At 35.4% G+C, this 72089-nt stretch overlaps 1 protein-coding gene across 1 annotated transcript; it reads left to right on the top strand.

Annotated features, from left to right (window-relative positions):
* Positions 1-61016: 61016 nt before the first annotated feature.
* On the top strand, positions 61017-62506 carry LOC124928042 (cytochrome P450 CYP749A22-like). The gene is made up of 3 exons (XM_047468571.1): positions 61017-61246; positions 61304-61536; positions 61632-62506. Exons 1-3 carry the CDS (start codon positions 61025-61027, stop codon positions 62035-62037), a joined length of 861 nt encoding a protein of 286 aa, XP_047324527.1. The 5' UTR covers positions 61017-61024; the 3' UTR covers positions 62038-62506.
* The last annotated feature ends 9583 nt before the right edge of the window (positions 62507-72089 follow it).

Genomic DNA, 72089 nt, shown 5'->3' with positions numbered 1-72089 from the left:
TCGTACATGATTCCATCATAAAGCCTATTTATTGATAGGTACAAGAAATTGTTTTAATAAAAATCCGCTAAAAATAATAGTTATTCCTAGGTAGTAAAACCATATCTATTAATAGATCAAGACGTCGTTTAAACACGACTCCGTCGCCCAAACACTATCACTTAATAGGTATCAAAGCCTTGCACATCAGTAAGTAAAGAGATCAGTTGTAAAAGATCCAAACAAACAAAATGTCTATTGACACGAACCCGAAACCATTTGTACATGGTTCTGCTAGAAACCCTATATGTCGATAGGTGCGAGAAATTGTTCATACACGATTCCATCCACAAGCCTTATTCGTCCATAAGTCAATACATTGTTCACACGACTCTCTAGTAAACCCTATTTATTAATAGGTTGAAACATCATTTGTACACGATTTTGCAAAAACCCTATCACTCGATAAGTATTCTTTTTCACAATACCAATGCAATTAAAGCATTGTTAAACCATTGAAATGTTACTAAAATTTTCATGTTCCCTGCATATCTCATAAACTTTTTATCCATTTATACATGACTAAAACATGAATAATCTATTGATATTCATGCCAAACAGGAATTGATATTTTAATACCTATGATTACCCTTACCCCATGGATTTTACATATGCTTTGTTAAGTTCTGTTAAAATAGGTTATTAAAAAATAATCCTTGTCAGGATTAAGACACCAAGGAAAGTATTTTCATACAACAAAGATAGGAAGTACCTTGATAACTACTACACACAACATCATCAGGTCACTACAACCACAACATACTACAGGTTCTATCTTTCATAACTCCCTCATTATAAATTGGACAAGATAACATAGTGTTAGATGTCAATCTCGAATCAGCGTTCAAAAAACTGGTTTGTTGTATTTAAACTCGATTCGATAGGGGCACTTTGAGAGCACTAAAAATTTACATCCTAATTTATAATAATAAAATAACTATTTTGAATTAATTTTAAATATATAAAATCAAAATAATTAAACCCATGGCCAAAAAACTATTTAAAATAATTAATTAGGATTAACTAAAATGTTAATTAATCAAATTAATTAAGGATTAATGCGAAAATAAAAAATAAAATTATTTGGGATAAATATTGTACCCATAATGTCTCAAAATAATTTTAGAAAAATTAAAGGAAAAAAATAAATAATTAAGAGTGAATTTTGTATCCGATTCACCTAAAAGAAATATTTGTTTAAATCCTAAAAATATACAAAATAATTTAAAATAAATTTGTAAAATACTCTCCATATTTATTTTAATATAAAATCAAATATAAAGCCAACAGGATAAAAGAAAAATCAATTTTAAGCAAATCCTTAAGGTTTTAAATAAAATATATATCTGCAATTGGGTGTAGCCGAAAACAGACGAATTTAGTGTAGTAGGAGTCGCGTCCATCGAATAAACGATCAAATCCAATCCAACGTGCCAAAGTGCTCCACATAGCCCCCTGTAATGGAAGGAAGTGCGCGCTGAGGAGCACCGAATCAACTAACGGAATGTCAACCCCGTTAATCGAAAATGCCCAAACGCCAACGGAACGCAGACCGAATGCCAGAATAGGCACGAAACAAAGTTGTTTCGCCCTCTAGTCTTCTTTTTCATCGCGACGCCACAAGGATAAACATGAAGAACACAAATCGATTTTGACGTTTTGGAACTCAACCATTTGTTAATGGTTTTGACTAATTCAAAAGCTAGAATGATCACCCTACGATCGTGATCATTCTCCCTACAACCGTAGGCCTCATCACTACCTACTCCGACTAGTTGACTAAAGAACAGCCAAAATACATTAAATATATTTTGGCTGATTCATTCCACAAGGCTTCTCCAACCGACTTAGGAGGAGTATATTTACCCCCTCAAGTCATTTTGAAGCTAACCAACCAACACAACTGTACGCGTTTTTTTTCGTTCCCTTCCATTTTCTGGCGCGTATGCCCTTTTTAATTAGCATATGCTCCATTTATCGAATTGAATTGGCCCATACAGGTTTTAAATCAATACACTCGCGAATGTATCGATCTAATTGACATTAGAGTCGCCACTTTAGTTTACTTCCCAAAGAAACTAAAGAAAAGAAAATTCAAAGATTCATTTTAAGAGTTAGGTGTTTGGTTACGTATTAGGAAAGGGCCTACGTCGCTATGTCCTATACGCCTATCTTTACAGACCGTCTCTACTCCTAAATAATTGGCCATATGATGTTTGAAGGATTGTTACGTTTTCATTTTGAGTTCAGAACTCTTTTGCTTGTGTGAGAAAATTTAATCATTATGCAAGGGGATAGTCTTATTCATGAGGTTCTTCACGAGGATAAAGCATTGAAACACTGAAAAGCATTGAAAAGCATAAAGCAAAGATCTTAGGAAAAACAGGAGTCACGATTCCAGAGGGAGGACATACGAGTATGAACAACAAGGAAAAAGTTTTGGGTTGAAGATTGGAAACCTTATGCTCTTTGGACAAAGGAGAGAAGATGATGAAATAACCCAAGGTCCCAAGTATTTCCCTTTTTTAGAATTTTCAGAGTTAAGGAAAACTCTGAGTACAACTCATTAAAATGAATCATTTTCAAAAATAATTCCCAAAATTCCCAAAGATTTCATATGATAGTCAAAAATATTATTAGAAGCTCGCAGGAATCGAGTTTGGAATTTTCGGAGTCAAATAACCCCCGACATGACACTAAGAAGATAGACATTTTTCCAAACGGGTCCTAAAAATTCTAGAAACATTTATTTTTGAAGAAAATAACATTTTTAAATTTTTGGGAAAGTTTGAGAAAATTTGAAATTTGTTTGGATGTTTGAATCCTCATTTTAAGGTTGTTTGTGAAATCTGGGAAACAAACAGGACCTTAGGTTTATTTTATTTTTTGTTTTTTTAAAGTTTAAATTAAAATAAAACAAAAAGAAAGTTTAGGGGTCCAAGTAAAACATCAGGAAGAAATCAGGGACTACTTTAATTTCGAATTAATAAAATAATTCGAAATTAAAGTTCTCAGGCTTATTTAAAAATAAAAGAGACCCAGAGGCCTCTATGAAACTTCAACAGAAGTTGAAGGAAATCAAATATAACAAAAGAAATCAGAACTCCAGCCGACCTTATGCTCTCCTCAGGTGACTTTTCGGAGTCTTGCACATGCGACCGTCTTCCATTCGAAGATCCCCTTGCGACAATCCACTCAGTTTGCCCTGAGCTCCGCCTGCTCCCCACGGAGATTCTCCATCTAAGACTAACTAACCCTAAATCCAAACCGCTCAATTTGCAGCTCCTACACCAAGCCGCGATGCCTTCGAAAAACTTCTGGATCTCTGCCCGTTCCCAAGTCGCGGTCAGGTGAGTTGCATCGGTCTGCTGGTCCTCCGCAACTATAGTTGTACGTTGGGGATCCGTTTGCAAATTAGATAGTCCACAAACAACCACACCAAATGAAGAACAGGAACAAAAATACCTTTGCGTGTTCTTCATTTCAGTAGATCAATATTCAACAGTTTCAAATGTGTTGAAATTGTTGAACTGAAACAAAAGTAATTCTTAATCTATTCGATGTCCTAAACGATTCTAAATTTATGCACCCATTTCTTACCAAGAAATAGGAAGTATGGTCGTCATGGCCGAAAAAGTTGGCAAGGATCTCGGCGGAAGGTATGACCTCCTCAGGTGCGTGAAGAGTACGAAGGTTGGCGACAAGGCTACATAGGATGGCGCGGATCTCCTCTACAGTAGGCGCAATGCGATGAGTGACAATACGATAGGTGCGAGTATGGCGGTCCTAGTGCTGCTGCATGTGGAGCATCAACGACGTGTCGATCTCTATATGCGGGAGCGTGAAGAAATCCCTAAGCACATGGTCGGAGTAAGACTCTCCGGCAACATGGTACTCTGCCATGCATGCGTCAAAGACCTCTCGTGGTAACAAAGCCATGACCTGAAAGATAATTTTGGAGATAGTTGATTAGACTTTTTTATTTACTTGATAACATCCCCTTTTCAAACGTTCATCCTCTAAAATGAATGCATCCAAATAACTCGATGAACATAAATAGCAAGCAAACAGGCAAACATAGTTTGCACGATTACAGCGACGACCCATGCCATCAATCACACAATAACAAGCACGTCCTAACTCACAAAATGAATAAAGATAAACCCCATGATGCATCTTCTAATATGACGCAACAATTTAATACAATATGAACCAACATTCATGTACACCCTCTTTGCGCACATAACGTGGTAGTAAGAATAACAGGGTGCAGATGAAATACAAATGAAAACTCTTAAAGCAAAACACTAATCCTCTGAAATGAAAATCCCTTCATCCGACTATCTAAACGCTAAGCAAAGCCCACTAGGCTCCCCGTCCTCCTTGTTTTCGGAGTCGATGTCGATAATCCCCTGAAAGGAAAACTGATAGAGTGAGTGCGCGTGGAAGATGACATTGGTATGCTCCGCGAGAATGGAGATGGATGCGGAATTTTCCCACATATACAAGTAAGTGCTAAAGGTCTCCAGGGAGACAAGATTCTCATCGACGGGGGACGCATACCTCCACGAAGGCATAGGGGCCATCCCATACTGACGAAACAAGAGGATGGTGACGTAGAACGTAGCGCCTCTAATCCCAAGACCCAGATTAATGGACGACCATTGATCTGGTATCGCATGGCATCAGGATTGTACCATGGGATGACGAAACGAATGGAATGATCCCCCGAGGGCTGACAAATGACAAGGCCTCAAAGAATCTTGCTAACTGCGTTTGGGACACAGTGGGGCATGAATTAAGAGGGGAATCGTCCCATGACGGCCTGTCCACAAATCACATGCAGGGCACGAGTGGGAGACCCGTGATGAAAATAACGAGGTGATCTCCCGGGGGAACTCTTGGAGGCACATGAGTGTCTTAGCCAAGATCGGACCAGCGAGGCTCTAAGGGTGATCTGTCGTGTCTTGCACCAATGTCTCTACATGTAGGCCGTTAGCCGCTCGTCAATTTTAATGCTCCTGGGCGACATGATCTCATTCACGCCAAGGGGTGTGAGCAGCTAGGTGTTTTTCTGAAAAAAATGCCCTGAATTCGCTCAACAATTCTTCTGAAATGTTCAGGCTGACCCTGGCGACACAAGCATATTAGACCTTCAAATTTTAAACCTCTCTTTTCTCGTATCAAGGTTAGCCCTATAAGTGCCTACGTTTCCACTAACATGCTCAACATTCATCTTTTAAAAATTGTGGTTGGCTTACAGCGTGGAGGATACTGTAATTAAGAAGAAGTAAGATGAGAGAGACTAATGTATCTTAGTGTTTCAAGCGATACATTTTTGGGGCAAGCAGCCTGTCGGCGTAGTTGGTATCCTTAAGATACCCTTTTGACTACACGTCTTCGATTTATCATTTGAGCAATTTGAGTCCGTTCATGTGCAAAAAGTGTTTATGACAACGCTTCTATTTGCAAAACCCTTTAATGAAAAGCGTTGAGCTTTATCGGGTTTTACCCCATGCAATTTGAACAAGCAAACAATAAAGCAAATGTGAAAACAAAATTCACATTGTTCACGGGTTCTCACACCCTCAAGCAAAATGTTGTGAAGTTATAAACGTAACATCCTTCGGAAATTTTGTGATAGTTTGGCCAACTACATGTTTTGAGCTAAACATCTTAGGTAATCCCCAACAGAGTCGCCATTTTTTTGTACGCGTTTTTTCGTTCCCTTCCATTTTCTGGCGCATATGCCCTTTTTAATTTGCATACGCTCCCTTTATCGAAATGAATTGGCCCATACAGGTTTTAAATCGATACACTCGCGAATGTATCGATCTAATTGACTTTAGAGTCACCACATTAGTTTACTTCCCAAAGAAACTAAAGAAAACAAAAATTAGAGATTTATTTTAAGAGTTCGGTGTTTGGTTACGTATTAGGAAAGGGCCTACGGTGCTATGTCATATATGCCTGTCTATATAGACAGTCTCTACTCCTAAGTAATTGTCCATATGATGTTTGAAGTATTGTTACGTTTTCATTCTAAGTTCAGAACTCTTTTGATTGTGTGAGAAAATTTTAATCATTATTCAAGGTGCTAGTCTTATTCATGAGGTTCTTGACGAGGATAAATCATTGAAAAAGTATTGAAACACTGAAAAGCATTGAAAAGCATACAACAAAAGTTCTTAGGAAAACAAGAATCATGATTCTAGAGGGAGGACATACGAGTGTGAACGACAAGGACAAAGTTTTGGGTTGAAGATTGGAAATCTTATTATCTTTGGAAAAACGAGAGAAGATGATGAAATAACCCAAGGTCCCTAGTGTTTCCCCTTTTTTAGAATTTTCAGAGTTAAGAAAAACTCTAAGTACAACTCATTAAAATAAATCATTTTCAAAAATAATTCCCAAAATTCCCAAAGCTTTCATATGATAGTCAAAAATATTATTAGAAGCTCACAAGAATCAAGTTTGGAATTTTCGGAGTCAAAGAACTCCCAACATGACACTACGAAGATAGACATTTTTCCAAACGGTTCCTAAAAATTCCAGGAATTTTTATTTTTGAAGAAAATAACATTTTTGAATTTTTGGGAAAATTTGAGAAATTTTGAAAGTAGTTTGGATGTTCGAATCCTCATTTTAAGGTCGTTTGTGAAATCTGGGAAACAAACAGGACCTTAGGTTTATTTTATTTTTGGATTTTTTTATAGTTTAAATTAGAATAAAAGAAAACGAAAGTTTAGGGGTCCAATTAAAACATCCGAAAGAGATCAGGGACTATTTTATTTTCGAATTAATAAATTAATTTGAAGTTAAAGTTCTCAGGCTTATTTAAAAATAAAAGAGACCCATGGGCCTTTTTGAAACTACAACAGAAGTTGTAGGAAATGAAATATAACAAAAGAAATCAGAACTCCAGCCGGCCATATGCTCTTCTCCAGCGACTTCTCCGGCGTCCAACACCTGCGACCGTCCTCCATTCGAAGATCCCCTCACGACAATCTGCTCAGTTTTCCTGGAGCTCCGTCTGCTCCCCATGGTGATTTGCCATCTAAGTCTAACTAACCCTAAATCCAAATCTCTCAACTCGCAGCTCCTACACCAAGCCGCGACACGCCTTCGAAGAACTTCTGGTTCTCCGCCCGTTGCCAAGTCGCGGTCAGGTGAGTTGCATCAGTCCGCCGATCCTCCGCAACTAAAGTCGTACGTTGGGGATCCGTTTGCAAATTAGATTGTCCACAAACAACCACACCAAATGAAGAACAGGAACAAAAATCCCTATGCGTGTTCTTCATTTCAGCAGATCAATATTCAACAGTTTCAAATGTGTTGAAATTGTTGAACTGAAACAAAAGGAATTCCTAATCTATTCGATGTCCTAAACGATTCTAATCTCAAACAACTGACAAGTGGATTGAAACAACCCTACAACCAATGCAAGTTATGAACACAAATTGAACAGATTATAGTAGCAATGAATCACAAGAACAGTTCGCATTTCTAATTTTCCTTTCCAACAGGAACATATGAACTAATCATTCAGGTTCAAGGATGAATCCTATCTCATCTCAAAACTAATATAACCTAATTCAACATCTAACAGCAAATAAGTAGCGCCAATTATAGCAAACAAGAATATTCAAACTACAATCATAATAAGAAAGAAATCAGCCTGCGATTTGGATTTTCAATGAATAAATGGCATCGGTGTTCATAATCGATGCGTCCAATCAACAATTTGAGATTACATAAGTCCATAATGTTACCTGAATCAGTAAAGAAGCAAAGGAATAGAGGTTCGGAAGAACAGATCAATTTTGAAAATACAGATGGCTTAATGGACTTTTCTCGTTTCTTTAGTGTTTGCTGTATTTTTGTATCAATGTCGATCTATCCTCCACGCGACAAGCGAGGTTAAACGAAGCTGGCGTCTGTGAGCGCAACTATTCTTCGTCGTTTTGTTGTAGGACAGCAACAAGTTCTGCAATCGTCCTTTTGTTGACTGAAAGAATCGAATTCACAAATGCAATGGAGTTCTTCCCCCTTCAACAATGGAGTTCGACCTCTCTTCTCTTCTCAATTCAGTAACCGCTCTTTTCTCTCTCAAGAACTGGATTGGAACCTCCTTCCAGAACTGAAAACTGATCTGAAAACTGCCTTAAAAACCGCCTCTCTTCAATAGATTGGTCCCCTTTTGTTCTTTTGCACTAGGGTCTATTTGGAATTAGGGAATAAAGTCCAGGGTACGTTTGGAATAAATATATATATATATTCCTTTTTCCTTTCTATTTTTTTCTTTTCTAGTAACCCCCTTTTCAAATAACCAACTTTTCAAATAAATTTGTTTTTCCCACTTTAGAATATTAGTCTACTCTTTTCCACATCTTCTTGACACGTGCTTGATCCCTCTCTGACCCGGGTTGACTCGTCGTTGACAGGTTGACTCGGGTTGACCCCTTCTCTTGTTTTCCCTCTTTTCGAGTATTTTCTAAACAAATTTGCAAACAGTGATATTACACCCAAAATTCAATATTTTTCAAAACACACAACATGAATGTGTCACGGGTTAGGAAAATAGAATCGATATGAAATTCGACCTTGGACCGTTATCTTTTAAGCTTTTTTGGGTCGGTTTTCCACGAGGTGTTTCTATTTTTGTTTTCCTGGTTCAATAAACAAACATTAATATTATTTCGGTCCGGGATTTTTTATTAGATATATAGGGTGTAAAAATGGGGTGTCTACAGAATGCCCCTCTTGGACAGAATTTGGAGAAAAAAACTATTGTTTTCATTAAACGTGTGTCCAAGCCTGAACAAATAGGCGCCGCATTTTTAACCCGAGTTGAATGAATGAAAGAGAAAAGAAAGATACAACCTAACAGTGTTCTTCATTGATTTTTCTCGTTTATCCCTTTCACATGTGAAGAAACCAGAGGCATGAGCCATGCAATGATCCTCGTGGCGTACTTGTAAGAGAAATGAGACATTAGAACAAGTTTCGTATCAAAGCTTACATAGGAATCTTGGGAAGAAAACATTTTGTAATGATCAGATTCAACAATAGATTATCATCAGTCATCTTTTCACAGCCGATCTCGTGTGAAAGTTCACAAGTAAAAACCTGCAAAACAAGGAGAACACAATGATAAATCAATAGGCTTTCAGTTTAAGAATCAGTTAACAAGCCTCCATCGTATGTCCTCATCAAGGAACCTTACGACTCAGAACGTAATCTCCTAGATTCACCGATGGACAAAGTAGTCGTTCGTTAAGACCCTCTAGAACCATATACCCCTCCAGGGGAACTCTTCAACAAAGCAACACAACCCTTTGTCTTCAAAGGATTGAAATCATCGAGGCCTAGATAGTCTCGATGAAGAAGACAACATTCCACAAGTCGTGGAGGGTCCTCGTGGCTTCAAGCAATCATAAGAAATTTTTTTTTTTGTTTTTTTGGTTTGTTTTTTTATTATTTTTTTGTTTTTGTTTTTGTTTTTTGTTTTTATGTTTTTTTTGCTCACGTGAACAACGAAACGATAACATTCGCGACGATTAAAGATAGAGAAAATATTCGTCTCCCCAACTGCGAGAGCAGATCGGGGAAAGGGTTTTTTCCAATTAATAATAGCAAAGAAAACAATCGCCTCCCCAACTGCAAGAGAAGATCGGAGTAGGGGTTTTTTCCGTTGAACGGCAATGAAGAAAACAATCGCCCCTCCGACTGCAAGAGCAGATCGGTGTAGAGGTTTTCTCCAATGAATGGAAGCAAAGAAAACAGTCGCCACTCTGGCTGCGAGAGTAGACCGGAGCATGCGTTTTCTCCGTTGAACGACAATGAAGAAAACAATCGTCTTCCCGACTGCGAGAGCAGATCGGAGCAGGGGTTTTCTCCAATGAATGGATATGAAGAAAACAATCGCCCCTCCGACTGCAAAAGCACATCGGAGTTTGGGTCTTCTCCAATTAATGATAGCGAAGAAAACAATTGCCTCCTCGACTACAAGAGCAGATCGGAGCAGGGGTTTTCTCCGTTGAACGACAATGTAGAAAACAATTGCCTCCCCGACTACAAGAGCATGCCAAAGAAGAGGTTTTCTCCAAAGAATGGAAGAGAAGAAAACATTCGCCACTTCGGCTGCGAGAGAAGACCGGAGCATGACTTTTCTCCGTTGAATGGAAATGAAGAAAACAATCGCCTCCCCGACTACGAGAGCAGATCGGAGTAGGGGTTTTCTCCAATGAATGACTATGAAGTAAACAATTACCCCTCCGACTACAAGAGCAGATCGGAGTTTGGGTCTTCTCCAATTAAGTATAGCGAAGATAATAATTGTCTCCCCGACTGCAAGAGCAGATTGGAGCATGGGTTTTCTCTGTTGAACGACAATGAAGAAAACAATCGCCTCCCCAACTGCAAGAGCAGATCGGAGCAAGGGTTTTCTCCAATGAATGGCTATGAAGAAAACAATAGCCCCTCCGACTGCAAGAGTAGATCGGAGTTTGGGTCTTCTCCAATTAATGATAGCAAAGAAAACAATCGCCACCCCGACTGCAAGAGCAGACCGGAGCAGGGGTTTTCTCCAATGAATGGAAGCGAAGAAAACAGTCGTCACTCCGGCTGCGAGAGAAGACCGGAGCATGGGTTTTCTCCATTTAACGGCAATGAAGAAAACAATCGCCTCCCCGACTACGAGAGTAGATCGGAGTAGTGTTCTTTAATGAATGGTTATGAATAAAACAATCACCCCTCCGACTACAAGAGCAGATCGGAGTTTGGGTCTTCTCCAATCAATGATAGCATAAAAAACAATTGCCTCCCCGATTGCAAGAGTAGATCGGAGCAAGGGTTTTCTCCGTTGAACGACAATGAAGAAAACAATCGCCTCCCCGACTGCAAAAGAAGACCGGAGTAGGGGTTTTCTCCAATGAATGGAAGCGAAGAATATAGTCACCACTCCGGCTATGAGAGCAGACCGTAGCATGGATTTTCTCCGTTGAACGGCAATGAAGAAAACAATTGCCTCTACGACTGCGAGAGAAAACAATCGCCCCTCCGACTGCAAGAGCAGATCGGAGTTTGGATCTTCTCCAATTAATGATAACATAGAAAACAATCGTCTCCCCGACTGCAAGAGTAGATCGGAGCAAGGGTTTCCTCCGTTGAACGACAATGAAGAAAACAATCGCCTCCCCGACTGTAAGAGAAGACCGGAGTAGGGGTTTTCTCCAATGAATGGAAGCGAAGAATATAGTCACCACTCCGGCTACGAGAGCAGACCGGAGCATGGGTTTTCTCCGTTGAATGGCAATGAAGAAAACAATTGCCTCTACGACTGCGAGAGCAGATCGTAGCAGGGGTTTTCTCCAATGAATGGCTGTGAAGAAAACAATCGCCCCTCCGACTGCAAGAGCAGATCGAAGTTTGGGTCTTCTCCAATTAATGATAGCATATAAAACAATCGTCTCCCCGACTGCAAGAGTAAATACGAGCAAGAGTTTTTTCCGTTGAACGACAATGAAGAAAACAATCGCCTCCCCGACTGCAAGAGCAGACTTGAGCATGGGTTTTCTCCAATGAATGGAAGCGAAGAAAATAGTCGTCACTCCGGCTGCGAGAGCAAACCGGTGCATGGGTTTTCTCCGTTGAATGGCAATGAAGAAAACAATTGTCTCTACGACTGCGAGAGTAGATCGGAACAGAGGTTTTCTCCAATGAATGGCTATGAAGAAAACAATCGCCCTCCGACTGCAAGAGCGGATCAGAGTTTGTGTCTTCTCCAATTAATGATAGCATAGAAAACAATTGCCTCCCCAACTGCAAGAGCAGATCGGAGTAGGGGTTTTCTCCGTTGAACGACAATGAAGAAAACAATTGCCTACCCGACTGCAAGAGCAGACCGGAGTAGGGGTTTTCTCCAATGAATGGAAGCGATGAAAACAGTCGCTACTCCGGCTGCGAGAGATGATCGGAGCAGGAGTTTTCTCTAATGAAGGAACCTCGTACTACAATTCCCGAGGGATTGAAATAGCCTGTATTTTTAAAGAACAAATATATCATGTTAACAACCGGATGACGGTGTTCACGACGACCAAAGGTAGAGAAAACAATCGCCTCCCCGACTGCTAGAGAAAATCTAAGCAGGGTTCTTCTCCAAATGAAGATAGAGTCTCAAGGATAACAACGCGTAAACACCCAAAAGATGGATTTCAAGGACAATGGTAAAGAGAGCAACGCCTCATGACCGTAAGAACAATCGAAGTGGGAGTTTCTCGAGTGAAGGAATTAGAACATCCAAATCGCGAAGACTAGGTTTTAAACCAAGGATTGCAAAAGAAACACTTAAAACAAAAGACTAGGATTAGCATGGAACTTTGAAAATAGCTCCAGCAAAGACTAGAGTATTCTGATCACATGATGTGAAAGATAATGAAACAATCAGCACGGGGCTTGAAGATATGAATGCATGTTGTTGTTTTTTTTGTTTTTTGTTTTAAAAATGCTCCTAGTGAAGACTATGTCATTTTACCTCTATGATGCAAATACAATGAAACAACTTGCACATGGCTTTGAAAACGTGAATGCATTTTTATTTTAGAAAAAAATGCCCCTAGTGAAGACTAGGGAATTTTACCTCTGTGATGCAAATACAATGAAGCATCTTGCACAGGGCTTTGAAAATATGAATGCATGTTTTTTTAGAAAAAAATGCCCCTAGTGAAGGTTAGGGCCTTTTATTAAAATAATGCACAAGCAGTGAAAGAAGACTTCGATCTCTATGTCGCGTGATTAACTCTGGACCGAAACGCTTTCAGCAAATAAGACTTGCGGAAAGTTCTGGACTGTCTCAGCCAAGACGAAATCGACTTCGATCTCTATGTCGCGTGATTAGCTCTAAACCGAAACGCTTCAGCGAATAAGACTTACGGAAAGTTCAGGACTGTCTCAGCCAAGACGAAATCTGACTTCTTTCTTTTCCTCTCAATGTAGAAAGATCTGACTGATAAAACCCGACATTTGGTACAAGCGATTTGTTGTGAACTGGTCATCAAGTGACCGAATTTTGGGCTCGGGGTAGGGCTTTGGTATTTATTTTTTAGAACCACCATGAGCCGAGTGTTTCAGAGTTTCATCTGCTTCCCTAAAAAAATTTTTTTTTAGTATCATCGATATATATGACCGAATCGATACGCCTAGCAAGTTCGCTCAGCGGTGATTTCAAAATCTCAACCTTTTGATGAATACTTTGTTCGTTGATTTCCTTTTTTTTAGTATCATCGGTATATCTGACTCCATGGAGCATGGATGAAAACAACACTTTCGAACTTGGCGATTAAAAGCATGAGGAAAGAATGATAAGGTTTAATATTCTCTCATTTGACCTGCCAATCTCCGTTGGCTTGTGAGATTACAAGATTTGAATCCCACTAACCTCTAGTCTACTAATCCTCTTCTTACTAGCTAACTTGATCCCAGCAATGCATGCTTCGTACTCTGCTTCGTTGGTGGTCACACTATAACTCAACTTAACAGAAGTAGGATTATACGTGCCAGTAGGATTGATCAAAAGGATACCGATGTCGTAGCCCTGTTTGCCCGACGCGCCATTGAACATCAACTTCCACGCTTCAGAGTGAACAGTCATGATCTCATCATCTGGGAAGACCATCTCTTCGTCATCGTCTTCAATGGTGATTGGTTGATCATGTAGGAAATCAGCCACTATACTCCCCTTGATTGACTTTTGCACAGTATACGTGATGTCGTATTCTGAAATCATCATCATCCATTTAGCAAGACGGAGCTAAAGAAGAGTTCTTTGAAACAAGAAACTAATGGGATCGAGTCTTGACACTAGCTTGATTGGGTGGGCTTCCATGTAGTGGTGCAACCTTTTCGTTACCCAGGCTAGTGCCCAACAGACTTTTTCCACGGAAGAATAGTTCATCTTGTAACCGGTCATCCTTTTGCTAAGGTAGTAGACGGCTACCTCCTCTTTGTTCTCATTCTCTTGGGCCAACATGCTCCCCATGGATGACTCGATGACGGTGAGATAAAGAATCAAAGGAACTACTGGCCTCGGAGACATGAGGATAGGAGGGGATTGCAAATAAGCTTTCACCTTATCAAAGGCATGTTGACAAGCGTCGCTCCAGACAAACTTTTGATCCTTCTTTATAAGCTTGAAGAGAGGATCGCAAGTGGAAGTGAGTTTACTGATGAAGCGACTAATGTACTAGATTTTCTCGAGAAATCCCCGAACCTCTCGCTCGTTCCGGGGTGCTGGCATGGCCTTGATGGCTATAATTTTGCTAGGATCGACTTCTATTCCTCTTTGAGTAATTACAAATTTCAGCATCTTACCGGTAGTGACACCGAATGTGCATTTCTTTGGATTTAAATGAAGTTGGTATTTACGAATCCTCTAAAGGAACTTCTCTAGGTTTATAATGTGTCCCACTCGATTTCTAGATCTAACAATCATATCATCGATGTAGACTTCGACTTCCTTGTGGATCATGTCGTGGAGAATAGTGGTGGTCGCCCTCTAATACGTGGCTCCAACGTTATTCAGCCCGAAGGGCATCACATGGTAGTAGAAGGTGCCTACTTTAGTGATGAAAGTAGTCTTTTCTTTGTCCTCAAGCGCCATCAAGACTTGATTATAGCTCGAGAAACCATCCATGAATGATAGGAGCTCATGACCAGCCGCGTGGTCGACCAACACGTCAATGTGTGGGAGTGGGAAATTGTCTTTGGGGCTAGCTTTATTGAGATCACGGTAATCCATGCACACATGGACTTTTCCATCTTTCTTAGCCACGGGGACCACATTGGCGACCCATTCTGGATATTCGACAACATCCAGAAAGCCGACTTCCAATTGTTTCTGCACCTCTTCCTTAATCTTGTCGACCATGTCGGGTTTCATACGCCGGAGCTTCTACTTGACAAGTTTGGCATCCGGGTACAACGGAATACGATGTTGGACAATTTCGAGGTCAATGCCCAGCATGTCTTTATAGGACCATGCAAATACGTCTTTGTTAAGCTTCAACAACTCAACTAGATGATGACGCTCATTTTGATCTAGGCTTTGGCCTATCAAGACCATTTGTGGGTCCTCTTCCGAATTCAAATTAATTTCAATAGTTTCTTCCGCAGAAGAGACTTGATTTTCAATTTCTAAAAATCGTTTCATTTCATACGGAAAATCGTTATCAACAAAAATATCATTTGAATTCAAAGTTGCATCATGCATTGCATTAAAATGGACACTAGAATCCTCAACAACAACATTCGACTCGAAAATGAAAGAAGAAGGAGAATCAACCAGAGTTTTAATAGGATTAGGAAGGGATGTATAAAGAGAAGATGAAGCAGCGGAAGAAAACTCTTGCTTAGTGAACTTCTCAGATATAACTTCCTCAACTATGGTTTTCCCAGTGTCAAAGACACGTGCCCAGGTGGAGCTGAAAATCGACTTGGATGCGTGTACAACCCCCTCATTATCGCTTGAATCATCCGAGTCAAAAAAGATTAGTATGTCGGGGCTGGCCTCTATCGAGCAAGGCCCTGTTGCACCCTTTGATCGCTCTTGACTTCGCATGGAAATCTTTGTCTCTCGGAAGAGTTCCTTGAGTCCTCCCATGTAGTATGTCTCTTCTCTCCTGGATTGTCCGCTAGATAGAATGAAAACATCAGTTTGTAGAAAACAATTAGAGAATATCTCGAGTCCCGGAAAACACCTTCGTGCCATAGGGCAAAAGAAAGGTTCTGGGAACCCACAAAATAGTGTATTCTCGCCTGCCTTGACAAAGTGGCCATTCAAGGATGCCTTAGGCAAAGCGAGTGAACGATTATATTTAGATTTTTGCTTTTGGGTACAGATGTACCCTAAACCCATTTTATTTATTTTAACCCCATAAAGAAATAGGGGTCTTATTACCCGTCCTATATGGGCCTAAACCCATACCGGGAAAGTAGTTCATTTTATACATCATGTTTAAAATGGGTGGCCCAAAAATTTGATAGCCTAGTTCAGGTAAAAAATTACATGAATCCTCGATCACATTAACCTGAAACCCATTGAGTTTCACTTCTTGAGTGATATGAGACGAAGTCATTCCGACGGTTGTGTAGTTCTCCCCATTCATCACAATGGTTTGACCTAATGCATGAATTTTATCTTTTGATGCAACGTCGAAGCAACAGCCTTAGCCTGGTGCAACCAAGGCCTCCCGAGAATCAGATTGTAAGAGGGTTGTATATTAAGCACCACAAACTCTATCTCGAATGGGAAATTAACTACTTTGATGATAGTTTTGAGGTTTCCCATGACTTCACGTTCAGAGCTATCAAAGCCTCGCACGCACAAGTCAGAGGGAAGAAGACGATCCTTTGTGACTCCAATCCTCGCTAGGGTACGTCATGGGAAAATATTCAGGGCCGACCCATTATCAATCAAACACATAGGTCAACATTCCCTTCAAGATAGATGGAAATGTATAGGGCCTTAGCATGGCTAGGGCCCCAGGATGGGAGATCGGAGTCATCAAAAGTGATAGTGCAACATGACACATGCGCAGACATCATAGCGACAACTTTTGCAGGGGTGGTATCGAAGGATACAAATTTCTTGCTTAATTTGGATAACAACGCTTGACGATGATCTATAAAATACATCAATTGCTCCCAAAGAGAGATATTAACATTGGTTTTCTTGAGTTGAGCCAAGATGCTATTGGGAGGAGGGACTTGTGCGGTCGCATTTGTTGGCCTTCGGACGTCTTCTTCTTTTTCTGCTTCTTTGAGTTTTTTAGCATCCATGGCTTTCATGAAAGGAGCCTTGTAGTCAACGCCGGACCTGGTGAGGTTGACGCTTGCATCCTCTCTCGACAAGTTGTTATTCGTTGATAGAATCACCCAAGGACGGACGACTTTATTAGATCGGATGGGTAGCTTTTCAGATAGGGGAAACAAGGATGAAGCATTAGCATCATGGGCATTAGACAATTTTGGCACCACATCCCATGCACGGGGCCCTACCGTTGCAAAGATGACCAGGTTAACTTTCTCAGCGGCATAATCCCATGGGACAGAACTTGCGGTGCTAACCTTCTTCTTCTTTTGTTTAGAATTAGATGACACCATCACAATTTCTATAAGGTCAGCATGAATGAGTGAAAGAAGGAAACAACAGAGAATGAGTCTTCAAAAGTGTCGATGATATTGACCCCGTGATTAGGAAGGAGGTTCTTGACAATATTAGGCTTAGTCATGATCCCTACACCGATTAAGTCTTACAATTTAGCTCTCAGGGTATGGCAATGGTTTGTTTCATGATTGTGGGCCAGATGGTATTCACAAAACTCTTTTAAGTGCTTTCCATCCACTTCCCTTCCAGGCCGAGGAGTCAACGGGGTGATGAGGTTTGGGGACATCACCACCTCTAGAGATTTACTAAGAGGCATGCTTAGATCTTCATATTGATGAGGGGGAAAAGTATTGGCATGATTAGGCACATTGTGGGATGTGTTTGCGGGTTAGCGAGGCGGGGCAAGAGGCACACGCTCTTTAGGACCTTCCATCTCTGCCTCTGAACAAGCCCAAGTGTCAGCCACGTAGTGGGTAGTAGGGGCCCTCGGTTTAGGCGCATGATAGGATCGAGAAGGGTGGAGGAAGCGACGACTTTGTTCTTCAAGCGAGCCTTCGATCGGTCCATGTTCTTGCCTATTTTTATAAGAGTGACCATGCTGGTGAAGATGTGCGAGGCTAGCTCGCTGTTGTACACATCATTTAGGTTTTCAAGCATGAGGTCAATCTGGGCCTACTCCGAAGGCGGGGTGTCAATGTCGGACACTACAGCCCTCCACCTATTGAGGAATGATTTAAACGTCTCTTTCTCGCCTTGCTTGATGTACTTTAGATCCCTTTTGTGATCTCTTGTGAAATATACATCTTGTACCTTTTTGCAAAGGCGTCCCCCAGCTCTTTGACAGTCGTGCAGCGTGAGATTCGGTTCCGCAGGTACCACCTCAATACCATCCCAGTCAAATATCGAGAGAATAGACGAAGTAAGGTTGGCATGTCTAAGTGTAGAGGACTCATTGCATCAATGTAAATATCAAAAAACAGGGTTGGGTCTTTCATTCTAGTGAATTTCCCGATATCCGGCAATAGTAAGTCATGGGGAACGGTCTCCTTCTCGGCCTCACGGAGACCTTTCTCCCAGTCGTGAATAATTTTTGGGGCTCCCTCCTATGAAAACTGATTCAGTTGCACCTGCATCTTTTCTTGGGTGTCGGCGAGATTGGACATCATAGCGTGGTACTCCGGCGGGTGTTGAAAAGCTGTGGTATGATTCACAACGGGAGCAACTCGATTTCGTTTTTTACGGCAAGAGGAACTCTCTTTGTTGGTGGACAACGAGGCACGACTATGGTTGTCAGCGTCTTCATCATCCGTGTCACTATACCATGACGATCCTTCTTCTTTTTCCTACTCGGAATGGGAACCATAATCTACAACAGAAGGATGACGAACACGATTCGTTGCTCGCATGTTGCCGTGACGCATACCATGGGGTTGCTCCTCCAGCGGGATTGGATTTGTGGGGGGAACGTCTCGCCGTGCACCCTAAGGAGAAGGAGCAATGGGTTTGGCCACCGTGGCTGAAGTGGGATCAACTGTGGTTTTCAGCAAGTTAGCGTTGAGGACGTCCACATTCTCAAAGAGTCAGGTGACCACCAGCATAATGTTCTTCATTATATCACGCATGTCCTACGACTCCGTAGCAGTAAGAGGTTGGGATCCGAATAGGGAGTTTCAACCATCTCGAGAATTGGGCTTGTAGACTTGGTGAATCTTCCAGTTGAGGGGTCTCTTCGAGGTTCCGTGGTGAGTGAATAGGAGATCCTGGACGAACAAGCGCTCGATTAAATTGCTTGTTCATGTTAGAAGTTCTATTTTGAAACAGATTCACATTTATGTACAAACACAATCATCATTTTTCATTTTATTTATTTTTTCACATAATTATATCAACTTCATGCAAACATGCTCCTAATGAATGAACGTTTGATTACGAAAGAGTCAACGAGTTTCTATAATCGGGGTTAGCCATCTTATCATCAGAGTCTTAGAGTAGCATATAAGGCATACAACCATATCGAAGCTTGTGCACGTGAAAGTAAGAGATGACATAATAAATGCGAATGAAAGGATAAAAGTCTAGTCAGAAGCCTCCTCGGGGTCTGACTAATACTCCGAGTCAAACGCGCAGCTAGGGTCCTCCTCCGAATCATCAATGGGAATCTCCTCTAGCTCCTCCTCTCACTCCGTCGGGCTCGTAGGATCCTCGTCTGATGCCGGTAAGAGAATCTCCTTCGGCTCCTCCTCCCACTTCGATGGGTTCGTACGATCCTCGTCTAATTCCAGTAAGGGAACCTCCTCCGCTCCTCCTCCCACTCCAACGGGCTCGTAGGATCCTCGTCTAAATCACCTATCTCCTGCATCGCGTCGGGTTCATGAATCGGCGAAAACGTCCAAGGTCCCTCTTCATTGTCGAACACATCATCGTCGAGGTCTGGATCTATCGAACGCTTAGAGCTACTCGAGGATGAGCTGTTAGAGACGCCACTGAACGGCAAAGTGCACCCCATGTCCTCCTTAATGAGTCGGTCCCAATACTCTGGCAATGGCTCGTAGTGCTCAGTGTTGATGAGATAACCATTATGCAAGGGGCTAGTCTTATTCATGAGGTTCTTAATGAGGATAAATCATTGAAAAAGTATTGAAACACTAAAAAGCATTGAAAAGCATATAGCAAAAGTTCTCAGGAAAACAAGAATCACGATTCCAAAGGGAGGACATACGAGTGTGAACGACAAGGACAAAGTTTTGGGTTGAAGATTGGAAATCTTATGCTCTTTGGACAAAGGAGAGAAGATGATGAAATAACCCAAGGTCCCAAGTGTTTCCCCTTTTTTAGAATTTTCAGAGTTAAAGAAAACTCTGAGTACAACTCATTAAAATAAATCATTTTCAAAAATAATTCCCAAAATTCCTAAAGCTTTCATATGATAGTCAAAAATATTATCAGAAGCTCACAGGAATTGAGTTTAAAATTTTCGGAGTCAAAGAACTCCCGACATGACACTGCAAAGATATACATTTTTTCAAACGGGTCCTAAAAATTCCAGGAAAAATTATTTTTGAAGAAAATAACATTTTTTTAATTTTTAGGAAAATTTGAGAAAATTTGAAAGTGGTTTGGATGTTCGAATCCTCATTTTAAGGTCGTTTGTGAAATCTGGGAAACAAACAGACCTTAGGTTTATTTTATTTTTGTTTTTTTTAAAGTTTAAATTAAAATAAAAGAAAAAGAATGTTTAGGGGTCCAATTAAAACATCAAGAAGAGATCAGGGACTAATTTAATTTCGAATTAATAAATTAATTCGAAATTAAAATTCTCAAGCTTATTTAAAAATAAAAGAGACCTAAGGGCCTCTTTGAAACTTGAACAAAAGTTGAAGGAAATGAAATATAACAAAAGAAATCAGAACTCCAGTCGGCCCTATGCTCTCCTTCGGCGACTTCTCCGGTGTCTTCTCCGGCGTCCTGCACCTGCGACCGTCCTCCATTCGAAGATCCCCTCGCGACAATCTGCTCAGTTTGCTTGGAGCTCCGCCTGCTCCCCACGAAGATTCTCCATCTAAGTCTAACTAACCCTAAATCTAAACCGCTCAACTCGCAGCTCTTACACCAAGCCGCGACGCCTTGGAAGAACTTCTGGATCTCCGCCCGTTCCCAAGTCGTGGTCAGGTGAGTTGCCTCGGTCCGCTAGTCCTCCGCAAATAAAGTCGTACGTTGGGGATCCGTTTGCAAATTAGATTGTCCACAAACAACCACACCAAATGAAGAACATGAACAAAACTCCCTTTGCGTGTTCTTCATTTCAGTTGATCAATATTCAACAGTTTCAAATGTGTTGAAATTGTTGAACTGAAACAATATGAATTACTAATCTATTCGATATCCTAAACGATTCTACTCTCAAACAACCGTCAAGTGGATTGAATCAACCCTACAACCAATGCAAGTTATGAACACAATTTGAACAGATTACAGCAGCAACGAATCATAAGAACAGTTCGCATTTCTAATTTTCCTTTTCAACAGGAACATATGAACTAATTCTTCAGGTTCAAATGAATCCTATCTCATCTCAAAACTACTATAACCTAATTCAACATCTAACAGCAAACAATTAGCGCCTCTCTTCATTGGATCGGTCCCCTTTTGTTCTTTTGCACAGGGGTCTATTTGGAATTAGGGAATAAAGTCCAGGGTATGTTTGGAATAAATATATATATATATATTTTCCTTTTTCCTTTCCGTTTTTTTCTTTTCTAGTAACCCCCTTTTCAAATAACCCACTTTTCAAATAAATCTGATTTTCCCACTTTAGAAGACTATTCTACTCTTTTCCACTTCTTCTTGACACGTGCTTGATCCCTCTCTGACCCGGGTTGACTCGTCGGTTGGCAAGTAGACTCGGGTTGACCCGTTCTCTTGTTTTCCCTCTTTTCAAACATTTTCTGCAAACAGTAATATTACACCGAAAATTCAATATTTTTCAAAACGCACAACATGAACGTGTCACGGGTTAGGAAAATAGAGTCGTCATGAAATTCAACCCTTGGATCGTTATCTTTTAAGCTTTTCTGGGTCGGTTTTCCACGGGGTGTTTCTATTTTTGTTTTCTCGGTTCAATAAACAAACATGAGTATTATTTCGGTCCGAGTTTTTTTATTAGATATCTAGGGGTGTAAAAATGGGGTATCTACAACAATCCTCTTAAATCAAAGAAATTCGAAATCATCCATTCAAGCTTGAAGCTTTTGGAATTTTCGAAATTTCTATTTAAGGCTTGGAAGCTCGGATATATACATCTAGAAAGTTTCCATAAGGATTAAGGAGTGTTCTTCAATCATTGGTAAGGTTCAAATCAACCTCTAATTCATATATACAATTTGAATTTGAATTTTTTATATATTAAAATTGCATAACTTGTATGCTTGTTGTTTATGATGTTTTTTGGTTGGAAATTCATCCCTAGATGATTTATAAACTATATGAATAGGATATAATCAATGAATCGATCTAAGAAACATAAACCCAAATTTGAATTTTCAAAATAAAAAAACGGGTTTGTTGTTCATGGGTTAATTTTGATCGAATCACATCCCAAAAAGTTTCTCAGCATGATTGTAATGATGTTCGGCAACCATTTGGATCATGTTTGATCCATCCCGATCATGTTTGGACAAAATCAAAAATTTCAAATTAATATAAAATTTTTGATTTCTTGAATTAGTCAAAACGAACTGCTAGTGTCTTGTTTTGGTACAAATCAAGTATATTTGTTATAAAGAAACTATGAGACAGCTCATTTCACTTCAAAACATTCTTTAAATAAAAAATCCAAATTTAGATCCTAAATTGTTTTGAATAAATTGACCATCATCAGGGTTGATCTATACCTTGAGACGATGATGAACATTTTCTTGGGAGCTTTGTGAAGCTACCCAAGCTTTTATATCAAAGAATCAGAGCTAAAAAATGAATTTAAAATCCTAGTATTCTTAAGGACCGAGACTTGTGAGTCTAGGATCGAGAGATCCAATCGAGGATCCTCGGTCTAGTCCGAGACCAATGATAGAGAAAATTGACCTAGGACCGAGACCAATGAACGATGTTCTTGAGTTAGGACTGAGACCTAGGATCGGTCTTCTTGTGCCAGGACCGAGGAATCCGACCAATGATTCTCACTTAGGTGCAATGAATTTCGAACCTAAGACCGAGAGGTCTAACTTGGGACCGAGAGCTCCCATGTTTAGGACCAATAAACCTAGATAGGCTTGCCTAGGGCTGATAGGGTTTTACACCTAGACCGGTAAGATCAGCATAGGACCGAGAGTCCTTAGCACCAGGACCTAGAGTTCCCGAGTCTAGACCGAGGGTCTCCGGACCCCAACCAATAAATCTTACTCAAACCTTAGGACTCCAGTTCTAAGGCTTGTTTGGTTCTATTTTTTAAAATCCAAAATTATTTTTGAAATTTTGGGACCCCAAATCATTTTCTAAAAATCTCAAAAATTTAGAAAATACATTTTAAATATTTTGGGATATTTCCACAAAAATATTTTAACAAGAGCTTGTTTAGTGTTTATTTCTAAACTCTAATGCCTTTAATAAGGCATAATATTCTTCAAGTATTTCCACCCTAGTTATCATCCGCAATAGGTACCATTATTTAAATATTTATATTTTAATATTTTAAATAACATTAAACTTAGAAACATGACTAGGACCAATAATTGGTTACAAAATCAAAACATTATACAACCGATTTTCAAAAGACAACTTTATAAGTAGAGATCGTCTTTGGATGGATACAGAATATGAATCGTGAAAGCTCTTTCCCGAGTAGCACTAAACTTTGAACCAAAAAACGAAACTCTAGTATTAAGTATGTTTGTACACAAACATCTTTTTATTAATTTTTCTAAAATCAAATGCCCACTTTGTCTTCAAATAAATAATATTTTCTTAAATTATTTATGTTTAATTAATTTAAATCAGATTTCAAATCAAAGTGTCATTTGATTATAACAAATCCCCAGATTATTAAAATTTGAATAAAATTAATTTTTTTTACATAATTGATTTTAAAAGATCTTAGTACTATCAAAAAAATTTTAAATAATATTTTATTTTAAAAATGATATTTGGCACGCAAACCAATATTGAAACCATCGAACCTCGAACCACCTCGAGTTCTCCTATATTGTCATGTGTCCCCTAAACACATGTTAAGCTATGGAAGAGCCGATCCCGGGGTTACACATAGCCTCCTAGACTTGAACTCGTGAGGCGCCCTTATGGAGTGATGAGAAAACCGATTGAAAACTAATGGTCGGTAGGACCCTTTGACTCCCCTAACCCTCTCATGATGTTTTGTGGGAACAACCCCTAAAACTCACCTAAGGTTGTATGTCCACCCTCGGACCGTCCGTATGACCCCTCTTTCTCACCAAAAACTAATCTTCCTATTAACAACAAATTTATCGAAGATAGGTCTCCAATAGCTATTTTGAGAGTGCGACTTTATACATCCCACTCCCTCTCTTATCTTTTTCTGCAAATCTTGTAGTTTTAAAAGTAGATCATACTTTAAAGTCTACTTCTATTGAGAAACATATATCAACATTGACTCTACATAAATAACTTTCTTCTAAAGAGAGTAAACTAATCTTCTAGTGACAAAATAATTTAAAAAATCTTGATTATGTTTTTAAAAAATTCTTTATGTTCTAACTCAATCTGGTTTTCCCTTTTAATTTTTTGAGTAGTCATTATTGGTAATGCAAAATAGATCTACCACTAATTTTAAAGTTTCCATGCCCAATTATTCTGATTATTTTTTAGGTGAGTTGTTGCACTTTAGATGTAATTGGGTGACTAAATTAAGGATGGAAATGGTATTCGTGAAGTACCCATCCCAAAATTAGCCCGTTTTCATTCGACTATCCGATTCCGACAATTAACTCGACGAGTATCTCTATGTGTATTCTCATCCCAGATTCATCGGATACCCGATCCCGACGAGTACCCATTACCCTATTAAATATATATAAGATCTTAGATGTTGAAAAATAAAAAATATAACTTTAAAATTAATGATATTCAAATAAAAAATAGAAACATTACTTACTTATACTTATGTTGTAGTGTTTGAAGAATATAATAACATTGTTGTTATAAGAATTGAAAAAGAAACTATAGAGAATAAATGTTAAAAAAACTAAAGAGAATAATGTTAAAAATTAGAGATAATGATATTGAAGAAGGAAGAGATTGAAATAATATTTTGATATTAAAAAAATGTGAATATGAATAATAATGAGTAATAATTATTTTGGTTGAGTGGGTAAAAATATAATAAATGATATATATTTATTGTAATGATTATAATTATTAAAATTTTGAAATATTACCTTATTAACAAATTAAAATAATATATATATATATATATATATATATATATATATATTTGGAAAACAGCTTAGTGTCATTTCATTAAAAAAACCCAAAAGAGAGAAAAAAAATACAAAAGTTTAAGATCAGATCTAGACAATTTCTAGATTTGATAATGAAACAATAATTGAATTACAGACAATAACAACAATCAATTAGCGCCTACAGCGTTTTTACTTTTATTCTGCTTGTGACCTTCTCAAACAAAATATCCCATATCTGGCACAACTTTATATTCTCTTCATTCCTTTCGATTCCTCTCTAGGATTGAAGGATTGCATTTCCATCTGAAGTTATATCTCTCCAAATATCTTTAGCGGTTCTACTTTTTTCACTGTGAGTTCTTGAATTTCTTTCTTTCCAGATGTTGTAGATTACTACTCCAAAATAGCATTTCAAGATACTTACATAGAAGGATCTTCTTTTTGCTTTATTCTTCATCCACTCTTAGATTTCTTCTTATATTCTTGGAAAGTTGATGATGTTCATGTTTACAGCATACATCCTCCAGATTTGTATTACAAAAGAGCATTCCCCAAATAAATGGTTTATGCTTTCCTCAACTCCCGAACATAGGACACAGTTGATATCAGGAATGTTTATGTATTTTCGAATACTATCTTTTATTGTCAACATTTTCCTGTATACTACCCAGAGAATAAATTGGTGACGAGGAATAATCTTTGGAGACCATACCACATTATTCCAATCTACCTCATGTCCTCTTATTCTAACCATTTTCCATATCTTTCTTGTAATAAACTTCTCATTGCTTTATGTTTTCCAGCATATTTCATCATTACTTTCATTGAGTTGCTTCTGTCTCATTAGGTTTAGATTTTTATCACCTTCTGGAATACGCCTCAAAAGTGAATCACATTTACCTTCATAGACGTCTCTAAATGAGTACTTGATGTATTCTCTTCTAACTATGTTTCCTTGTATTTCTTCTTTGAATATAATGGGAATATTATCCAACCAATGATCATGCCAAAATAGTACCCCTCTTCCATTTCCAATTGTGGTTTTCACCATTTGAAAGACATATTTTCTTGTTTTTAGGATTTTCTTCAATGACCATGCCATTCTTTCATTGATGCTTCATGTCTAGATACTCTGCTCTTTTTTCATAAATCTTGTATGCACCCATAGAGAGTCCGCCTTTTGCTCCAACTCCCATAAGCTCTTTATGGTGAGGGCTTTATTTCATTCAACACAACTTTTTATTCCTAGTCCTCCTTCTTCTATGGAAGTGCAAACATCCTCACATTTGACTTTTTTTCCTCTTTTGCCTTGTGTTCCCCAGATGTAGTCTCTCATGATTCTATCGAGTTCAGCCATTACTTTCTTTGGGATGACTATCTGTTGTGCCCAGTAGCCTATAATTCCAAAGATGACTCTTTTAACGAGCTCGATTCTACCTACATAAGACGGTTTTTTCGTAGCCCAACCCAAGACAGAATTTTTAACCTTTTCTACCAGTTGTCTGAAGTGATTATATCAGAGTTGTTTTGATAACAGGGGTACTCTAAGGTATTTCACTAGTAGTTCACCTTCCTTGATTCCCATAATATTGAATATGTTTTCTTTCCTTTCTTCATTAAACCCTCCATAGAAAGCCTGCTTTTTTCCTCATTGATGTATAGACCTGTAATACTCGAAAAGATTGTTAGAGCTTCTTTGATTATACTAACAGATTCAACATTCGCATAAGCCACAAAAAAATAGATCATCTGCAAAACATATATGGGTTATTGCTTCTTCTTTGTAGTACGGGTGACATTTGAAATGATGACTTCTTAGAAGCATTTTTAAAATGCAGTCAAGAATTTCCATTATTAAGACGAATAGGTAAGGAGATATAGGGTCTCCTTCCCTTACTCTCCTTTTACTCTTGAAAAAGCCTCCATGAACACCATTCACGCTCAGAACAAAGTGAGGAGTGAGAAGTGGAAACACATTGCATAATCCAATCAATGAAAATAATTGAAAAACCTGTAGCAAGGAGGAATTCATGGATTAATCCCCATCTGATCGAGTCAAAAACTTTTTTAATGTCAATTTTGAAATCCACACGTGGCGATATGTTTTTCTTGCCATATACATTGCATTCTGTTTCTGTTGTTCCTTTTGCTCGTTACTCTGGTTTTGCCATGTTTTCTGATCATTTCCTTGAGTTTTACTTTGTTCTTCAGCTTTCTTCCAGACCTGGTCTACATTCCAATTAGAATTGTTCTTGATGAAGTAGAATCTGTTTTTGGGGCATTTAGAGAGCTCTCTCAAAGTTACAACAGACCAGCTCACAATAAAATCGTACTCCTCTTTTTTAGGAGATTCTAGTCTTGTAGGTAATGTAGGTTAAGTTGGTTTGTGTACTGTTGGCTTTTCTCTTTTCTTAAAAGGATTTGGCCTTTCTTTCGCAGTATCAATCATTTTGTTATCTGATTTCTAAGTCCTTTCAGATTGGTCCTTTCATTAAAACCAACCCTCCATTTCCTCGGGTCTGTTTTTCTTTACCCAATGCTTTCGCTGCCATTCTTTTCATTTTTCCTGTTTCACCCAGATTTTCTATATTAATTCTTTCTCTTTCCAATTCTTTCTGGATTACTTTCTCTACTTCTTTGTCTGAGTCAAGTATCTTAATAGTGTCAAGTTTAATTTGATACCTGTTGGAATCCGAGTTAATAACCTGTGCATTTTTATTTTCTAGACTATTTTCCTGAACTACTCTATCTTTTCCTAGAGCATGTCCTAGAATATCACAATCTAGGCTATCAGCATGTATTCCACTAACAGTTCTATTATCATTTGCATTCATCTCATGAGTGTTATTGAGTTTGGTTATTAAACATACCTAGCGTGTTGACTGCAAAATCCTTATTATTGTTGTTGCTCACGTCAGTCAGATTTCCACCATTTCCTCCTGGCTTTGGAGACCCATGATTTTTAAAGAGGATATTCGTTTGATTCACTCTTGAGCCTATGTGAAGTTAATTGCATTTGAATTTTCTGTCTTAAAATCAGGGGAGCATGTGTTGGATTCACCCATTGCCGATTAAGAGAGTTGGTCGGGCTTGTACCAACTGTTGACAAAGAGGGAATTGCCCGTATGGCTGAAGCTACAATGTTTGCAAAAGTCATATTTAAAGTGGCCGACACGGATGGATTTGTATCAGCGAAGCTTTTTAACAACTTTACAGTACACATAGGTTTGAAATTGATTTCCTGATATACTCTAGTCTTGACCGAGAGATCGATGAGTAGATTTAGTAGATTTCTGCGAAAAGACGACACTTCCGACCAAGAGATGAAATCATGACGCACACAGAACACGGATCGCAAAAATCGCACAGATGCGATAGTTCGCACGACAACGAACGGTGTGTGATTTCTTTGCGACTGCGACCGAGGGTTTTATATATATATATATATATATATTAATATAGTCAGGTATCGGATTCCGACCATTGGATATCTACGGGTATCCAGTATTCAGGTACCCATTGTCATTACTAGACTGAATAAAATTTGTTAAATAGTTTTGTAGAAATTTTTTTATTTTTTAAATATCGTTTTACTAAATATTTGATCAAAATTTTGAAAAATGATATATTAGTATAAATAACATTATAGCAACTAACTAATACGAGAATAAACTAAGGTAAAAAAAGAAAGAATACAATATATTTTTAATATGTAATATGTGATTGAACTCCATTTCTTAATGAAATTATGAAAGGCGTGAAATGTTGTAAGCTGTTGTAGCCCCTAATCATGTTGTCTCAATGATAAGTTTTAATGTACTTTCACCATAGGCTGCAATAGTTTCATTGCCTATTCGCAACTTTATCCTACCAAATTGAAAGTCCCTTCACATTTAACTTTAACAATGAATTAGATTGGGACATAGATCCTGACTATGAAATGTAGATATCAAAAATAATGTAATGCACTTAATAAAATCGATTCTACAAGATGAGACATAATTAGTAGAGTACGGACATTACTAAATATATAGTTGCCGAATTGGTGATCATATTATTTGGATGTTCCATCAATTATTTCTATAATAATTTTTACATTTAATTTTGTTTTTAAAATAAATTATCCCAAACTTTAAAAAATATTATCAATGACATGTTAATTTTTCGCTATGTTTAACTAAATAATATATTGACAATGTCCCTAAATAATATATATATATATATATATATATATATATATATATATATATATATATATATATATATATATATATATATATATATATATATATATTTATATATATATATATATATATATATATATATATATTATCTTAAATAGTTAATTTTTATATTTATATATATAAATATATTAAATCTCTTATATAATATATATATATAATATTATATATATTATCTTTTATCATTAATTTTATATTTATATATATAGATAGATAGATAAAAATAAATAAATAAATATATATATTATATATATATATATATAAATAAAAATAAATAATATATATAAGATATTTAATAATTAGATAAATATAAAAATTAATGATATAAGATAGTATAATATATATGTATATTAAATATATTATATATATAAGAAATTTAATAATTATATATATATATATATAAAAATATAAAAGTTAATGATTAATGATAATATATATATATATATATATATATATAATAATAATGAACAGAAAGAAATTGTAAAAGGAATATTTGTGCATTTTTTTAAAATTTAGTATATTAATATTAAGATATTATTATATTAATTTTTTTATATGTATAAATTAAATATAACATATATAATTTGATATATCATTTAATAATATATGTATAAATATTATACATATTGTCAAATTATTATAAATTTTTTAATAATGTGATAATATTATTATATTATTTTTTATGAATAATTTAATATTTATAAATTAAACATAATATATCTAATTTTATATCCTATTTAAGAAAATGTTTTTTCTCCTGCCCTAAATTCTTAACATAGTATTATGATCAAATTTTAATTTTAAATTTTTTTTTTCTCCATTAATTCTAGCTTGGCATCAATTTATACAGTGCAACGTAAAATCAAACCATTAGCATCACAAACCGCTCACTTTGATTTATAGTTATGTTTGATCGATTTAACGATTCGATAGAGTTTATTGAGTTTTAAAAATCTGCTTAAAACATTGCATAAGTGAAAAAAAAAAGGTACTCAGATGTGATCATTGAGCCCAAATTGGTTTCAATTGATCGGCATTTCAAATTTGAAATAGATGGAATGTTGTCCAAGAAAACATCTATTTTAATCCATATCTTCTCAACCAATCAATTCAATTGACTATCTTACTTTCTTCAACTGCAATTAAGCTTCCATAATAAAACACAACTCCCAAAATCTATAACAATTTCATACTACTCCGACCATTCTTGTCCAAAAAAACATGTGAAGAGATTCTTCCTAGTATTCATTTGAACTATATTTTGAAATATTTTATACGCCATTTTGTATAACATTTTAAGTGCCCTCTCCAATCCATTGAATTGTGAATAGATACCTAGCAGAGAATTGTTCAGTCTTTATACATTAATCTTAAGCAAAGAGATTTTATTAACATATCTATTTGTCAAATTTTACACAGTATCTCCGTAATTGAAACAATTTCATACTAATTGTTTCAAAACAACAAATCAATTTCATATTAATTGTTTCAAGTTTCAGAAAAATCAAGAAAGAATGGAGAAAGTTTTAATTATGGCAAACCATATAATATTCCAATGATCTCAAATAATCCAATAGATCATTGTTATTCTTCATATTTGTTTGTTTTTTAGAATCCACTTCCTTGTTAACCATAGATAAAGGTTATTTCGAGGCAAAAAATGGTAATATCGATTTCGGGATCAGAAATAGTGATTTCGGACCAGAAATGATTATTTCGGAACTAGAAATGGTGGTTTCGAGACCAGAAATGGTGTTTTCCGGGACCAGAAATGATGTTTTTGGGACCAGAAATTGTGGTTTTGGAACCTAAAATTTTTGTTTCGGAACAAAAAAATTGGTAATTTCGGGACAAAAAATTTTTTTTCGAGACAAGAAATGATGGTTCAGGATAAGAAATGGTGGTTCGGGACAAGAAATTGTGATTTCGGGACAAGAAATAGTGATTTCGGGACCAAAAATTGTAATTTTAGGACCATAAATTATGGTTTCGGAACAAGAAATGGTGGTTTCAAGACAAAAATAATGATTTTGGGACTATAAATTGTAGTTTCGGGACTAGAAATAGTGATTTTGGTACTGTAAATTGTGGTTTCCGAACAAAAAATGGTGGTTTCGAAAAAAGAAATTGTGGTTTCAGGAAAAGAAATGATTATTTCGGGACCATAATTAAGGGTTTCAGAAATAGAAATGATGGTTTCTAAACAAGAAATTGTAGTTTCAGGACAAGAAATTATGATTTTGGGACTAGAAATTGTGGTTTCGGAACTAGAAATTGTGATTTTGGGACAAGAAATGGTGGTTTTAGGAAAAGAAGTTGGGGTTTCAGGACAAGAAATGGTGGTTTCGGGACTAGAAATTGTGATTTCGGGACAAGAATTTGTGTTTTCAGGACAAGAAATTATAGTTTCGGGACAATAAATTGTGATTTTGGGACAAGAAATTGTGATTTCGGGACTAAAAATGATGATTTCGGGACTAGAAATTGTAGTTTCAAGACAAGAAATAGTTGTTTCGAGACAAGAAATGATGATTTTGGGATAAGAAATGGTGGTGTCAGGACTAGAAATGGTGGTTTGATAATTTTTTTTACAACCCTAATCGAAATCGTTTATGCAGCTAAACCCTAATCGCTAAAACAGAATATTGATATCAAAAATGTATTTACTCTAAACCATAATCGAATATCAAAATCACTCTTTTACAACTCTATTCGAAATCTTTTTTGTAGCTAAACCCGAAATGAAGATAAACCTTATCGCTAAAATATCAAAATTACTCTTTTACAACCTTATTTGAAATTGTTTCTGCAGCTAAACCCAAAATGAAGTTAAACCTAATCGTTAAATAGATCTGTTTCTAAAAAGATGAATAACATGGTGTATTTATTTACCTTAGAGTCTTGTCGTTATCGCTAAAATATCAAAATTACTCTTTTAAACCTTATTCGAAATTGTTTCTACAGCTAAACCCAAAATGAAGTTAAACCTAATCGTTAAACAGATCTGTTTCTAAAAAGATGAATAACATGGTGTATTTATTTACCTTAGAGTCTTGTCGGACGATAAACCTGGACCAACTTGAAAAAAAGAGAAGTAGTATGAAACACTTACCATTTTCGAAACGAATGGAAGATAAACGGAGGAAAGAGAAAACACTTACCATTTTCGATCGGATGACGATGATGAGAAGAGAAGAAGTCGTGGAAGTTAGAGAGCGAAATCGATAAAGAAGAAAGAGATCGTCGGATATAAAAAATGAAAAGAATAAAGAGAGGGAACTGGAACTTTTTTTAATATTATATATTTTTTTAAAAATATATTTCTCTATCCTACCCACGTGGCAGACCACGTAGGATTCGTTGTCTTACTTTCGCTGATCATTTGTTGAGTTTATCTTTTCTCAAGTTATATTTAGTTAACAAATTATCATTATATAAATATTTTTCGGTAATATTGTAATTTTACTTTCAACCTTATCTTCTTTATTGAAATAGTATAACTAGGCATGACTTCGTAATTCATGGCTTATTACGGACTTTGTCGACTATTATTATTTGATTTATCGCAGAAATGAATCAATGTCAATTATTTATTCTTTTCAAATTTGGTATTTTTTTTAATAGCATACACTCTTTAATAATTAATTTTTATTTTAATTAAAAAGAATTATAATAACATCCCATAAATATGTCATGTTTCAACTCAAAAATCCATCATCTTTCCTTAAATCTCCGGGAAAAGCATGATAAAAAACAATCCGGATCTTCTGCTACCGATTCCCGTGTTCCCCTATTGTGGACTAATCAAATTGCAACATTATTATTATATTAATAAATCAATCTAGGTATGAGAGGGGGGAGGGAGAATCCGGAATCCGGGTTTCATTCCAGGTTTACCCCAGACGCCGTTAACGGAAGGGCCAGTTAACATACGCAATTAATATATTAATCATATGCTCCAGCGAAGATCACTTCTCTACGGGCGCCATGTGAGAGGGAAGAGTGAGAAGCGAAGGGAGCGAAGATTTCTCCGCCCAGAAGCCCTGACCTTCATGTAAACCCCCCAACCCACCCATGAGAAGACCGTTTGTCTGTCATGGAAATACACTTACCCTTGTATGTAAATACCAAAATTACATTGAATTTTATATTTTGGTTTATTAAATATTAATTCAATTTATTAAAAATGACATGCAGCGAACAAATCTTCGCTTAAATTACTTCATTCTTTTTTTAAATTTTTTTATTAAATTTTTATTTACGGGGAGATGCTCAGGAGCGAAGACTTATTCGCTTCTATTATTATTAACCTGACTTGCATGTAAACCCCCCAACCCACCCATGAGAAGACTGCTTGCCTGTCATGGAAATACACTTACTCATTTATGTAAAGACCAAAATTAACATGAATTTTATATTTCCATTTATTAAATATTAATTCAATTAATTAAAAATGACATGCAACAAAGAAATCTTCGCTTCAATTACTTATTGTTATATTTTAATTTCTTTATGAAATGGTACGAGCATACGATTTGCATTATTAAATATTAATTAAATTTATTAAAAATAATATTAAATTTTTATTCGGTTCGATTACTTCATTTTAGTTTTAAATTTTTTTTTGTAATTTTTATTTAAGAGGAGATTATTTGTATCGAAGAAATATTCGCTTAAATTACATAATTTAATATTTAAAAAAAAATTCAATTTTAAATTTACGAGGAGCATGTTTAAAGCGAAGAAATCTTCGCTTCAATTATTTTGATCCTGACGTACATGTAAAACCTCCTACCCTCCCATGAGAAGACCTTTTACCTCTCATGTAAATACACTTAATGAGGGAATTTACATGCAGCGAATAAATTTTCGCTTCAATTACTTATTTTTATATTTAAAAAAATTTATGAATTTTTTTACGAGGATACGATATTGAACGAATATTTGTTCGCTTCAATTACTTATTGTTATGATCTAGGTCGGGGCTGGGGGACCGAGGTCTGGGCCGGTTAACGCGTCTCACTCAAAGGGTGGTGATTAATCCGGTTAGAGATTAATACCGGGGTTTCAATACTACAAAAACTGTCACAAACCCTTGAACCAGGTTCAAGCGCAGAAGTGGTTTGTTTCAGGTTGAAGCAGCACACACAAGATAGGCAGAACCGGTTTTAAATAAGACAGGTTTGGAAGTTGTTGGGTCGGTTTTGTAACTCAGTAAGTCGGTTTAGGTAGTGTTGAATCGGTTATAGCGGTGTAAGTAGATCGGTAATAAAGTAAAGTAAGTAGAAAGTAAATAACAAGACAAGTTTTTATGGATGTTCGGAGATAAAACTCCTACGTCACCCCTTCCTCTCGAAACCGCGAGAAGGATATTCATTAAGGAATACAAACACAATCCGATCGAGACTTATTTCCTGCTCTATAACACCCGTACAATTTTAACCGAAATTGTAAATACACACTTCAATTTAGCACTTAAGCTTTCTAGAGATAGAACACACTCTTATCACTTGTAAATTGATTGTCCACTGTGTCCCACATTTACTCCTCTTCAGCTCCTCCTTTTATAGATGAAATGTGTCAACGGTCACATTTCATTTCCTTGAATTTGATTAGTTGAGCAGAGGTTCAGTGATTCATACCTGGCGGTCAACTTTTCAGACCTGGCGGTCTGTTCTTCCAGTATGTAGGTCAAACCGGCTATGTTTGTCTTTTACTCAATGTGGTAACTGTCGGTTAGACAGTTGTCTGTACTTGGAAGATTGCCTTTCTGATTTATCCTGAAGTGGAAAGATTTTGTAGGACGGTTTTCTGCAGCCTGCAGACTTTCCTCAAACTTGTATGAATATGGAAATGTTCAGTCTGTTCCTTTGGTATCATTCTCAACAGATACCCGAAGTATCTTCTTATGCTGGTCGGTTATTTGTGTTAACCGGATGGCTTCTGGTTATTCCTTGGCGACTGTCTAGTATTTTCGGCCTTCTTGTTTTGACCAATCATGCCTTCTTTGTGCGGTCATATTTCTGGTCAGTTTAGGTGTTTGATCGGTTGAGTTTCTTAACTGGTTCAGTGATTTGACCGGTCCAGTTCTTTGTCTGTTCCTGCATAGGAAGTTTATTTGTGTTAAGTTCTATTAACCGGTCTAATTTTATCTAACACTTATTGTTATAATTTCAATTTCCCGCTACAATCCCACTCTTCATCATTTTCATAAGTAACTGTTCATATTCTTCTCTCTCTATCTCCCGGCGATCATCAAATATTCAACGTTGAAACCCTAGAGATTTTTCTATTCTACAAAGATTTCTTCTAAAAATGTCAGAAAACATGGGCAACAATATGGAAGTGGATACCTTCGACTCCCGAGAGGTCGTCTTGTCAGTTTGTAACAGCATAAACGAAAACAAAATTGCCCCCAATCCTGCATTCAACATCAATCCCCGCAATAAACCAGAGAGGTAAGTTAATCTTATTGTGTTTATATATTTTGTACTAATTTTACACCCGTTGATTCCATTTATTTAGTTGAATACTGATTTATATTATCCAACCAAAAATAATGACTTCGAGGTTTAATAACTTGGTTACATATGAAAGGAAGAGGAAGAGAAATACGAAGACGAATACGAAGTCATCGACTGATGAATCAGTTTCCATAGTTGCTGACGAAGCTATTGATATTGCTGCAGGTACTACACATGTTGATGAGATTTTACCACCACCTTTCCCCCCAAAAAAAAACCAATGTTATTCCTACATCCACTCCACTAGTCGATGAAGAGTTACCAACACCACCCCCAGAAACCACTAATATTGCTCCATGTACTACACCAGTCGATGAAGATTTACCACCATCTCCCCAAAAAACCAAAACCATCAAAAAAGGAAAGTGGCATTTCTAACAAGATCATCCCCTCATGGCCTTTATCAAATGATTCCTAAATTGAGCGTAGAATAGAGGGAAGTTGTGAAGCAAATCGGGTTTGGTTCTCTTCTTACATTGGGTGTCTCCACTTGCCCGGGGCATTTTTCGAGACACGAAATCCAATCTTTTGACCCGGATAAGAGTTCTCTGGTATTGGCCAACAGTGAGGAGATCCTTATCGATGAAAATCTCGTCCTGCTCGTGATGAACCTCCTGAGAGGGCCAATGAACGTAGTTGAGTCCGCTGGGGGGGACAAGACTAAGGACCCTGATTTTTTTAATTTCTTGAGGGATTGGAAGACCAGATGGACCGGGGAAGACTCAAAAGCTCCTAAAACAATTTCTATGATACCCAAGATATTAAGTAACACAAGTGCAGACAACGATTTCAAAATCGACTTTGTTGTCTTTGTTGTCTCAAGTTTTTTATGTCCAGTTCAAAATTCACGAGCCAGGTAAACATGTATTCAAACCTATTATATATCTAATTGTATTTGTGATTACTCACACATGTATTTTATTCATTTCAGGTTCAAAATTCTCAAATACTTAATGGATGTTGATAACATAAAGGAGATGAACTAGTGCCACTTCACACTACAACGATTGGTTGAAAGTGTAAGAAGTTGGAAAGAAAAAGCAAGTAAAGATAAAAATCCATATTTTGATGGACCTACAACCCTTTTATTGGTAAATAATTCCTCTCTTGTATATTATTTATAGGTATCAAATATTTACTAACATGTTTCCCATTCCTTTACTCTAGATTTGCTACCTAGATGGTGTTTTTGTGGAAGGTGTACGTCATCCTTATGAAAGGAAATTTCTAATAATCTCTTGTTGGGATGACGTCATAGTGTTAGAGTTTACCACCTTAGAAGGTAGTGCCGATGGTTTTGGGCTGGGCAGTTCAAGGGCGCGCCTAGCAGATAAAGAACTTGAGAATCCAGTTGATTTGATAGAAGTAAATGAAGACGATGATGAGGTATGTGGAAACAAGAAATTGACTCACATTTGTCTATAGTTTCTTGTTTTAGAGACTAATAAAATAATTTTTTCATAATCTATAGATGTTGACATCGAAAATCCTGCAAACTTTTAAAGATACATCCCAACAGCTTAATTACCTATCAGGGGAGTTGGAGAAATGCAACATCGATCTGAAGCCTTTTTTTGAGGCTGGTTTCTTGAACCTAAGAGAGTCTGAAGGGTTCATGAAACACTTGAAGGTGGTGAATGATGGTCAGGTTCGTGTAAGTGTAGAAGATCCTCCAAGTGAGGCACATGGGGACACTTTAGAAAGTGCGGGCTTGACAATCAGTAGTCCCCTAGTTGAATACACCTGTGAGAATGCAGCTGAGGAGAATCAACATAATCCATCACCCCGTGCAACACCAAATGAGTTTGAGGATTCAGTTGAGCACAATGAAGATACTCAGTCACTCCCTCTTCAACCGAAAGATCTTGAGGATGCAGTTCTGCACAATAAAGATCAATCACTCCCTATTCAACAGAAAGATCTTGAGGATGCAGTTCAGGACAATGAAGATCAATCACTTCCTTTTCAACAGGAAGATCTTGAGGATGCAATTATGCACAATGAAGATCAATCACTCCCTTTTGAATAGGAAGATCTTGAGGATGCAGTTCTGCCCAACAACGCTCAGTCACCCCTTGTTGAACCAAATGATAAGGATGAACGGAAGGAAGAGGTTGAGGAACACAAAGCTCAGTCACCCACTATTGACCAAATGATCAGGGTGAAGGGAAGGAACATGGTGAGGCTTCTAATGCTGTTGAATCTTCTGAAGATGAAGATGAAGATGAAGATGAAAATGAAGATGAAGATGATGGAGGGTACGCGTCAACATTAAAGACTATCCTAAGAGGAAGATCACAAAAATTCCTATGCACCTTCGACCCCCTTACATGAAAGAGGTTGTAGATAAGTTGGACCACAAAATAACCAACAAGGAACAGAGATTGGCCGATTTTGTGTTTGCTGAAGACCTGTCTGGAAGGTAAGTTACTTAGCATGATTTTAGAAATTTGAAATATGAAAGTAGTTAGTTATGTTCTTCTAAATGAATCTATTTTGCAGTGATGTTCTGTACGAAGGTCCACCGGGTAATATTACCCGTCAACTATTTAAACAATGAAACTGCATGAAGAAATTGCGAGCGAAGTGGTGGACGCTTGGTCCATAATTGTGCACTACAAATTCAGTAGGTTTCCAAGGCATTAACAACGAATAATTTGTTTTTCATCAATATCACATGTAAGTGCTTCTCTTGTTTTTGTGCTATGTATCCTTCAATGTTCATGACTTTGATACTCTACCCTTATTTTGCAGGTTAATCTGCAGTATGATTGCACCTTATTTTGCGAATCCCTTGAAGAAGACATGAGAAACTTTCATGTCACAAAAGAAGACCTCATTTTCGCTGACCTGGTATGTACATATCCCTCAATTCCAAGTAACGAGTATGCAATCAAATAATAAATGTTTGTGTTCTTTTTACAGATATTCCTACCTGTCGTCCATGCCAAACATTTCATTCTTGTATGTGTGAATATTGCCGGTAAGCGAATTGATATACTAGACAACTCCGGTCGTCCGCATAAAATGAAAGTTTTGGACAAGTATACCAATTTGAAGAAACACCTCGATAGTTTAAGGACTTTCTTGGAAAGGCAAGGCCTAGAAATAATTATTGCAAAAGTTAAAAAATACAGGATAACGGTTCCAAAGCTGAACTGGCAAGACAATACAAACAAGAAAGATTGTGGTGTATATTTAATGAGACATATGGAAACATATAGAGGAGCGATGAAGGATTGGGGTATTAACATCAATGAAAAAAATGTAAGTGTTATATCGTATGTTAGTCTATGACATTTAACAATTTTATATGTTTTTATACTTTCTCTTGTTCTTTTGAAGGCCGAAGAAGCTTTGAGTACATTGAGGATCAAATATTTATACAAAATTCTTATGTTTGAGCACAATGTCTATATGTTTAAGTTAAAGAAGGCAATTAAATCAAGATTTTAGAGATTTGTATGTGTTATACGGAATTATACTTGTACAGTAACTCTTACGTGTAACTGGTCAATTGACATTAGTGTACTAATATACTTTATGGAATTATAACTTATAATTTATTGATGTTTGTTATGTCTTCTTGTACCCATATTTTTAAAATCAGAAACGAAGTTATCTTCGTAACTATATGTTTTCAAATTCATAAACGAAGATATGTTCTTAACTATATATTTTAAAATTCAAAAACGAAAATATCTTCTTATGTCTTCTTGTACCCATATTTTTAAATTCAGAAACGAAATTATCTTCGTAACTATATGGTTTCAAATTCATAAACGAAGATATCTTCTTAACTACATGTTTTCAAATTCATAAAGAAGATATCTTCTTATGTCTTCTTGTACCCATATTTTTAAATTCATAAACGAAGATATCTTCGTAACTATATGTTTTCAAATTCATAAACGAAGATATCTTCTTAACTATATATTTTCAAATTCCGAAACGAAGATATCTTCTTATGTCTTCTTGGGTACAAGCCATATTTTTAAAATCAGAAACGAAGATATCTTCGTAACTATATGTTATCAAATTCATAAACGAAGATATCTTCTTAACTACATGTTTTCAAATTCATAAACGAAGATATCTTCTTAACTACATGTTTTCAAATTCATAAACGGAGATATCTTCTTATGTCTTCTTGTACCCATATTTTTAAATTCATAAACGAAGATATCTTCGTAACAATATGTTTTCAAATTCATAAACGAATATATCTTCTTAACTATATATTTTCAAATTCCTAAACGAAGATATCTTCTTATGTCTTCTTGGGTACAAGCCATATTTTTAAAATCAGAAACGAGCATATCTTCGTAACTATATGTTATCAAATTCATAAACGAAGATATCTTTTTAACTATATGTTTTCAAATTCCTAAACGAAGATATCTTTACAACATGTAATGCCCCTACCGGAGTAATGTAAGGATGTGAATTCATGAATGAAAAATCATTTATTACTTCAACTATTGCTGATAAACATCATCACTCTCACACCCTCACTCTCACTCTCACTTTCCACTCTCACTCTCACCTCTCTTTCTATTTTGACTCTCTCCTTCCCAAATCACTCTCTACCGGTGTCTACACTAGATTCATTCTCTTCATTCATTTAGTGTAATACTCATAAGATGGAGGTAGAGATGGACCCAGACATGCTGGTTTTATCGCAGCAACAGCTGGAGCGATACTTAAGTCTGATCAACGATGACCCTATCCCTTTTAGTGTCTATCATGTAGATGAGATTCTACCTCTTTTAAGAATAAACGTTCACGACGGAATGATGGCCCACATGCAAAGCAGATGGATTACGTAGTCTTGTTCTTTTGTTATTGGGGAAATGCACATATGCCCGACGATTGAGGACTTCACTTCAATCATTAGGTGTGGTAGTCTTGCATTCATGATTTTGCTTGTCAATCATGAACCTAATTTTGCATTCGAAATTTGCCAAAGCTTCTATGGAGGTACAATGTTTGACGCTGTTTTGTTTACCCTCCAACATGGATTTCTCAATATGACAAACATAGACGAGTACATTTGGCGTGTCTAGGGAGCTGAGAGGACCATCAGCCACACACAAAGCAAACTAATCATGCTTGTGGTTCTTGCTCATTTTTTTTTGTGTCTGGCTGCAGGACGACGGCCTTCGGATAGGCTCATGGAGGTAGTTCCTGCACTTATGGGAAATGCCCCAAACATGGATAGCCTTGTACTTGCTGAGACATTACTTGGTCTTAACGAATTCGTCCCAGAGGCAAATAACTATTCCCGCCGTGGATCACCTTTGGTTCTTTACCTCTGGTTGTTAGACAAATTGCATTGGTTGCCCCGTCCTTCAATTCCTTACCCTTCCTTTGCAAATCTATAATTGCAAAGGGTCGCTGGAATCGTGCTTCAGAATTCTATTTCTGATATTCACCCAATTCGGTTCATTGTTCTGTGGTATCTCTTTAGTCAAATGATGTACAAGATGAGGGGTTCTCCATTCATCATTGTGTTGGGCCTTGAGGGAACTACCTCCTACTGCACAACTGTCATATATAGACAATTTGGCCTACGGAATCCCCTACCTTTGAATGGACTGAATCCTCCGGAGGACTTGATGCGTATTCCTCATCATCTTTACCTAGAGTACGCATTAATAATAGATAATTCTTTTACAGTTTCATTCCCCAATCGATGGATCAATGCTGTGAACGAAGCAATTCAGCTATACATTCCACCCATCATCGAACAAGAGATCGTGTCGATGATAGGACCGATTGACGAGTCATCCTCTGATGAATCAGACTAGAGCTTAATTTATATTTTTGAACCGCTATTTGGTTGCTTAATCTCTATAGTAATTATGTAAACAGATTATAAAATGTTTTTGTGTAAAATTATATTCTGAAGTTATATAAATCGAATCATTGTCGTTATGTTTGATTGTTTGATTGCAATTTGGATGTCATTTTAAATTCAAACTATAATGTAAAACAACTAATGTGCTCATGTAAACCCCTTATAATGATATATCGAAGCGTTGTTCGCTTCATAACAATGTATCTAGTTATTAAATCGAACGAACATATCTTCGTTTGTTTGTCAGTGTATTACTTTTAACCAGGTGCTTGAAAATGAAGAATAATTTGCCTGATAATTTTATTTAAATAATATTGTATTTGTGACACGTTCATGTAAAACTCTAATGATTTTATGAACGGAGATTCATTCGCTTGTTAGTTTGTTTATTAAACCAACTAGTGTTAGGAAACGAAATCCAATTCGCTTGTTACTAAGATTTGACAACGACAACATTGAACGAATATGGATTCGCTTGTATAATAAATCCCATCCATAGTTAAATGATTGAAGAAGCGCCAAAACATTTTACATTACATGTCCCTTCAGATTACAATTATGGCAATAATTGTAATTATGGGAAACGTATACTTAGCCAGAATTACATATTATAATACTTTCTTATTTATTCATTCGTTATTTTATAAATGTTTAATGAAATCTGAATGAAAATATATATAACAAATATTTTTTATAATTCGATGAACAAAATTTCATTACAACGTTTCTTAAACATTTCTACGTTTCATAAACATTTCTACATTATAACAATATTCATCTGCATATTGTTAATTTATATATTGTTTATCTACAGTCTTTTTGACAGGAAACATCATTCATAATTTATATATTGTTAATATAAAAGTAAAAACAATACCATTAGGTGTTGTTTGATCTTTGTGTGTTTTTGTATAAAAACCCAAAATTTCTCCAAATACACGCTCAATCTTCTAATCATAAATCAAATAATTCAATATTTTAATTAACATTATATTCAATTATAAATTATTCCTATATAAATAAAATTACATTTAATACATAAGTGGAAAATTAAATTAAATATATTATTATTTATATATAAAGAAAAATATATTAAATATAATTAAGATTTAAATTATATTAAATTAAAAAAGTAAAATGAAGCGTCAAAACCTTTTTGTCATGTCAATTCACCTGTCTTGTATGAAATAGTCTCAGTCTGTGTGAAACCCGTATACAGCAAGTCATTTCAACTGCTACCATCCAATCAAATGTCAATCCTTCAGATTGTATTATATATGTTAGATTTGCTGATTGAAGATTTCTTCGCTTCTTCCGCATTTAAACGCGAAGAGTTGCTCACCTTTTCGAATGTCTTTTTTTTCATAATGTTGAATCATATAAAATATTTCCTAAGCGAAGATTTATTCGCACAATCCGGCGTTCAACGCGAATATTACTTCGCCTATTCGAGTATCTTTTATTCTCATAATGCTGAATTATATGTTAAATTTCATGAGCGAAAAATGCTTCGTCTCATATGAAGTTCATGAAAAACGACTTATTCATGTTTGTAAAAACCGAAACGGGCTCATGAAAATACATTCACACTGAGCACGTATTTAGAAAAAAGAATATCTCAAGCCCGACTCCGGCCGTTATACACCCAGGTTACTCTACTATTTGACCTAGTGTTGTCGTCTCTGTTCGTTCGACTCCGAATCTATTTCTCTTCCGGTTAGTATCTTCTACGTCTGCGAAAATGGTAAGAAGTGTTGACGATTGCATGCGTGGGTCTTTTTCGTTTGCCTATTTGAATTCGTTTGAATCTAAATGTGACTCTATCATTTCAGAATCAGGATTCCGTTAAGCAAATAGTTCCACATACTAAATCGACGACAGAAGTTAACACACTGAGGTAATTACGCTAATGTTAGAAAATATACATATTTGCTTATTTTTGGATTATGTAGTTCATCGAATTTTTGGAATAAACGTGTGCCACATGTTAATGTAGGGTTAAACAAAGGAAAAGAAAACCCGAGGCATCAGGCACGCCCACGACACCATTGGATATTCTGGCCACAGTTGCTAATGAAGCACTTAATGAGAACCAGGTAAAGAAGAAAATAAGAAAGAGTCGTGACCCTGATGTTGATTTTAAGAGCAGAACCTCTCCATCGGGCCTTCATTACCTAGCTAACAGGTTATCCTAAGAACAGAAAGATGTTGTGAGGGACATAGGATTTGGTTCCCTTCTTTCACTAGGCATATCAAAATGCCCACTTGAATTATCACGGTGCATTGTGAGTCTCTTCAATCCCAAAAGTAGGAGCATCGTCCTACATAGTGGAGAGGAGATGCAGATTAATGAAGAGGATGTTTAATGTGTATTGAACATCCTTAGAGGGGAATTAGAAGTGGCAGAGTGTTTAGGAATTCGCACGGACGACAAGGAGTACAAGGACCATCTCACGGCGTGGAGAAGGAGATGGAGATTCGAGAACAGTGGAGGTCCTTCAACCTACAAAATGCCGGAAAAAATTCTACAGAATACAGCCGGAGACAGTAACTTTAAGATGGACTTTGTGGTGTTTGTGGTATCTAGTTTTTTGTGGATATCCCAAAATCCACAGTGCAGGTATACCCAAACAACCTAGCAGTAATTCTGTAATTTCATTTAGACTTCACTATCATGTTAAATGATTTGAGGCACTCCTTTTCTATATACAGATTCAAAGTACTGAAATCCCTACAGGATATATCTAAAATCAAAGACTACAACTGGTGCAAGTTTACAATATTATATTAAAACTTTGAATTTAGAGTAATCGAATTGGAGCGAAGAATTCTTCGCTTCATGTTATTTTAAAGCTGGCGTTCATGTAAAACTCTTACCCCACCCATGAGAAGTCGGGTTACTTCACATGTAATTACACTTACTCTAACATGTAAATACCAAATTTTACAAAAATATTAATTTATTGAAAGAAACATGAAGCGAATAAATATTCGCTTCAAATACTTGTTTTTATTGTAGCGAATAATTATTCGCTTAAATTTTAGGTTTTTATTTTTAAATTTTTAATGAAAATTATAATTAAGAGGAGTCGACTGAGAGCGAATAATTATTCTCTTCATTTACATGTTTTTATTTTTAGAAGGAAATTAGTGTTGTCATTCATTTGGTATTACATAAAACATCGCATGCATACATTGTACTTTGTTCATGGTTTCAAATCAAATATACATACATACAAATATATATCAGATTTCTCATTAAACTGGAATTCGATAGTTGAGATGACAAAAGAACATTGAACGGAGTATTGGCGTCTATGCTGAAACTTTCGTCCCATTGTTGAGGAGTTGAGAACTGAGGAGTTGTCGTTGGCATTGCATTTGATGGATGGAACGATATATCAATTTAAAAGTATGTTAATAAATGAATAGTAATAACCCAATTATTAGTAAAGAAGTTAAGTCAACAAATTCATATCGGATTTTGTGATTCGCTTGTTATTCTTGTTGATTTTCTTTTTCTTGAGTTCTTCTCTAGTCCACCTTTCCTTCTCTTACCAGACTTTGTTGGTTTCTTAGTTTTGATTCCTTTTGCTTGAACATGGGCACCCTCGGCAGAACATGATACACCAGTTGGTGGAGTTTGCATATTTATACTCTCTTGTAATTTTTTATCCACAAACTTACACTAGCTAAGCATAATTTCTTTGACATGCCTATACGTGTCATCTCATTCGGCTGCCTTTGTAAATAAATGCATGGACAAGCCACACAAATCTATGTATCTTATGTTATGAAGCTCACTCGAATCAACATTACTATTGTCCACAATTGGATCAGTTCCAAATAATCCATCTTTTGTTGTTCTTGTCCACCTCTTCAATATCAACGCAGGAGGAATCTTCAACACGTCAATCGTAGTGAAAATCTTTAGGATGTGAGCACACAAAATCTCGCCAAATTCAAATTTACAGCAGCTACACTCGATATTCTTATCATCATTCTTATGAACTGTAACTGTATGAGAGCATCTCCTAGTGTGGGGGGTTACCTTATATTTTCTGTGTGTGTCGACATCCTCTAAAATTTCTACACCACAATAATGCGACATAAATCATTGTTGTTCAAAGCACTTAAATACCTCTGGAGTGTAAACTTTGCAGGCATCTTTTAAGATCAAAACTGGATAGTTCAGACTTGGTTGACTGGTAATTGATTTGAAATCAGCTTTCAACACATCATATCTTCTTTCATCGATTAGTCTTTCAAAGTGTTTGAAAAATTCTAAAAACTTGTGTTTGTAGGTGCAGTACCTTTTCAACACATTGTTCATACTCTCACTTCTCTGTGTTGTCGTCATATCAGCACAAAACATTTGTCGTCCATAGACTAATGCCCACTTTCGCTTAATGCAAAACATACGTTTCAACTAGTCGTTGTTTTCAAGCCCGTAGTTTGTCACCATTTGATTCCAAGCTTCAACAAACTCTATCTCTTCTTAAAAATCATATATACATGAAGAAAAATCCTTCGAAAATTCTCTTAAATTATGGAACACGGAGCTTAGATGTATGGCTGCATTTTGAAATATGTGCCAAATACACAGACGATGATTTGTTTCGGGCCATGTAGACGCCAAGGCCTTAGCCATAGCCGCGTCTTGATCTGTAAGAATGGTTTTTGGTTTTTTCCCACGCATAGCTTTGGTGAAAGTATCAAACAACCATTCAAAAGTCATTGCAGTTTCATCGTATAATAGAGCTGCACCAAAAATAATAGATTGTTTGTGATGATTCACACCTACAAAAAGTGCAACTGGACGACCTTCCTTATTCTTCTTGTAGGTCGTGTCAAAACTGACGTCTCCGAAATATAAATAATCAAATCGCATGTTGGAATCACACCAAAAAATATTTGTTATCAAATCGTCCGCATCAAGTTGAAAAGTATTATAAAAACTTGGATCATTTGATTGTTTTTTCTGCAAATACTCTAATACACCCCCTATATCCCAAAATTACAGTCTCTGGTTCTTTTCGTTCGCAAGTAATTTTTGTAATCCTCAGGAAGAAAACCAAGATTCTCCCTTCCACCGATTTGTTTAGACATTAGAGCATGGGATGCCTTAGGAGGAATTCCCACGTTAGTGGCAATCTCGATATGTAAGCCTGCAACTGCAGAAATATTCCTATGGCATCTATACAGGTGAGTTTTCTTTGGACTTATAAAAGGATGACAATGCTCACTAATAAAATTTACCACTTGGAACTTTCCATTCTCTTCCCTCTTTATCCTCAATTTCGCTTCACAACCGAACCTCGTTAAAGAACGGCTACGTCTCACATAGACATCACGTTTGTCTTTTACTCGTTCACCCTGTGCACTACAACAAAAAACTCTATCCAGTATTTTACCATCGTTGTCAACATGTTTTGAACTGCGCCTTATACCAAATCCTATTAGTTAGACATTTAATACTAAGTGTACAAGCAAAAGGTGTCAGAAATATTAGTCATTTCTTGCATATTGAGAGACACGTGTCTTCAATTATTTTGAGGAATGACTGAGTTTATTTTTCGGCGGGAAAGAGGACTCAAACAGACATCATTAAAAGACAGCTGTCCGAAAAGCCAGAAGATGAAGAGTCTAATTACACCAGTAGTTAGACGTTTTATTCTCCTTTTCACATTATCAACTTTTTTTTTTAAAAATCAGTCTATTAGACGTGTACGTCTAATTATGCTATAACAGCACGTGAGACACGCGTGTCTGATAGACGTGAGCATCCTCTTAATCAAGACGTAAAAACGTCTAACGTCTATTAGACGTGTCCGTCTATTAGACGCATCCGTCTAACCAAGCAGGTTAAAATAACCAAGACAATGTTTTCATATAAGGGTGAAACTGCTAAGGTAGATGTTCGTCTAAGTAGTTGTGTTTCTCAAACTCTAAATCCTTAGGACAAGTAAAGACATCCGTCTTTCATATCTATTTAGTTACATTTTGAACGATATGTTCCCCCTTATTTTATGCACACAAATATGTCAAACAAGATCAACAAGACCTAGCATGTTTCTAAAATGAAAAAACTTAGCTTCCGGTAGAGGTTTCGTGAAGATGTCCGCAGTTTGTTGATCTGTAGGAACATGTTCAAGACGGATTTGCTTCTGATTGATGTGTTCTTGGATGAAATGGTGCCTGATTTCAATATGCTTTGTCCGAGAATGCAGAACAGGATTATATGAGATTGCGATAGCACTTGTGTTGTCGCAGAAAATTGGAGATTCATCAGCCTCAATCCCAAAGTCTCTGAGCTGTTGTTGAATCCACAAAACTTGAGAACAACAACTACCAGCTGCAAGATACTCTGCTTCTGCAGTAGATGTTGCGACTGAGGTCGGCTTCTTGCTGAACCATGTGATTAGACGATCTCCAAGGAATTGGCAAGTTCCACTAGTGCTTTTTCTATCAATTTTGCATCCTACATAATCTGCATCTAATAAACTAATTAAATTGAAACTGGAATCCTTCGGATACCATAGTCCCACATTTTGAGTTCCCTTCAAGTATTTAAGAATACGTTTAGCAGCAGTAAAATGAGAAGGTTTAGGATCATCCTGAAATCTATCACAAACACCAACAGCAAGTTGAATGTCTGGCCTGCTAGCAGTTACATATAGCAAGGAACCGATGAGTCCTCTATGTGTTGTAACATCTACACTTTGGCCACCTTCATCTTTGTCCAATTTAACTGAAGAACTCATTGGAGTAGCTGCTGTAGAACAGTTCTCCAAACCAAACTTCTTTAACAATTCTTTGGTATATTTGGCCCGGTTGATGAGAGTTCCGTTTTCCAACTGACGGATCTGAAGCCCAAGGAAGAATGTAAGTTCTCCCATCATGCTCATTTCAAACCTATCCTGCATCAGCTTGGCAAATTTCTCACACAGTTTGGGATTAGTTGACCCAAAGATAATGTCATCAACATATATCTGAACAAGTAATATGTGAGAATCTTTAGCAAATCTAAACAGGGTTTTATCCACTATTCCAACAACAAAATCATGATCAAACAAGAAATTGGTTAGAGTGTCATACCAAGCTCTAGGAGCTTGTTTTAGACCATACAATGCTTTGTTAAGCCTATAAACATGATTAGGCAAGACATGATCTACGAAACCAGGGGGTTGCTCAACATATACTTCCTCACTTAATTTTCCATTTAAAAATGTACTTTTTACATCCATTTGAAAAACTTTAAAGTTCTTATATGATGCATATGCTAGGAAGATTTTGATTGCCTCTAGTCTTGCAACCGGTGCAAAAGACTCATCAAAATCAATACCTTCCTCTTGTCTGTATCCTTGAGCAACTAAACGAGCTTTGTTTCTAATGACTAATCCATCTTCACTAAGCTTGTTTATAAAGACACATCTTGTTCCTATGACTGACTTGTCAGTTGGTCTAGGAGTAAGATACCACACTTTATTTCTATCAAATTGGTTTAACTCCTCTTGCATAGCATTGATCTAATCTGGATCAACTATAATTTCACCAATCTTCTTTGGTTCAATTTGAGAAATAAATGCAGAATTTGCCATTTCATCCATCAGTTGACGTCTTGTCCTTTGAGGAGAAAAGGATTTCCGATTATCAGTTCTGGTGGATGATTTCTGTTCCATCTGAAGTTGGAACCAAGGGGATTGGTCAACTGAACCGGTGACACCGCGACATCCAAACTCTCAACTTCTTGTTGAACAGGAGTTTGCACATCTGGTTGAGCTTCAACCGGATCAGCCACGGGATCAGATAGAGCCATCCGTTTGTCCAAGGTTTCTTCTTCTTCACATACAAACTCAAGACTAGCCGCTTGCAGTCTGTCAGCAAGATCAATGGGTTCATTGGATTTGCTCTCAACAGGCTCATCAAAAACTACATGAAAGGATTCTTCAATAGTCTGTGTTCTTTTGTTGTATACTCTGTAAGCCTTTCTTACTGATGAGTATCCCAACATGAATCCCTCATCTGCTTTAGCATCAAAAGCAGTCAAATAAACCTTTCCATTGTTATGGATAAAACATTGACACCCAAATATCTTAAAGTAAGAAACTCTGGGAATTCTCCCATTATATAGTTCATAGGGAGTTTTATCAAAACATTTGTTGATTATTGATCGGTTTTGAGTATAGCAAGCAGTACTAATGGCTTCTGCCCAGAACCTCTGAGGAACATCTAATTCAGCAAGCATGGATCTCGCTACTTCCTTCATAGTTCTCACTCTTCTCTCAGCAATGCCGTTTTGTTGTGGAGTTCTGGAACTAGACAACTCGTGCCTAATTCCAGTCTCCTTAAGATAAGATGATAGGTATCTGTTAGTGAATTCAGTTCCCTGATCACTTCTAATACATGTGATATTTAGAGATTTCTGATTCTGAATTCCTCTAAATATCCTAATCAAATTTTCAGAAGTTTTATCTTTTGATTGTAAGAATGCAACCCAACCCATGTAAAACGTAAAAAGTCATCAATAACAATTAAGGCATATCTCATTCCTCCTACACTTTTTACAGGAATTGGACCAAAAAGATCCATATGTAAAAGTTCTAGAATACGGCTGGATTATGATTTCCCTTTGCTTTTGAACAATGATCTACCCTGTTTTCCTAACTGGCAAGTAGTCCATATCTTGTCCTTTGAAAACTGAAGGTTGGGTAAACCAATAACTAAATTGTTTGAACAAATGTTGTTGATGGTTTTAAAATTCAGATGGTTTAAACGTTTATGCCATAACCATTTCTGGTCATTCTTGGCAATCATGCACATAGGATCAGATGTCTCTTTTTGCCAATTCATTTTATATGAGTTTCCTACACTACTTCCAGTTAATAAAATGTTTTCATCTTGGTCTTTAACTAAACATGCATGAGTTTGAAAGTCTACTAACAAACCATTATCACATAGTTGACTAATATTGATTAAGTTATAACACAAGTTGTCAACCAGGAGCACGTCATTAATAGTTAAGTTACCATGAATAATCTTACCATTTCCCATGGTCTTACCCTTCTTGTTGTCACCGAATGTGATCTTAGGTCCAGAGCAGTCTGATATATCAGTGAGAAGCCGTCTGTTTCCAGTCATATACCTAGAACATCCGCTATCAAGATACCATACAGATTCCTCTCGTCCTTCATTTATTTGTACCTACATAAATAGATATTTAAAATCTTTTGGTACCCACCTTTAATTGGGTCCTCGATCAATCAGTCCCTTAGGAATCCATATTTGAGTTATTCTAATGGATTTCCCATTTTGAGTTGTAATTAATGCGTATGTTTTTGACTTAACAGACGACTTTCTGCTAGCCACTGATCCTTTAGCTTTTAAAGAAAATTTTCTTTTAAAACTTCTTGACTTAGAGTGAGGTTTTAAATTACCCAACTTATTAGCCTTTTCTAGCTTATTCTTAAGTCAACTAACAGTCGGTGGAACGTAAACTATTTCATTTTTGAAAGCAACTTCTTCATGAATAGGATCAGTTTCAATGTCAGTCATACTTCCTTTGACAAAACTTATTGGCTTAAGTTTGTCATTTGGTTTTGACTTTTTGCAGGACAGATTAGGGTCATTGCTATCAAATCCCAAACCGGATCTAGATCTAGCAGGTTTCAACATGCTGATCTGATATTTGACAGCATCTCCTGATCTTGTCCATGTAGTGACAATATTGTTCAGTCTCTTGTTTTTGGATGAAAGAGTTTGAATCTGTTCTTTGAGCATCTCATTCTCAGATGAGATCTCTGTTATGTTTTCATCAAAAATATTTGATTCTGGTTCTTGCTTTGAAGAGAAAACAGTTGATTCATATTTAACTTTCATTTCATAAAAATAGTCAGCTAACTTCTTGTACTCAATAGCCATTTCATGAGTGCATTATTTAACTCCTCGTTTGTAAATTCTGGTGCAGAGATGTCATTTACCTTAGATTGGTCATCTGCCATCATACATGTTACAGCTTCATTCTCTTTTTCAACAGGAGACTCCTCCGAATCGCTGTCAGCCCATCTGGACTTGTTCTGACTGCAAATAAATGCTTCCTGGTTGTTCTTTGCTTGAGGGCTCACTTTGTGGATCTGGCTGAGCTTATCCCATATTTCTTTTGCAGTGGAACAGGACTTAATCTCACAGAACATATTCGTGTTGAGTGACTGGAACAGAATATTTTTAGCAACATTATCTAGGTTGTTGGTCACCTTATCTTCAGTGGTCCATTCACTTCTTGGCTTTGAAATCTTTATGGGCCCATCGGTGATAACACTCCACATATCATAGTCAATAGCGGCCAAGTGAGCTTGCATTCTTATCATCCACAGATCGTAGTTGTCCTTTGACAGAAGAGGAGTTTCATTGATGAAAGACATGCTTTGGGTTCTTGATGCTTGAGAATAGAAACCTGGCTCTGATACCAATTGATAAAATCGGCTTTATCGTTAGAGACGGGGGTCTTGCTAAGGATGAAGGCTTATAAAAAACGGTTTGATAGAAATCCTATTAGGGATTAATATCTCTTTCTATTCTTCGCAAACTTGTGTAAACACTTGAAACAGATTCAAGGCGGAATTGTTTACTTGGGTTTGAAGCACAAGATGAAATATGAAAAGATGACAGAAATGAAGAACACAACAGTTTGTTTATGGATGTTCGGAGAAACTCTCTTATGTCACCCCTTCTTCCAACCACCGGAAGGATTCACTAATATGATGAGAATCAAATACAGTTTACACACGCTTAGTTCACTATTGAACATAACACTTTCTGTTCAATTACAAGATGAAGAATATCACTCAGCTAAAGGTGTTTTGATTTTAGCTCTCTCTCTCTCGATTCACACATAGTACAATCAGAAAGAAGCTTCATAGAGTAAGTTCAGTAAGCAAGATGATTGAGTAGTTTCTCTCTCTGCAAAATCAGAATGCTTGTTCGTTTGTATTCGCTTGTTCGTTCGACAGATTGTCCGTTGTCCTTAGGATTTGTTAAATACTGAGCAGGAGCTAACGGTCGAATCTTCAAGAATTATACGTGAAACTCTTCCATTGGAAAGCCTCCATTGTACACAGCAGGTTCTGAGCACAAGGATCGTGGCCGTACCGAACTGGTAGTGCGCCAAATATTCCATCAGGGATGTACCTGCAAAACGGGTAATGTGAGGAAAATTCTCTTACGTGGCATTCCTTGATTGGATGCATATAGCTGTTGTACTAATCTTCACAGGAAAGTGGAGTAGAAGTATGGTACAGCTATAGCACGTGGGTAGGAGATATGCTAGATTTAAGCATACTGCTTAAATAGAGCATTAGACGTATTTCAGTTAGACGGATTTGTGAAAATCAGTCTAATGAAATGAGTCAACTCCTTCTAATGGAAAAACGTCTATTAGACTGCCTAGTCTAATAGAATTAGACTCACGTCTAATTACAATAACCATTAGACTAGCACGTCAAACTCCACTGAGTTAGACTGCCACGTCTAATTCCGGTTCTACCTCAGACTAATCTGAAAGAGTTAGACTCACGTCTAACTTTCACTATTTAGACTACCCGTCTAATTATTCAATAACCATTAGATCGACACGTCTAACTCCACTGAGTTAGACTGACGCGTCTAATTCCGGTTCTACCTCAGACTAATCTGAAGGAGTTAGACTCACGTCTAACTTTCACTAATTAGACTACCCGTCTAATTATTCAATAACCATTAGACCGACACGTCTAACTCCACTGAGTTAGACTGACGCGTCTAATTCCGGTTCTACCTCAGACTAATCTGAAGGAGTTAGACTCACGTCTAACTTTCAATAATTATACTACTCGTCTAATTCTTTACGTCTATTAGACTTACACGTCTAACTCCGATGAGTTAGACTGTACGTCTAATTCCATTAGACTTGCGTCTAATTCCGTGTATTCATTAGACTATCCGTCTAATTCTTTACATCTATTAGACTTACACGTCTAACTCTTATGAGTTAGACTATACGTCTAATTCCATTAGACTTGCGTCTAATTCCGTGTATTCATTAGACTATCCGTCTAATTCGTTACATCTATTAGACTTACACGTCTAACTTCGATGAGTTGACTGTACGTCTAATTCCATTAGACTTGCGTCTAATTCTATGCGAATAAAAATCAAGATCGGTATAATGACCCTCATTAGATCCAAGTCTAGTAATATGTTGTCTCATTACACCTGTATCAAAACTCATAAATTATTTCATCATTAAAATATCAGTGGGTAAATTATTTCAACACTTAGTCAAAATAATTTGACCCAACAGTTTAAATATTTAAAAAAAAGGTTAAGACTAATTAGTATAGGCCTTCGGCTGGGCATTGTGAGACATAATTTGTTTAAAAAAATTTTTCCATATGTAACCAAACACCGAGCTCGAAAAAAAACATGTAATCGACATTTATAAGTCAAATTTTTTTTCTTGTTTGATAAAAATTAGGTGGCGAATCTCAAATCGAGAGGTTTAATTGAACTAAAATCAATTTGTTTTTTAAATAGGCCTATGATAACTTTCATTAAAATCTCAATCTCTCCCAGATTCAATATACGATATTAAGTTATAGAGTCATCTACAAAGTCTTTTTTTTCACTTAAATTTTTTATCGTACTAAAATTAATTCCCACAAAATTTTAAAAAATTGAGTAAAATATAAAATGTGAACCTTCAAAGCTTAGGTTTACAAACTTAGCAACACATTTATTTTCGTGCACACTCATCAAGCTTTATGAGTAAGTTTTCTTTAATAATATTTGTTAGAGTGCAAGAGTAAGGTATTGATGACTCAAGAATTCTTCTGAAGATCAAGAATGTAATTTGTTATACATTAATCATATATTTTATTTACTAACAATTTTTATGCAAGATTTGGCTATGAGGAGATAAAATATTTGTGTACATCTTGATTGTTTAGAAATTAATTTGAGAATTCTTGCATCCAATGGTTGTTTTAGAATACTTTATTTATATTATTCGTGACTCTTCTTGACTCTCAAATATAGTCGAAAGTAAAAAAAGTTATCACGTACTATGTTGGGATGGTTAATTAAACATGAAAAACTTTCAAATAGATTAAGCTTGAAGAGATTTTTGAACAAAGATGGTTGAAAATTTGTCTTTAGAGAACTAATTAAGATGAAGATAGCGGTTGACATATATGAAAAGAGTTTGTGCATTATACTTGACAAGATATGAGACAATCTCAACCAATTTACAATTTTGTATGGAGTTGGCGAGTCTTTTAAAAAAAATAACATATTGATTCGATAGTGAGAAGAAATAAAAAATCGAATCGCAATTCGATCACAAAAAATAATAAAGTTTGATTGTAAGATTATATGAAGTCTAGCCATAGTTTAATCACTAAAATTGAAGCATGTCAGGAGGATTCCATCAGTGAAAGAGGCACAATTTCGATCATGATCTATATAAGATCTAATCTACAACAAAACTAGTTTATGTTAAGTATGTAAAGTACAAAACCTAATATAATTGTTGTTTTATCTTATTAGAGTCACGTATTAATAAAGACATAGACATTAACATCTCAATATAAAACGAAAAATCATCAGCATTATAATACACAAGTTGATTCATCTATATAGCATGATTTGAAATATAACCTACTCTCATAGGGGACCAGATTCCTTTGAGAGATCAATAAGAGAATTTTAATTTAAAATTTAAGATAAATTATTATAATTGATAATGACATATAAATTAAAGCAACTCGCATGGGGACTGATATCTACACGATCAATGTTCTAACTAATATATATGTTCTTCAATACTAAAGTTTTAAACAGAAAAATGCCTTCAATAATCTAGCTCATTTTCTCGGCCTCTCCCGCCTTACATCTTTTCAGGACTTTAATCCATGCTGAATCCCACATTTGATGGGTTTGCAAGGAATCATGGGAAAACCTTATAGTTTTCCGCATGGGAGCACCAATCAAATCGTCAAATTGTTAGAATTATCCATATCGAATCCTAATTTAAATTTTGAGAAATTAAATTTGAATGTAGCGGAAACGTACTTTAATTAATTTTCTATTGCTTATAATAGAAAAGATCTTTAATCTTTTTTTCTTTAAATTGAATGGACCTTCCATTTGATGAGTACGTCAATGATTTTTTTTCTCACTATTGATTGGGACGCAAAAGATAATTGTTCGTACCTCCAATGGGGACCATTATCGTTATATATAACCAACATTGTGTAAATAATTCAAATTTAGCCCCTTTGTATGCATGAAAATTTGACATACTCCCATTTATTATAATGTTATTAATATTAAAATAATATTTTGATTTTTTTTAATTCAAAATAATCACAAGAAGATGTTCAAATCAAATTAGGACTAATTATTGTGATAATTAAACCTTAATTATAAAATTAAATAAAAATCTAAAAATAATTTGGAGTTCAAATATTGTATTTATTTATCCAAATTAAACCAAAAAGGGGCTGAAATAGTTTAATTGTGATTTTAAACATAAATTATATATAATTTAAGGCTTATAATAATTAAATAAATACCCTAAAATACCCAAAAATACCTAAAAATTAAATAAATGAACATAATTTTAATTATGTTGTCTAAAATATTTTTGTTTATTAATTTGGTGAAGAAAAATGCAAGAAAGGATTAAAAATTCGATTTCAAAACCCTTTTATTAAAATTGTTATAAAAATTATGTTTAAATGTTACAACAGAACACGTGGCCATCAGATGAGCGCTTAGGCATCATCCAACGTCTAAGACGTTTCCACGCATTCGGATGGAACGAAGGAAGCGCGTGCTTGGGTCCACAACATAATAACTAACGGGGACACTAACCTCGTTAGCCTAGACTCCCAAATGCTAGACGAAACGTCAGGAGATGGACGAAACGCAATAGAGCGTTCATTTAAAATAAAACGACGTCATTTTGTTCGTCTTTCCTGATTTATAGGGTGAACGCCGAAGACTCGCAATCGATGTCGGCGATCCTTCCATAAACCTTATCTCCGCCATATTCCATCCTTATCCCTCCAGATTTCAACCACGATCACGTCTCTCCCTCGCCATAATTTCCCTAGGCTAAGAATTCAAATCCTACTCCAGACCTAGGCTGCTAAGGACAAAAACAAAAATGGGGATGAAGAACTTCGGAAGAGAAATTGAAGTTGAATTCGTCTATGAAACCGACATAGCTCGGATATAAATTGTCTTTAGGAGTTATTCTTCTAATCCATCAAGAAAAATTCGAACATTAAAGTCTAATTGAAGATCTGTAAAGAACTTTGGCGACTGGTTTTTTGAAGAAACTACTCCGTCGATCTAGGTTTTGATCCAGGACTTGGGAAAACTTCCTACACATCATTGGAATGTTCTCCAATCGCTTGTACGCTTTCAGACCTACTCTAATTCAAGTTAGTATTCAAAATTGGATTTTTTTCAAGTTTGATCGGGTTGATCATATTTAGGGCTCAATTTTGTATTTTCTTTAGTTTAAATCAATCCCTAGATATTTTCTAATCATTTTGTTGAAAGAGATTTTATCAATTTAACCTAAATAAAAAAAACACAAATTTGATTAAAAAATATGGAAATTTTGAATTTTGTATTCTTGAGATTTAAATAGTTGAATTTTGTATTCAAATAGTTGCTTAATATTTTGTAAACATGTTAGGATGATTTCAAAATCATATTACATCCATCCTGATCATGTTTGATCCAATTGGAATTAAAAAAATGAGTTTGAATTTCAGTTTTAAAAATTATTACAGAGCTTGATTGATGTTATTGTTTTGGTTGTGTTCGACTATTAACATCATTTGAATGTAGTTGTAACAAGAATTAGGCCACTAGATGACCTAAATCAAAAGTTCTCAATTCTTTTCCTAAAAATTGGGTTGAGAAATTGATCGACTTAGAGCTCGATTGATTGAGTTTAGGATTATGGATATGATCCCTACATCCATATGAGTTGTTTGCAACATACAAATCATGTTTTCATGATCTGTATCAAAATATATAAATCTGCAACCTTCATATCAAATGAAGAACAATTGGTCCTCTTGGACCGAGTCGTGTAGGACCGAGGATTGAGAAGTATGACCTAGAATCCATTGTCCTGACCGCGACCAAGGATCGAAAAAATTGACCTAGGACCGAGACCAATGACCGATGTTCTTGAGTTAGGAACGAGCCCAAGGACTGGTGTTCTTGAGCAAGGATTGGGGAATCCGACTGATGTTCTAACCTCGGACCGAGACCGAGAAAGCTAGATCTGGGACCAAGACTCCTAGACCTACGACCGAGCAACTTGAGTTCAGGACCGAACCTCCCGAACCCCAGGGTCGAACCACACGGTCCCTTGACTAAATCTCGTAAACCCCAATCTACACCACTCTTGGTCTAGACCGAACCTAGATCGCTAAAAACGGATCCAAACCCTAGGACTCCAGTCCTAAGGCCTGTTTCATACAACTTTTTAAAATCGCGGGGATATAGCAAGTAAGCAGCAAGATTCTCCCTAATTTGTTTTTGTAATTTTGGAACCCAATCCATTTTTAAATAATCCCAAAAGGTCATAAAATGAATTTAAAATATTTTTAGGATATTTTCCAAACAAATGTTTTGTCTAAGGCCCTGTTTGTAATTTATTTTTAAATTCTAATATATTTTTTGTGTATTATACTTAGTCTTATATCAATGCAAACACGTGTACGCACTTCTAAATAATTTTGTACAATTATTTACGAAATCTAAATCTACCATTGTTTAGGACCCTCAGACTACTAATTAAAGAAAATAAATGTTATAAATAAATCTTTTGATAGTCAGACTTTTAAAAAAAATAAAACCGTCTTCGATGGGCACGGAGGACATTGTGTGAAATCTTTTTTCCCGAGCGTAACAAAAAACAAACCCTTATAGAAACTCTGGTATAAAGTACGTTTATACACATACATTTTACTGAATTTTCTTAAATCATTTGGCGATTTTGTTTTTAAAAAAATAATATTTTCTTAAATTAATTATGATTAATTTGACCGTATTTTAAATCAAATTTACTTTTGATTATAGCAAATACCTAGATTATTATAATATGAATAAAAATAATTATTTTTATATACTTAATTTAAAAATGAAACCACATATTGTCAAAATATTTTAAAATAATGTTTTATTTTAAAAAGATGACTGATACGCAAAACAATGTTGAAATGCATCGAACCTCGAGTCACGCTAGATCCCCGTATTGTCACGTGTCATCTGAAACGTGCTAAACTACGAACATATGGACATCTCAGTGATTACAATACCTAACATTAAATATTATTCCTTAATTCTCTCTTTAAATTTATAATATACATTATATTAATCCGAGAACTATCCTTAAATTTAGGAATCTTTAATAATAATTATAGAATTCCTCCTTTTAACTTTTAAAGACACTTAACTAGAAAATCTAAATATTCATAAATCTAAAACTTAACAAAAGAGAATCTAAATATCCATAAATTTAAGATAATAATCATTTGATATTATCAAAAATTAATATATCTATATTCTGAAAAAACATGCTTTTAAAATTATCTAATTTCATCAATACATATTGCTTAATGATAGAAAATTCAAATACATAAATTTAGGGATCTTGATGATGGTTTAAAAAGAGAGAATTCAAATATCTCTTAATCTATCAATCTCTATCGTCAATCTTCATGATAAAATTTAATTAATTCAAAATATATAAATCTTAATGAAATATATATATAAATATATATATATATATTCAAATTATTAAAATTAATATATATTCTTAATATTGTAGTTAGAAATTATCAAAACCAATATATATATCTTATGCCGATTATATATATATATTCTTACAACATTAAATTATGATGACACTGGTACCAATTGTTAGAATTATTCGAATTGAATTCTAATTTAAATTTTTTAAAATTAAATTTGAGTGTGATGGAAGTTTATTTTATTTCATCTTCTGAATCTTGTATTTCTTTTAATAGAAAAGGTCTTTAATCTTCTATTTTCGTAGAAGGAATGGATCTTCTAATTGATGAGTACGTCAATGATTTTCTCTTTCTGTTAATAGGGACGCAAATGAGAATTATCCACACCTTAAATGGGGAACATTACCGTTACATATAACCAACATTATATCAATAATTATGGTTTAAATAATTCTAATTTAACACATTCATAAAATTAGAAATATCACTTAAGGTATCATCACTTTATTTATGTTCATAACAAATATACCATATAAGTCATAAACTTAATTTCACATTTGATCTTATTATTTTAACTTATATATATTAAAGATGACATTTGCAAAATTATTTATTATACTAGTTACTCCATAAATTCCACTAGAGAAAGAAAAACAATTTTGATCCCGATCTATATAAGATCTAATCTACAACCAAACTAGTTTATATTGAACATGTAAAGTATAAAACATAATATAATTGTTGTTTTATCTTATCAGAGTCACATTTTAATAAAGACATGGACATTAACATCTCAATATAAAAAAAAAAAAATCATCAGCATTATAATACCCAATTATTTGATTCATCTATATAAGCATGATTTGAAATATAACCTACTCTCATAGGGGACCAAATTCCTTTAGAGAGATCAACAAGAGAATTCTTAATTTAAAATTTAAGATAAATTATTATAATTGATAATGACATATAAATGAAAGCAACTTACATGGGGACTGATATGCACAAGATCAATGCTCTAACTAATATATAATTTCTTCAATACTAAAGTTTTAAACAGAAAAATGCCTTCACTAATCTTGCTCCTCTTCTCCGCCTCTCTCGCCTTGCATCTTCTCTGGACTTTCTACAAGTTCCTTCACAAGTTCTTTTGGATTCCATGGCGAATCCAACGTGTGATGCGTTCGCAAGGAATCTTGGGACAACCTTATAGTTTCCCGCATGGGAACACCAAGCAAATCATCGAAATGAGAAGTCGATCCATGGAAAGACCAATTGAGATTTCCCATGATATCTTCCCAAGAGTTCAGCCTCATGTCTACCAATGGACAAAGATTTATGGTAACTAAAAAAGAAAAATCTAAATCTCTCATTCCCAAAAAGAATTAGACAGATTGATCAAAATAATTGTGTTTTTATCTTTTTCTATTTTGATGGATCAAAGGGATGAACTTTCTGAACTGGCATGGTCCACAAGCCCAACTGTTTGTTTCAGAGCCAGAGCTTATCAAGGAAATACTGAACAACAGAGAGGGCGCATACCCAAAAATGAAATCAGAAGGCTTTGCAAAGAAGCTCATGGGGCAATCCATGATAACCAATGAAGGCGAAAAGTGGGCGAAGATAAGGAAACTAGCCAACCACACTTTTCATGCAGAAAGCTTAAAGGTAAACTTAATCTTAATCCAAATATGTAAAAACAGAGTCACAAATCTTTATTTGCAGGGTATGGTCCCGGAAATGATTCTAAGCGTTGATGCCATGTTAGAAAACTGGAAGAAATTTGATGGGAAGGATGTCGATGTTTATAAGGAATTTGGGCTTTTGACAACCGAAGTCATCTCGAGGACAGCTTTTGGGAGCTGTTTCATGGAGGGGAAACATATTTTTGAGATGGTAGCCAAGCTTACCTCTATTACTGTCAAAAATGTTTATAATGTCAGATTTCCCTTAATAAGGTAACTTATAACTGTTTTATTTTTTAATTATTATTCACAAACATTATTTAATTTTTAATCTGTTGAAATATTACATTTTTTTTTGTATACAATAGTAAAATAGTAAAGACAGCTGATGAGTTAGAAGCAGGAAAACTTGAGAGGAACATTAAAAGTTCTGTTTTAGAGCTTGTAAAGAAAAGAGAGGCAGACATGGTTGGAAAATCTTCCTTTGGCGATGACTATCTCGGCCAACTTATAAACGTTTATCATGATCCGAGTAATGGAATCATGATAGACCAAATGATCGATGAAATCAGGACGATATATGGAGCCGGGCATTTGACAACCACAAACTTGCTTGCTTGGACTATATTTCTTCTATCAATAAATATTGATTGGCAAGAAAAAGCAAGGAATGAGGTTATTGAGTTGTTCGGCCATGAAAAACCTAGTTCGGATGGTATCGCGCGACTAAGAAACGTAAGCCCGTTAATTATAAAAATTACCAATTCAATTTGATACAAATTTTATTTTATTATTTTTAGATGAATATGATCATCAATGAAGTTTTGAGACTATACCCTCCTGTAATGACCGTGACAAGGGGAGTCCAAAGGGATGTGAAGTTAGGGAATGTCACACTACCACCAAATATGAACATCTTTATACCTATTTTGGCATTGCATCATAGCCCTGAAATATGGGGTAAAGATGTTCATCTTTTCAAGCCGGAGAGATTCGGCCAAGGGGTGGCAAAAGCCACAAACAACATGCCTGCGGCGTTTCTCCCTTTTGGAATGGGTCCTCGTACATGTGTAGGGCTCAACTTTACAACAAACGAGACGAAAATAACACTCTCAATGATCTTGCAACGCTACAAGTTTGTTATTTCACCGAAATATGTTCATGACCCGGCTGAAATCTTCCTTGTCACCCCGAAAAATGGAGTTCAAGTAATCTTGCATCCAATAAAGTAGTTTTATTTGTTGGGTTGAAATGAATAAAAACTTTTTATTTATTTATTTTGAGTGTATGTTAAGCTTTGATCCTGATATTTATTTGTATGTCAATGAATATCATATATGATTGTTGTGTAATATATATATTGACAACATGGGAATAGTTTTATCTCCATATAAAACAAAAGGTGCAATTATTCTTATATATTTATAATAATTAATATTAAAAATAATAATAATAATAATAATAATAATAATAATAATAATAATAATAATAATAATAAACAAGGTAACTCGATTACTCCAAAGAGTGGCAACGTATAGCTAAAATAATAAACAAGATAACCTCAGCCACTATTCAATATTAAAATATTTTAGAGTAAGAATAATTACACCAAAAGTTACACTTAAAAAAACAACATAAAAAGTTACATTTACATTAGCAATGTCAATTAGTTATATTTTCTGAATTATTGCTGTAATATATCTTTACGGTCTTCAGTCTTAGTTGGAATTCATTTTTAATAACATATATGTTATAGAATGTTTATGCGTGAATCTTTATCTTAAGATGTTTTTAATGAAAAATCAAGTTCATACTTTTTGATATTTTAGACACAATACATAATTATTATTTCAACTAATTTAATAGATTTTAATAACATTTCTTTATAAATGTATTAATTAAATATAATTCAACTATTTGTTCAGAAGGACGAGTGAAATGTTTAACCACACAAAGGAATGGTTTCACTGCAATCACTCATTTGCTTATTTGCCGGTATACAAGATATAACCATAGGAATATGTTGCGATTGAGAGATATAATTCTTTCAATGTTGATTATCTGATGTAATCTTATCAAATTAAATGGGTGAGTCTTTCAGGTGAATGATGCTTAATATTTGATTATCTAAATATATTTCATGTGGTAAATAATATGTACCAAGAGGAGAAAGAAATCTATTAACAACAATCAATTAGCACCTAAATGTTAAATAATATAAATTGAAAAAATATAATTTTAATTATAATAAAGTATAAAATATTGAACGATTTTTGCAACTAAATAATTTACGACAAAAATTTAAACTCTGTTAACAAAGTGTTACTGATACAGTCTTTAAAATTTGATAATTGTTTATTTCTAAAGTAGCAGTAATTAGTATGAAAATATATATATATAAATATTATTGTAAATATTTTAAAAAAATTTTAAAATATAATTTGTAGAAAATACCTATTCAAAAAACCTATAAGTGTAATAGAGCTGAAATTGAAAAAATAAATGTTATTAGATTTAATTTTTTATAAAATAATTAAAAAATTATATAATATTAAGTTTTTTTACTAAAATGATAAACAAATAAGTTTCTAATAAATATATTTAACTTAACATTACAACTTATTTATCAAAATATTGGAATAAACTAAAGTTGTAAGACAAATTTTTTGAAACTTTATATTTAAAACGATAAAACATATTTTGTATTAAAGAAATTTAACGAAAATTTTAATTTTGAAATAAATTAAATTGAGTGGTTGTTGAAGGGAACAACGGGTAATATATTATGTCATACTACGGAGTTTTAACGAATATAATTTATGTACAATACTTTTCTCATAGACGAGTTGTCCTCTTCAAGTGTAAGTGATTTGATACACATTCTAGGAAACGAGGAGTGAAAATGGATAAATATGGCTTCGTAAATATAAATGTAAAATGAATTTTGAAAACTCAATGTCAGTAACTGTATATATTGGCGAGTTAATCAAAACAAATATTCTACACCCCTGATATGACATCACGACCCGATTGAAAGATTGTGAAAAAAATAAATCCAAAGTTACAAATATCTAGCTAAGATTTAATTGGATTAATGTTTTTGCTTTAATGTTTTTACTTTAATTCTTCTCCAATTTATTAATGGTATCTGTTTGTAGGATCGCTGGTGGTCGCGGGAGTCTTGAATGAATTTATGAAAAACTCCAAACAACTAAAGACGTCATTCCAGAACCTACTTGCACTTGCACATTCTAATACCTTATAATCCGAAGAGACTCTTCGAGGGGACATATTGTATGTTGTGCACCCGTTAGCTAGTGCTGACCCAACAGGTAGTACAAATGAGGATGAAGACGAAGTTGAAGATTTTATTGAGAGTACGTTTGTGGGGAATGAGCATCAGGATGATTAGGAGCACCAGTGCACTCAAGACAATAATGCATCAGTAGGTAACATTTTTACACATATTTATTGCTTATATTAATTTACACCTAATATTGATTTTGCTATTTTTACAGGTTCTTTCTCCAGGCAAAGACGTGGGAAGAACAAGAATATCGTCGTATCGTAGAGGCCCTAAGGATCGAAGAATGCTCTGAGTTTCAGAGATGTATATGGGAGGCCAATCAGTGATTCTAGACGTTGGTGGACTAAACATTTGTTTATTTGAAATACAGAAAAATAATGGTATCAATGTTTAGAACATAAATAAACTAAAATTTCCCCACCATACGGGCAGTAAGTCTTTTTCACAAGTGGATGAAGATTTGATATGTACATTATTTCAAATAACTTAATATGAAGAATATTACTAATTTGATAAATAATTTATTTCAACAGGGGAGTGAAATAGGACGGACACCCACTCTCGTTGAATTTTTTAAGATGACTCCTACCCCGAAAGGTACTAAAGAAAACCCCAACCCGATCTCGGACGTACGAACACAAGAGAAGATCGTTATTGAAATGACTTTAATTGAAAATTTAATAAAACTATATAAATCAAAATTAATTTAAAATGTGTAGGCGGAGATGGAAGAAGTAAGAAGCAACGAACTAGATATCTCCGACTTCGACTTAACGGAGAAATTGTTCGGACCCCAACTGCATGGGACAGTGATCGGTATGGGATCCGACGTGCGACCCACACATTTTAGAGGGGATTGACGTAGTGGCAACAATTCATAACGAGCCACTAATCGGTTGTTGATTAAGGAGAATGAAAAGCTTCAGACGAAAATGAGAGAAATGATGTTTATAGTTGAGGAAATATGACAGAGGGATGCAGCAAATGTGGAAAGGGATGCATAAATGGAGGAATATAAACAACAAATTGTATACATAATGACAAGGTTATTACCCCTATTTAGTACATTGTAGTTCTTTTTTGAAATATTTGTAAACGTTTTGGTTGTTCAGAATTTTGGAAATACAATGATATTTTTGTTTAGGAATGATATTGTATATGTTTTGGTTTGCTGAAAATAGGGTTTGGTTGTGTAAAAAATGGACAGCATATTTGAGCCATTTTCAGGAATAATACTGAGAGATCATCTATTATCTTTCGGTATTATTCTAAGAGAAAATACCGAGAGATATTAGATCATCTCTTGATATTATCTCGAGAAAAAAAATACCGTGAGATATTAGATCACCTCTCGGTATTTTCCCAAGAAAAATTACCAAGAGATATTATCTCTAGGTATTTTTTCTCTAGATAATACCGAGAGATGATCTAATATCTCTCGGTAATTTTTCTCGGGATAATACTGAGAGATAATAGATAATCTCTCGATAATTTCTCTTGAGGGAAATACTGAGATAACCTTCGGTATTTTTTATTTGAGAGATTTATGAATCTCTCATTAACACATAAAAGATTTACCGAAAGCCGATATACCAACGAATGCCGAGGGCTTTCAAATCTTTTGGTATTAAGTTAAACCGACAGTGTACGCGTTATTTTTTCGTTCCCTTCCATTTTCTGGCGCGTATGCCCCCTTTTTAATTGTTGGTAAATACTCCCTTTATCGAATTGAATTGGCCCGTACAGGTTTTAAATTGACACACTTGCGAATGTATCGATCTAATTGACTTTAGAGTCGCCACTTTAGTTTACTTCCCAAAGAAACTAAAGAAAAGAAAAATCAGAGATTCGTTTAAGAGTTCGGTGTTTGGTTACGTATTAGGAAAGGGCCTACGGCGCTATGTCCTATACGCCTGTCTTTACAGACAGTCTCTACTCCTAAGTAATTGGCCAATTGATGTTTGAAGGATTTTTACGTTTTCGTTCTGAGTTCAGAACTCTTTTGCTTGTGTGAGAAAATCTTAATCAATTTGCATAGGGGCTAATCTTATTCATGAGGTGCTTGAGAAGGATAAAGCATTGGAAAGCATTAAAAGGCATTGAAAGGAATTGCAAGGCATAGAGCAACATTCTCAAAGAAAAGTGAGAATCAGGATTCCGGAGAAGGATCAAATGAGGAGAATAACAATTCGATTGGAGGACTAAAATTTTATTCTTTTGCTCAAAGGAGAGAAGAGAGTGAATTAACTCAAAGTCCTAAGTGTTTCCCCTTTTTTTTTTTAAATTCTCGGAGTTAAGAAAAACTCTGAATACAATATTTTAAAATGAGTCATTTTTAAAAAATAATTCCCAAAATTCCCAAAAATTTCATATGATGGTCAAAAATATTATTGGAAGCTCACAGAAATCGAGTTTGGAATTTTCAGAGTTATAGAACTCCTGACATGACACAACGAAGATAGACACTTTTCCAAACGGGTCCTAAAAATTTCGGGAAAATTTATTTTTAAAGAAAATAACATTTTTGAATTTTTGGGAAAATTTGAGAAAATTTGAAAGTGGTTTGGATGTCTGAATCCACATTTTAAAATCGTTTGTTAAATCTAGGAAACAAACAGGACCTTATATTTATTTAATTTTTGATTTTTTATTTTTTTAAGTGCAAATTAGAAATAAAAGAAAAGGAAAGTTTAGGGGTCCAATTAAAACATCAGGGAGTACTTTAATTTCGAATTAAAAAATTAATTCGAAATTAAAGTTCTCAGGCTTATTTAAAAAATAATAGAGACTCAGGGGCTCAATTGAAAGGGAGGAAAGAGTTTTAGGACTACTTTAATTTCGAATTAAATAATTAATTCGAAATTAAAGTATTTAGGTATATTTAAAAATGAAAGAGGCCCAGGGGCCTCTTTACAACTTCAATGGAAGTTGGAGGAAACCAAACATAACAAAATAAAAGCAGAACCCCAGCCGGTCCTCCGTTCTCCTCCGGCCAGGCGATTTCCGGCGAGTCCTGCGCCTGCGACCAATCCTCGCTCGAAGACGACATCGCGACGGTCCGTCCTACTCGTCGAATCTCTTCCCCCTTCCCGCTGTAGCTCGCCATAAGGATCCGACTAAAACTCATCCTTGCGAAGAAGAAGATCGACTGCTCTTCAAAGCAGCGTATCCGTCGAACATCGTCTAGTCTTCGTATGATTTTCAGGTCGAGACAGAGCTTGCCACGAACATCCATAGAATCACCAGAAGCTCGTATGCACACCAGGATCACTTCCTAATGTTCAAAGCAACATCCCCAACTGAAGAACAACTAAAACAACAGATTGTTGTTCTTCCTTTTGGACGAGAATGACTCCCAAAATTTCATCAAGGAGAAAATACAATTTTCAAACAGGAGACTCTACAATCTTAATCTAAATCACATCCTATTCCTAATCTAATGTCTAGCAGCCAGAATCTACTGAATAACCAAATCAAATCAACTCACAGCACAGCAGCAATGAAACAACAGAAAACTTAACAAAACAAACTTGCAATCAGATTCTAAAGTATAAATGGCATCGGTGTACAGAACCGATACCTCGATCAACATTATGATCTACATTGGATTAGTGAGTACCTGAATTAGCGAGAAGGAGGAAATGAAGAGAGAAAACGAATCGGCTGGAATTGCAAAAATCTCAACTGGAACCTGCTTCGTCAATGCAAACATCTCCTCTCTTCAAATACTATCGAATATCTCTTCTCAACTCTACACGCGTTAAGAGAGGCTCGCGTTCAAGAACGCCCGTGAAAGAATCTCTGCAGATCTTCGTTGTTCAATCGCGGATCTATTTCAGTAGTCTTCTGACTATCCTTGCTTCTTCTTCGACGGAACGGGAACTTTCTTCTGAATTGTATAACTGCTTCTTCTCTCTCAAGAACTGGATTGGAACCTCTCTCCTCAAAACTCTCTGATCTGAAAACTAAAAAACCTCCCCTCTGAAAACTGACTCCTTCATCCTTCTTAACCGATCTCTTTTTTTTTTCAGCTGAAAAAAAACCTCCCCTCTTAACTTCAGAGGTTAATTTGAAAATACGCCATAAAATCAAGGGCACGCTTGAAAAAAATATAAATTTCTTCAGCTTTATTTTATTCCCATTTTTCTACCATTTATTTGCACCATCATCCCAAATAAATCTCCCTGGCCTCGTTTTTGCTTAGAAAATTGTGAAAAGTTTATGGACAATTCTTAACATCATGAACGTGAATCTCCTTTTTGAATGAACCCAAACGGACATTCCTATCCAAAGTTATGATATTTTAAAGTCACCCCTCCATTTTAATCTTTTCAATCCCGCGGTTTTTATTTTCATAACTTTAATAGCCCATAACTTTGTGCACAGGGCTTTCCCCACAATGAGGTTGGCACCATTGGAAAGGCAAGAGTCTTTCCTACATCCCCATTTTCTCTTTTTTCTCACGAAATAGTCCGTGTTGGTCAGGAGACTAGCCTCACGGAAACGTATCAGTTCACGCATCACCTTCGCTGTAGGCGACTTGGACTGAGCTTCAGGGAGAACTAGGAGAACTATTTGGTATCGTTGGAAAGAAAATTCAAAGGACTTTCCAACGGTAGATCATACACTGAAGAAGGATCGTTGGTTCAAAAGATATGATTTTTTTGGAAGTCCAACATAGTTTCAACTGGCTCCCAGGATTTGAATCGGTAGTACTGCTTCTCTTGTATAGATCGAATGAGGGCCTTAACCTTCGAATCACGGTTCGAGGATGGTGCCATTGGAAAGATATGCGAGTTATATTTACAACCCAACTTGAATTATTCAAAACCATCAAGCACATATCAAGTTGCGAATTTTTAAGTGAAAGGGTGTTCGATTTAAACCTTTTAGGCACACTTTCCACTCATGACCGGATTTCGTCTAGATATAGGGAACCAATGGGAGATTGGGCTACACCATATGAAAGAGAACTAATTTCTCTTTTCAAAACATCCAAGATCGTTGAATTTCATCCAGTATTGAAGCCGGGATAAATTCATGAAGTCTAGGGTTCCAATAGAAGCTCAATGGGGACTTCAAACTTAAAGATTCTTGTTTTTCTTTTTCAATAATCCTTTTTTCAAATAATCCGCTTTTCCCACTTTAGAAGACCAGTCTACTTTTCCACTTCTTCTTGGCACGTGCTTGATCCCTCTTTGATCCGGGTTGACTCGTCGGTTGGCAGGTTGACTCGGGTTGACCCGTTCTCTTATTTTCCCTCTTTTCGAGCACTTCTGCACAAATTTGCAAATAGTAACATTACACTCAAAATTCAAGATTTTTCAAAATGTACAACCTGAACGTGTCACGGGTTAGGAAAATAGAGTCGTTATGATATTCGACCTTTGGATCGTTATTTTTTAAGCTTTTCTACGTCAGTTTTCCACGAGGTGTTTATATTTTTATTTTCCCGGTTCAATAAACAAACATGAGTATTATTTCGGACCGGGTTTTTTATTAGGTATCTAGGGTGTAAAAATGTGGTGTCTACAGACAGATATAAGGTCAATACCGACCGTTTTAACTCTCGTTAATGACCATTTTTTCAATAGTGAAAATTTTGCATATCCAATACATTCCTTCAACGGTTTTAACTAATTAGTTATATTTTAGCATAAAAAATAAAATAATTATTTATATTAAATAAATTTAGTACAAAATTATAACTGTTTTCTATCCTTAAAATAAATCAATGCAAAAATAATGTCTATCTATTATGGTAATTAGTATGCAACTTTTCTTACAATATTCATTTATTTTCTTAAGGAAAAAAATTGCCAAATTATACTAAAATTTATTATTATTATTATTATTTTTAGGATATTAGATTAACCTTCATATTCGATCTACACTTCATTCGATCTACACTTCAACTTAAAACGTTTTAAATAAAAATTAATTTGTGATTTTGGGTATCTTAGGAACCAGGCACTTGAGTTATCTATCTTAGTTGTTTTTTTTTTACTATTTTTCTCTATAAACAATGTCGTACATTCACTTCCAAGGTTACAAATTCCTAATTTTTCTCTTATTTCCCTCTATGTTCTAACTTCTAAAAAAAATAGTCCATGTATATTAAAAATGATAAAAATCATTTAATTAAAACGACAAAACATGACATTACAAAAAATAATAAAATAAAATCAAAGTCACAATAATGGAAAAGAAAGAAATAAATAAATAATACAAACATGTTATCCAAGAGGTTATCGAACTCGTAGATGCTAAAAAAGAACGAATAATTCTCATACCAACTCCACCGGTTTTCCAGAATGAATATTAAAAAGTGTCACAATAATAACATTGTGAATGATACACATCGAATGATTATAGTCATTGAAAGTTCGACGATTTCTCTAACTAGATAGTTCACCAAAAATAATTAGGATGGTAACCCAAATATGTATTTTTTCCATATCAACCATTTTAATTAAAATTAGACAGCAACTATCCAAAAACTCAAGCATCACCTAAGGAATCAAAGTCAAACTCTAAAGACTTCAGATACAAGTAACTCTTGACAATATAAAAGTAAGTGAGTCACATATTTCACATCTTTATGACACATACAACAATGACTTGTCATAATGTAACTTTTATTAATAAAGGTACAAGAATTTCACCAAACGCCCCTATAGAATTAAGAGTCTTTATACAACACAACCGCTAATTAGATAAATATTTTAAAATTCCCACTAATCAATATTTCGAATTGTAGTCTCTCTAAAATAATATATGCCACAACTAATAGTTTCCAATAGTGACTTAAGAACACTTCTCTTCACACCATCACTGATAACATGAGTAATAATATGTCCAATCATTAATGAAATCTAACCGTAATGGCTATTTCTTGTCTTCGAGACACATTTTTCCTCTGGCATATAATCATGCAACATATCATTTAACTTCTTTCACTGAAAATGTTGGTAGTTCGACGAAGAAAGGCTTGGATGGAAAGTATACGAACCATTGAACTACAATTTAGTCTCTAATTTAAGGACCTCCCTAAATGGGGTTTTCTTTTCATTCAACTTCATACTATGTGTCGAGAATTCCATTAAGATATTCTTATTTACATATTAATCTGGCTCAGAATACACCAATTCCTCATCGAACACATGATGAATGAAAATTAGTAATTCATTATTTTTAATTTTAAGATAAAGAGTTTTAATAGGGGTGACTTTGATTATGTCTTTCACATATGACAAACATCCTTTTTTTACATGATTAATCGCTTCTTATTCAAACAACAAATCCGAAATAGAATGGGGGTTGATGACCTTAACTTTTGATACTCCACCATCTATAATATTTTACATAATCTCGTGACTAGAGAAGAGTTGTCTATAATTATGTTTAGATAAGACTCAACAAGATAAAATGGGGAGACCCTTCTTGGTTCCTATAAATTACTTGTCCGCACTCCCCTTTAAATTTTTTACATACGAGATGACATCGCAACCTGAGGGTT

The sequence above is a fragment of the Impatiens glandulifera genome, chromosome 2 (assembly GCF_907164915.1).
Source record: "Impatiens glandulifera chromosome 2, dImpGla2.1, whole genome shotgun sequence".
Lineage (NCBI taxonomy): Eukaryota > Viridiplantae > Streptophyta > Magnoliopsida > Ericales > Balsaminaceae > Impatiens > Impatiens glandulifera.
The sequence above is the reverse complement of the archived record's forward strand: the minus strand, read 5'-3'. Positions and strand labels throughout refer to the sequence as shown.

Bases quoted from the DNA above. Each gene is read 5' to 3' on its own strand.
- LOC124928042 (XM_047468571.1), top strand. From the start codon at position 61,025: ATGAACTTTCTGAACTGGCATGGTCCACAAGCCCAACTGTTTGTTTCA. The intron at 61,247-61,303 runs GTAAACTTAATC...CTTTATTTGCAG, and splicing joins TTCATGCAGAAAGCTTAAAG to GGTATGGTCCCGGAAATGAT. The intron at 61,537-61,631 runs GTAACTTATAAC...TGTATACAATAG, and splicing joins GTCAGATTTCCCTTAATAAG to TAAAATAGTAAAGACAGCTG.